The sequence below is a fragment of the Dermacentor andersoni genome, chromosome 10 (assembly GCF_023375885.2).
Source record: "Dermacentor andersoni chromosome 10, qqDerAnde1_hic_scaffold, whole genome shotgun sequence".
In the NCBI taxonomy this organism is placed as follows: Eukaryota; Metazoa; Arthropoda; class Arachnida; order Ixodida; family Ixodidae; genus Dermacentor; species Dermacentor andersoni.
The window spans coordinates 43492633-43549857 of NC_092823.1; the positions used below are offsets into that span (position 1 = coordinate 43492633).

At 48.7% G+C, this 57225-nt stretch overlaps 2 protein-coding genes across 3 annotated transcripts; one reads left to right on the forward strand and one right to left on the reverse strand.

Moving 5' to 3' along the window:
• Positions 1-1667: 1667 nt before the first annotated feature.
• Positions 1668-13716, reverse strand: LOC129388254 (uncharacterized). Of its 2 annotated transcripts, none has more exons than XM_055078395.2 (3): positions 13626-13716; positions 4142-4401; positions 1668-2465 (listed from the first exon to the last, which is right to left on the reverse strand). In XM_055078395.2, the coding sequence occupies exons 2-3, from the start codon at positions 4397-4399 to the stop codon at positions 2109-2111; spliced, it is 615 nt and encodes a 204-aa protein (XP_054934370.2). In that variant the 5' UTR covers positions 4400-4401; positions 13626-13716; the 3' UTR covers positions 1668-2108. The 2 variants fall into 2 exon arrangements, with proteins under 2 accessions (XP_054934370.2, XP_054934369.2); XM_055078394.2 differs by having other exon boundaries at positions 13527-13681.
• A 3568-nt stretch (positions 13717-17284) lies between these two features.
• Positions 17285-54401, forward strand: LOC126546323 (uncharacterized). The gene is made up of 6 exons (XM_050194504.3): positions 17285-18953; positions 25554-25730; positions 27812-28078; positions 30676-30804; positions 49025-49366; positions 52528-54401. The coding sequence occupies exons 1-6, from the start codon at positions 18806-18808 to the stop codon at positions 52638-52640; spliced, it is 1176 nt and encodes a 391-aa protein (XP_050050461.2). The 5' UTR covers positions 17285-18805; the 3' UTR covers positions 52641-54401.
• The last annotated feature ends 2824 nt before the right edge of the window (positions 54402-57225 follow it).

Sequence of the window (57225 nt, forward strand, 5' to 3'; positions counted from 1 at the left end):
AAATGTTTTGCGCTTGATGACTGAATCATAATCGTCTATGGTCAAGCATTTTCGCTGGCACCATACTTATCACAGGAGGAAGATCACTTGTCTGTGTGCTGTGCAAGCTACATACTTGGAGGATCATTAACTGGTGCCCATCATCTGTGCACCTGACTATAGAGGAATGGTGTGCGTCGCCATTGTGAGGCTTCCAAATCGTCCGGATGTCTGCCCGTAACCCATTTCAGTTTTCAAGGAAAGCCACTCAGGAACATTACAAAAATCCCTGGGAGTTATAGATAGTGTTGAATATTTCCCGCTTTACATATGCCCATGAGTGGGTCTCGAGAAATGAATTAACTAGCAATAACAGTCAAGATTTGAAGAAAAAAATTAAAGTGTAATTGATCTGGGATGACAATAAATTGAAAAAAAAAAGGCTCGTAAGAAAGAGTGTGCCGAATTGAAATCGCAGTAGAGTCGACACACCTCGTGGATGCTTCAGTAAACTTCCTCTTCACGTCTGTCTCTGTGTTTTCTCCAACATTTCATTTCAGCCATCTTTCTTTCAGTAACATATCTCATGATTCAATTCCATGATATTTTTTATTTATTTCTTTTATTCGCATTTTCTTATTTTTTTCTTTCTTGTCCACTTTGCTGTGTGTTTTACATGGTAGCTATCTAGCTAGCTATATTTTTTTCTCAGCTTATCGATTGTGTCAGTGTGATTGTGTGTGTTTTACTCCAGAGTAGCTATAGTTTTCCTACGTGCTGAACTTATCAAGGTTAAATAATCTTGCAGCATTCTGAGAACCAAATTTTCATACTCTGTTCTCAGTATCGATGCCGCTATACTAAACACGAAGTAAACGTGCTATATAATACGACAAGCTTAGAAGTTTCGTGCGCAAATTTTTTGTGAGGGAAGGGATTTCCAAAACATGCTTAAATTAAAAAAAGAAGGGAAGAGGCAGAAAGTCGTGGCTTCGACTATCATCCACAACTGGGATGATCACTTTTCGTTATTTTTACTTTATAATATTTCTTTTTAAATGTAGCTTAATCAGACCATTAAGATAGCGGCACGGAAGGCATTCTATTATGTTTCCATTGCGAACGTCGCCCAATCCCCCGTCGTGAGTACAGGTCATACATTGGAGGCAACAACAGCGACAACAACGACGACGACAACGACGACGACAACAACAAGCGGTGTTATCCTTCAAGATACACTCTTCCTTACGCAATGTCGTCTAACTCGCACTGGAACTATCATGTTGTAGAATATGTGCCAACAATGCCTAGCAACGTATAAAACTGCACGATACACGCCCTTAGATTACAGGGTACCTCTTCATCTGTGCTCTCTAACTGATGGGCACTAGGACAAATTTTTAATTTACCTCTGTTGTTGCTATTATTCAAAAATCCTGCAAACACCAAGGCGACAATAGTAGAATTAACGAGTTCCAACCTTTTGCCGCGCAGCAACACAGATGTTGTAATATAGTGCATGGAAATAAAATGAAAATCCATACGCGATGGTGCTCGTCACCACTTTAGGGCACAGCGTCTGCATCATTATCACAGTTCTCATTGCAATATCATAATAACTTCAACACCTATAGGCCCTACGCAGAAGTGTTGGCATCATGTTTTTTCCTCCCTCAGACACGAGGAAGTCAAAGGAGACAGGGTTTATTGATTCCTCACTCAAACAGGAAGAAGTCAAAATACACCTGCTATAAAAAATTAAAAGAAAAAGAACAAGAAGCATGCGAATACTGAAAGAGCAGAGAAAATGACAGTGCTTCTGCGCACTTAAGGTTTAAAGGCAGAAAAAGTGGGGGAAAAAAAGGAAAGAAAACTCAGGGGTTTGGACTTGTGGAAGGCTTGGATCCGCAGGCGATGGCTGTTCGGATGAGCTGTCGTTGTTGTTGACACGGGTATAGTGGATCTTCTTGAGAATGTAGGCCGCCCGAGGTGACGGAGGAATGGTATCCTGCAAGGACTGCGGGGCACCGCTATGGATGACAAATCGCACAATCCGCGAATAGAGCCATCGCCTTCTGGACTTTGAATAACCCGCTCAAGCATTCTTCCACTAACCTCGCCGGCTCATCCTACGGATTCTGGGTGACGGTAAGCTTCTTCAGCCCCAGCAGGGCGTCCCACTCTTCGTCGTCGCTCGACTGCACGACGCTCCACCACTGACTGCTGAAGCGGGGGCAAATCCGCAGGTGTTCCACCTTGTGCTCTATGCTTTTGAAGAGCACGATTCCACAACGCTCGCACGACAGGTCGATGACCCCCGGCTCGACCGTTGTGAACTGCTTCTCGGAAGCGGGCGCAGAAGGAGCGCTCCGCGCCGCTTCTGACCGACCAGACGATGTCCCAGCTCGCGAGGACGCGGCGTTTCCTGAGGCCACAAGTTGACCACGGTAATCTTCGTTCCTGAGCATGCGCTGGTGATTTTTCCCCTGCAGGATATGAGGGAAATGAATAATTGTGCGCCATTGTCGCCGTCAGTATAGCTAGCAGCAGTGATTGCCACCGATTTATGTCTAGAACTTCTAGAAAGATAGCAGAACGATTGCTATTATTTAAGCCATTTCTTGTTTTTTTGTTTTTTAGTGCGAGCGCACTCAAATTTTCTGCAAGTGGGCTCGAAGGTACATTTTGAACATGTCATGAAAGCATTCAGTTGCTTCGCGCGTCTTGGTTCATTCTACTGCTAAGAACGCGACAGATTCCGCACCACCAAGTCGTTGCTTGCACTAGGCAAGTGCAATGTCATGCTCAACCTCGCACGACTTACCCATCCCAGCCGTCTGTTCCCCCATCTCGAAGTGACGAACTTCAAGGTGGGACTTCGTGGCTCTCGAAGTACTTCGAGTTCCACGAGTCCCCCGTCAGGCTCGGGACCTTCCGCGTGAACTATTTCGAGAGAACGGCGAAACGTTACCATTGGCAGCGAGAACACCGAGTATACATAGTACTCAGTCTCATGTGAAGGTTCCTCGGAGGAATATTCAAGACCGTCTTGCGCCAGAAGGTCAAGAATTCACACGGCATCCTTGTCACGGAGTGTGTTTGCTCTGAACTCTGTGCCCCAATGCTAAACATGCATGTCCCACGATAGGACACCGGGATAGGGTAGTCCTCAACCCTGCTATCATGTGCAAGTAAAATGTCTTCATCAAGTATAATGTCACCTGTTCCAGCCTTACAACCCTGACAGTTTGGACACAAGTATCACTGCTTTGGCGGACTGACGAACTATTATATTTGTATATTTTATGTTCTAAGAAAGAAAGAAAGAAAGAAAGAAAGAAAAAGAACGAAAGAAAGAGACATTTATATGTACCACGTGCTGTGGGTTTCAAGCGTGCGACATATCCCGGAGTAGTTGCTCAGACGGTCTGCCCTGCGAAGTGAATGAATGCTGGGGTTTTATGTGCCAAAAAGCACGATTTGATTATGAGGCGTGCCGTTGTGGGGGATTCGATTCGGATTAATTTTGAACACCTAGCGATCTTGAACGTGGCCCCAACGCATGGCACACGGCCGTTTTTGCAGTTTGGTTTTGCATTTCGTTTTTGCACCGAATCCCGGGCACCACGGCCGGGATTTTATCGGGCCGTCCACACGTCGTTACAGAGACCCAGTGGCCCAAATTGTCTACTGGGTGCCCGCCGTGGTGGCTTAGCAGATATAGTGCTGCCTGCTAATCATGAAGTCGCGGATTCGACTCCCAGCTGCGGCGGACGCATTTAGATGGGGGAGAAATAAAAAAAAAACGGTCATGTATCGTAGGTGCCCGTTAAGGAACACGAGTTGATTGATATTATTCCGCAGTCCCTCCCATTACGGCGTGCCTCATAATAATATCGTGGTTCTGGCATGTAATAAGACTCCGAGAATATCGCTTTTTTTAATTTCGTCTACTCGTCAAGAGATCAACCACGTCCAAGTTTCTATTCGGGAGCATACCCACACCACATACTCAGCGATCCAAGTTCTCTACTCCACAAGACAGCAGCAGATAGCAACAGGGCCGAGCAAAGTCAGGGCGAGAGACAAAGTTTCGCTTTCAAAAAGCGCCACAGGTGGCACGCTTAAGCCAAGCCCCGCCTGTTTGGTTTGTGTAACTTACCTTGTTATGGATTTCCACGGAAACTTTTGAGTTCAAAGGGACGTTGCAGACACGACAAATTATAGGCTTCCATATTTTACGCCTCATCGGAGGCGCTCTGGGTGTCATCTCGGTGCTGTCTCCACAGGACAAATCACTCCCGACTTGTGTCAGCGCGGCCTTCTTGCGGTGTTTGTCGCTTTGCAGGTGAGCGAAGAAGGGCACGGGACCATTGAATGCCTTGCCGCAGTGCGTGCAAGAGAAGCCCGACGAAGCCATATCTGCGAATCCAGCGTGGAAAGCCGCAGTGTTCTTGTAATTAGGATAAATTTCTCGGTGTCGTAGTGGTACAGTAAAACACGTCTACACATATCGAACTAAAGAGGAAATGATAAACGCCGTTCACGCCCATACCGCAGCGTGCAATTCGATGTGTAATCCAGCCAGCTTCTCACAATCCCATGTAAAACGAACTTTGGGCCACTTCTAACAGCTTTTGTTGGGTGGTGTTAATACACCGCCCAAGAATTTCCGCAAGAAGTCGATGAGACATCCGTCCGCTTATAACAGCCCGGTTCCCTGATTGCTTGCGCTGCAATTAACGGAATGAACCACGCCGCGACGGCGTTTTCGGTGAGCCGGCAGAATGCAGGCCAGGTAGCCTTCACATATATACATGCGCACGCCCTGTCACTTGAATGTGCGTGTGTTCACTAAAGCTCACTAAGAGAGACGGGTCCATAGTGCCTCCACGCTCATGCACACAGAACACAGCCAATCTGCGACAGCGTTTTTGGCAAGCCTGCAAAATGCAGGCCAGGGAGCCTTCACATACATGCGTACGCCCTGTCGCTTGAATGTCCGTGTGTTCACTAAAGCTCACTAAGAGAGACGGATCCACAGTGCCTCCACGCTCATGAACACAGAACACAGCCAATCTGCGACAGCGCTTTTGGCAAGCCTGCAAAATGCAGGCCAGGTAGCCTTCACATACATGCGTACGCCCTGTCGCTTGAATGTGCGTGTGTTCACTAAAGCTCACTAAGAGACGGATCCACAGGGCCTCCACGCTCATGCACACAGAACACAGCCAATCTGCGACAGCGCTTTTGGCAAGCCTGCAAAATGCAGGCCAGGTAGCCTTCACATACATGCGTACGCCCTGTCGCTCGAATGTGCGTGTGTTGACTAAAGCTCACTAAGAGAGACGGATCCACAGTGCCTCCACGCTCATGCACACATAACACAGCCAATCTGCGACAGCGCTTTTGGCAAGCCTGCAAAATGCAGGCCAGGTAGCCTTCACATACATGCGTACGCCCTGTCGCTTGAATGTGCGTGTGTTCACTAAAGCTCACTAAGAGACGGATCCACAGGGCCTCCACGCTCATGCACACAGAACACAGCCAATCTGCGACAGCGCTTTTGGCAAGCCTGCAAAATGCAGGCCAGGTAGCCTTCACATACATACATGCGTGCGCCCTGTCACTTGAATGTGCGTGTGTTCACTAAAGCTCACTAAGAGACGGATCCACAGGGCCTCCACGCTCATGCACACAGAACACAGCCAATCTGCGCAGCGCCTAATTTTCATCCTTATATAGCGAATAGCTTTCTTTGGTTCTTTTGCACAGTATTCATCGTGATAGTCGGTGGTGGTCGGGCTTTCAGTGCTGATACAAAGGCGCCAACGCAAAGGGCGCGAGATTTCTCGCGCGCAACCCAATTGTGGGGTGCTGTCATCGCCGAATGCTATTATAGCTTTCCGAGATGCACGTGCTTTCCGAAAAGGAGCTGTTTTAAGATTTACGTGATGAGGTGGAACTCTCAAGAAGTACAGCCATCTTTTTCTACTGTCATCCGCTGTGGCCCCTATGGGTGAGCGCTCCGTCGGAGGGAGCTAGAAGAGGATGACAATCTCCTTCCGACGGTGCTTCTTCCACGCCGGTGCTTGCGCCACTGGAGACATTAGACAGCTTAGCGTGCCCCGTATCCCGGTAAACGCAAGCAGACTGGGCGTTTTACCGGATGAGCGGAGGCGCAAACGTGAACGGCCTACACGGTGTAGCCATCTGGCGACGCAGAGCTGAACCGCACAAACGCAGAGCTAATAGAGAATTTTAGTGCGTCCGGTATTCCGGCAAGCGCGGGTGGTTTGCCGGTAGAGCGAGGGCGTAAACGTGAGCGGCCAGATTGGTGGCGCCAGCTGGTGGCGCAAAGCTCAACCACACAAACACAAAGCTAATTACCATATTCTGCTTAACTGCTGGTGTAAATTTTCGACAGCAGCGTAATCGTGTTTACAATTACGCCGCTGCTACAAATTTGCACCAGCGGCGAAGCAGGATATAGTGGGTTACTGCAGTTTTAGCTCGGTGTCTGTCTGGTTGAACTCTACGCGACCAGGCGGCTGCACCGCTCCGGCTGCTCACGTTTACGTCCCCGCAAATTCAGCAATCCACCCAAACCACCCCCGTCTGCCGGAATAGCGGACAGGCTAAAAGTCTAATATTGCGTTAACCAAGTGTATTGTACTTCGCTACTGCCAAAACTTTACACCAGCAGCAAAATAAAATACACTTGTTTGCAACAAGTGTATTAGACTACCTTACGGACAGACGGCAATATGTGGAAATTAATAAGACCGCTTCTAGTGTTGTTAATGTTCATTCAGGAGTTCCTCAGGGAAGTGTGCTGGGACCTTTGTTATTTTTAATATATGTAAATGATTTAGTTGCGGTTGTTCCTAAACATGTCTCTGTTAAGTTGTTTGCAGACGACTGTGTTGTGTTTAAACAAATTTCATCTGAACATGACCACATCTCTGTTCAAAAAGCAGTTTTTGCTATTGAAGAATGGTGTCTGAAATGGGCTATGGAACTTAATAGAGAAAAAACTGTTCTCTTACGTATAACTAGAAAGAAGTCTCCCGTTTTGCTTCCTTACTTTCTTCGCGGCAACCTGATTTTGGAAGTTGACAAATATAAATATTTAGGCATAACACTCGACAATAAGTTAAAATGGTCGGCTCACATTACTAATATTTCTACATCTGCATTTCGAAAGCTATGGGTTTTACGAAGAAAGCTAAAAACTGCCCCTGCACACATAAAAAAATTGGCTTACGAAACTTGTGTGCGGTCTTTACTTGAATATGCTTCAGTAGTGTGGGACCCATACACAAAAAAAGATATAATGACCCTTGAAAAAGTCAATAGGAAAGCGGTTAGGTTTATATACGGAAAATACAAAAGGGAAGACTCTCCTTCGCAGTTAATGATCTCAAATAACATTCATACACTAGAAACCCGCAGAAAGATTAATAGATTGGTATTCTTGAACAATAGTTTAACAGGAAAAAATAAGCTCCAGCTTCCAGAGTGCATTAAGCGTCCTCTAGTGAGAAGGACTCGGAGCGTTCATGAGCATTCACTTGCTCCCATATTCGCCAAAACTAACAGCTTTAAGTACAGTTTTTTCCCAAGAACAGTAGAAGATTGGAATTCGTTACCGGCATCTGTTTTTTCCTCACAAAATTTTTCTGATGCGTTACATCGTCTCCTTACCTGATATGTATGTTTTGTATCCTTGTGCTGCTAATATTGTATAATTTTATCCTTTTGGTATCCGTATGCTGCTAATATTGTACAATTTTATTCTTTTGGTTTATTCTTTTGATATATGTGTGCTGCTAACATTGTATAAATTTTATTCTTTTGGTTATGTAACAATGTAAATTAATTCCTGCTTGGGCCAAGCAATGGCCTGCAGTATTCTGAAATAAATAAATAAAATAAATAGTAACTGTGCTTGTCTGTTTTAACCCCATGCCACTAGTTGGCTGCACCGTGCAGACCATTCACGCTTGCGCTTCCGCCCATCCGGTAAAACGCCCAGTCCGCTTTCGTTTACCGGAATACCAGACACGCTAAAACTTTCTACTATGCCCACATATGATGATTCGGCTTCTATTCTCTACAGATGCGCCGCGTAATGCATCTTTTCTAGTAAACCTACGCAATGTACTATCGTTAGCGACATGAGCGGGAATACAGGAACGCGTGTCAGATAGCCTCGGACCCTGCTATGGGCGATAAGCGGCGGTCACCGTCGAAGACAAGGTGGAAAGGAGGACGCCGTTCGAATAACTGTTGGCACACCCATCAGGCGTCTCTCTGTACAAAGCGCGGAAATTCGCATCGCCAGCGCACATTAATAAATCTGTTTGACATTGCGTTTACTGATAACTTTGTGCACCTATATAAGCGTGGCCAATAGCAGCACTGTTTTGAAGCGTAAACATTCGAGAGCTGCTTCCCTGGGAAATCTGTCCATCTGTCTGGAACGCGTGACACGATGCGCTGCATAAGATATACATGGAGTCCTATGGGGGTATATATGAAAATATCCTACGCTAAACTCATGAACGGGTGCTTGAGAGCTGCGCTCTAAAATAAAAGCATGACTGAAAAAAAATGACTCGCTGTAAGTCACCGCGCACGTAACCGTCTTATCGGCTATATCGGCGGCCAGTGAAATTCCGTAAGCTGTCGTTTTCTACAAACGCAAACGCGCAACAGTTAGCGACAAAATTAGCGGAAGAACGTCAACGCCCCCCCCCCCCCCCCCTTTTTTTCGACAGCGCTATCCGGTATCGCTTTAACTCGGTTTCGAGGCTATTTGCCATGCGTTCGCACGTTCCCGCTCATATTGCTCACGATAGTAGAACCAACGACACGTTAAGATCGCTGCATATGCTGCACCTTTAAGCGTATCGTTTCAGTCAATAAGCGACTTACTTTCCAGAGTAGTAACATCTGCTGCCGGTTAGTTGGTGCCTATCTAGAAGCCGTATTAAGCGCAAAACAAGAGACAGTCTAAGAATAGGCGCAGCGAAGCGCACACTGGCAGCTGACTTAATTTTCCGACATTTCACTACACATAACCTCAGACTTGCGCACAACAGTTCAACGAATGACTTAAAAGACTGATATCAAAATTATGATTTCCTAACACCAAGGAAATGAAACGCTGATGCAGCGCTCATGTGAGAACCATTGCAGGCGAGCACAGGTCTACAGTTGACAAGTAAGGATACCGTGGCGCGTGAAGGTACGGAAGTGTTTTATATCATAAAATTTGATGACCGGTGCCTCAGCGTTCCTTCGGTGTCGCTTTACGCGAAACAGTCTCATCTTCTTTGGTGATAGGCTGTCCTAATTTTGATCTCCTTCAGTTAATTCATTAGCTGTACTGTTGTGCGAAAGTCCGAGGTTATGTGCAGTGAAACGTCTAAAAAAATTAAGTCGGTTGCGAGTGCGCTTAGTTCTTAGTTCTCCGTTCTTAGTCCGTGTCTTATTTTACGCACAAAACCGTTTATATCGTTCTAGAAGCGATCGCCTATTCGCTTGTACATTGACGATCATCGCCGATGGTTTCCTTGCGCTCTTCTTTTTTCTTTGTGGCTCACGGATGCGCTTTCAGCGTGTTATGTCGCAGAAGCCAACACGCTGTTGCAGCGCGTCGCCTTTACTGTTTCACACTGGGCAATTTTCGCTCAACGACACAGCAACTTTCGCTTCATGACGATCGCGATCGTGTTGCTCTCCCCGCGACTGGATAAGGGTCAGAAGCGGATAGAGCAGGCTACATATAAACATGTTGAAGACGCCTTCATACCAAAATTCTTGTGGCTTTAGTGTTTCTATCAGTAGTCCTATAACGCTTGCTGAAGCCAAAAATATTTCCTCTCTGCTGGATGACTGCAAGCATGAGCTGCTTTCGTAGAGCTGGCATTTTCTTCGGCTTGTTGAGTCTCGACAAAGGCGGTTGGTTTAGGCCTTGCCAACTGCCGTGCAAATCTGTCAAGCATGGGAAGACCGTTATGGCTAACAATAGCTTAGGGAACCATGGAAGAAGATCTGTCATGAAGGGCTTTTCGGGAGGCGCAAGAAACTTCAGAATGTGGAGGCGTAATGATGAAGAGGTTGACCAACAAAGCAGTGAACCCCCAGTTGCGCCTATAGTTGTCTCAATCTCTACCGCTCAAGCATCTCTTACATCTAATGCGACCACGTACGTCGACAGCTTGACGAACTCGTAGAGTGCGATTATCGGCTCGACACTTCATACTTAAAGATACCTCAATCTACTATGTCTTTCTGCAAGCATATCTGCTGCACATACGCCTCTTGTGCAAAGTGAAAACTGCGCAGCAACTTAAGAATTTTGCCTGTAATCCGAATACTGTATATAAACCACCTCAGTGAAGTCGTCATAATTGCGGACAGTTACTAATGTAGGATATTTTGCTGCAATAGACGATTCACCTTTTCACAGAGAAAACATAAAAATATGCTTAGAAACGTTGCAATACTTTTGTCAAGTAGATACGCAGGTTAGTAATGACGTATGCGCAAGCGTAGGACGATCGTTATTAAAAACACTAGGCAGAAAAGCACGCTGATATTCCAATCAAACAAGGCACTGCCGCTTTGTGAATAACAAGAATAACACTTTTATGAAACAAGTGTTTTCGATCCTATGCTCTCCGAAATCAAAATAATGCATGACACTACCATTCGTTAGCAAAAGAATGCCATTAATTGCATTGAGTTCGAGTGCCAGCGATTTTGTTTGTTTGTTTGCCGATATTGATCGGAATAAGAGCCAAAGCTTGTTTCTTTGCAACGGATACATCGTGACTACATTGGTTATATTCAACTGCGTCCATGTTTGTTTGACCACCAACACAGAGTTCACTCTGTGTTCTACAGTTAAGAGCAACAGGCCTGTAGCTCGGAACCTTCTATTCAACCACAAGGGAATGGAGAAATAGTCTTCCTCAGCGTACACAGCACCTCGCTATTTTGAGTAAGTTTGTCGCATTTAACAGAAAAAGTTAAGATCTTGCAACTCTAGAAAGTAGATTTGCAGTTTATGCCAGTATTTTCTAGAGAAGGTCCTTGAAATTTGCGAAGTCTGAAAAAAATCGCAAGTATGACGCTTACAGTTGTGTAATTGAGCAATAAAAAAACCCTGTCACAATTCTGTAATGTGCGCCTAATCACGAGAAGGACTTTCGCAAGACTTTCATAAACATTGTAATGGTTGCACATAAGCTGTAAACTTATATATCACGTCTATCCGCTTGAAATAGTATAACAGAGGCAGGTTGCAGTACCGGGATATTTGTATTCGTTACAAAGCTTCAAATTTGTTAAGCTCATAGTTTTTTTTTCTTGAGCATTGATGTTCGCGAATTTTTTATTTAAATATGGCGTTCTGAATCAAAGTTATGCTTCATATGAATGTTATAATGTAACTTTCTCTATCAAATTTCATAAATTTTTAATCAAGTTGATCTAGCGGTTACCTCATAGAGGCATTCCTGCGTCTGACATTAATTTTCAGCTGACGAGGGAAGTTAAGAGTTGGCCCCGAGGTACACCTGCCTTTGATACGAGCCCTAAAGAAAGACCGCGATTAATTTTGACTACTCAGGATTTTTTAATTGGCTATTTCAACTAGCAGTCTTGCCTTCACCTGCTATCGAAATGCGGGGAATAACGATGGACTCGAACCTATGACTTCGTGCTCTGCTGCAGAACGCCGTAGAAAATGAGTAAAGCTATGTTCTGACTGCAGTGGCAATGCTAGAAAAGAACCCACTGGCAGCGTCGGCGACATTGAGCGGCAATACAACGGTACGATAGTAAACGCTCCTAGTCGTTCACCATAGCCTCCGAGATTAGGTGGCGCGTGCTGTCTTCTGTACATTGTGCGCGGTCAGAAAAATTACGAGGTAGACAGTCGATGTTTGCGCTGTCAGGAAAGTCACACATACAGGTAACGAGTAGAAATGGAACCGAGTGGCTTGATTTTTCTTATGCTGAATTCCAATGGCGGAGTCGGAGCAGCCGACGGATTCCGCGAGCGAGCACTCGACTCTGGCGCAGAGCGACGCCTCCAGATCCGCGAGTGGAACACAACCTGCGCCACGGGAGCAAGGCGGAAGTGGAAGTTCTATCACCGAGTTACCCAGGATACCTTGCTTGTTATCATTTCCTTGCGCTGTTTGCTCCCAGCACCGCCGCACCCGTCACTTGTCTCTTCAGCGCCGTTCACCTGTGTTTTTTTTTTTCTTTAAGTGCGGCATGGATATCTCGCCAAGCGTGCAGCAGCTTTTGCTTCCTCGCGAGTCGTGACCGGTGGCGCCTCCCAGCAGACAAACGTGGTAAAGGAAATACGTCACGCAGAGTTCCGGTCCACTCCGCCGATTTTGGCGGAGCATCTTTTTCTGCTCCACGGAGTGACTCCCGCTCTGAATCCCCTCTGACTCTCTCAATGGAACACCTTACTCCCGCCCTTACTCTGCCATTGGAACAAACTTGCTCTGAAACGAGCAGAAAAACTTGCTCCGACTCCGCCATTGGAATTCAACATTAGTTACAGCCACATGGAACCAAGCGCAATGAATCCGAAACAATGAAAGCACAGAGGAAGCCCCCTATGCTTTTCTTATCTTCATTATTTGTTTTTCTTTCGTATAGTTGTTAGCAACACGAATAAATGCAAGCATTGACTAAACGCATACACGCAGACATACACGCAGACAACCCGACCGAAAAATAAACAGTGCCTCTGTTTGAAAGAGCCCACGTCGCTTCCACCGGCCAGCCGTTGCTTCAGACGGGTATGCCTAACCTGTGCCCGTATTCCAAAAAAACTCTTACGCCGGATTTGTTGATCTTAAGAGTAAATTATAGCCAATCCTGGTGCTGGCCATACCCGCCGTGGTTGCTCAGTGGCTATGGTGTTGGGCTGCTGAGCACGAGGTCGCGGGATCGAATCCCGGCCACGGCGGCCGCATTTCGATGGGGGCGAAATGCGAAAACACCCGTGTGCTTAGATTTAGGTGCACGTTAAAGAACCCCAGGTGGTCAAAATTTCCGGAGTCCTCCACTACGGCGTGCCTCATAATCAGAAAGTGGTTTTGGCACGTAAAACTCCAAATATTATTATTATTATGGTACTGGCCATATTATTAGCGAACGCGTTCAGCCAGTGGCAAGGAGCATTCACGAACGAAAGGTGTTGCGGATTCGACTCACGAAAAAGCTAAACCGAAATTGCGCCGCTCGTGGGGCACATCGTACTGATCTAATCTGGATAATGCGTAAAAGTAGCCTTCCATGCAACAAATACGCTGCAGTCAGAACAAGATAGTGGCGACTTTGGCGTTCAGCGCTCGCGTTTCTTGTGAAATGTATGCGTACGTAGTGAGTATGTATACCGTTACCGCGGCGGCTGATCAGAGAGAGAGCCACTCAGGTTGTGAAAGCTTTAAAGAGATGTAGGTCAGGGCTCAGGCCACGCGTGAGCACAGAAAGCCAATAGCACGTACCGATGGGGCACAGAGCCTGCTCTGGTGCCCAAGGCCTGTGTAAGTGCCCTGTTGTCTAGAAACTGTGACAAGCGCTGTGGAGCCTCCGGTCGTCCTCACCTGCGAAGACTCCGATGCCTGATGGTGACCTGGGACTTCCTGTGGCGGTGACGACGACGACGATTTTTATCTATGGCACGTATCGGCCAAGGGGAATTGGACAAGAATGGGAAGGCAGGAGGTAGCGTATGCTTATTCCAATAAAAGAAACGAAAAATGCAACAGGAAAGAAAAACGAGAATAGCAGTGTTCTACACTGAGAAATTGGTTGAATGGTTGACTTATCCTATGTGGTATGGCTCAACCCACTATGGTGGGTATGCCCCAAACCGGATGGTATTAGAAAAGTAGATAGCGTTCATCGATGAATAATGCTATATTAAGAGTAATTTAATTCTCGGAATCTTGTTATTATGAACTTTAAGGAATATGTTAAAGAAGAGGTGATATTTTTATTGTGACTCATTTGTTATGATAAAACATAGCTGAGAAAATTACCACAGCAGTCTTTTTGTTTCCTCATAGAATTAAATAGGGCGTCACATTACGTTCCTGCTGCAGCGAACTAGTGCCGACTACGTAGGCAAAGTAGCACCGGGAGAAGCAAGTAAAAGCCAAGCTGGCGAAGGGGACCTTCCATATGCCATTTCCTTTGAATTCTAGGCCTAAAGTATTCTAAAAATAAATGTTCCGTGGTTTCAGTTTCAATGCAATGAAAACACTGACGAGAAAGGTCTAAGCAAGACCTGCGTCAGTAAAAAATTAAGCAGTGGTATCCGGCTAACACAGTGTGACGACGGAAACCTCAAACTTTCTTGTGGCGCCACCATCTACTTTGGCGCGAGAAGCCGAGGGGCTGAAAATCAGCGCTCTATTTAGGACGGAAATTTTTCAGCATAGCTCACCTCCGACATATATTAACGGCTCGTGTTCATAAGCACTTGCCCACTACGGTTGACCGGCCAAGATTCGCGAGGCATTAGAATCATATTTGAGGGGGGTAATATCTGACAAATAAATAAAAAGAAAACTTCAACTGTACAGAGTGTTTGTTTCGCCGCATAATTTCCAGCGCGGCATTAAAAAAATAATTGTGCCAGGAACAGTGGAGGATGTTTGTCAGAGCCAGCGATAGCTTCCTTGACAGCTCGATTTTTCTGGCCGTTGTGGCCGAGCAAAAGTTTTTGGTGCTTGCTAGGTTCCGTACGTCTCTGGCTCTATTAAAATAGAGTGTAGTCTATATTTACATTTAGTAAAAATTCAGTCTTCGGCTCTACTGGAATACATGCGGGTCCATGTTTACCGTGAAAAAAATTAACTAGACCTGAGCAGATGACGTCACAATTCCCGAAGTGACGGCGATTGCGATACGGAAACTTGAAGTGGGCGTTCACTCTCACCGTCAGTACTCTGAGTAGTTATTGTTCTGCGGCTTGTAACACCTCCTTGTAAGGTTGAGGTGTCTCCTCTCTCTGTCTCTCTCTTTTTGATATTGTGGAAGATTAATTTGCTAATCTAGCTCAATTTATATTTTCCCCCTTTAGTCCCGATTTAACGCCGTAAAGCAATATCTGGTGTCATAATCTCGCGTAGCGGCCGAGTCGGGAACGAATGCGTCGCAGTACGGTGGCTTCTTCTATAACCCGCAGGATTAGCGAATGAGGATCCACTGAAAGAGATCATAATAAAATAATTTGCGAGGGGTAGTGTTACGAAAGTGCACCGTGGCTTATACGAGGGACAACGTACGTGGAAGGCGCCCATGGGAGTTCTATTACGTGTACCTAAATACGTGGGCTGAGAAGTTGTTTGCAGTGCGCCAACGTCGTAATTTCGCCCGCTGAGGTCGGGAGTCGAACTCCCGACCTCGCGTTCAGCAACTAAGCCACCGCGGCTGGCAGCAGTGATAACAATAACGATCAATTCTAGAGGACACTGATTAGCTAAAACCGATTCTGAGGCCTGAGCCTTTGATGCGCGTCCAAGGCACACATCGTAAGGCAGCTTCTGTCTCCCACCTCCCCTCCACCATTCTTCTTTCATGTCTGTTTTTATGTGTTTTTTCTTACATCAAATTTAGCTGTTGCTGGCGCTTTTAGGCGGCAATGGTTGCGCCTTTTCCTGTGGAAAAAATATGTAGATGTGACACCAGCGGCGGTGGCATGGCGGATATGGTGTTGCGTTCCTTAGCACGTGGTCACGTGATTAAATCCCCACCGCGCCGGCCGCATTTCGATGGGGGGCGAAATGCAAAAAAAAAAAGAAAGAAATAAGACGCCCGTGCCACGTGCGTTGGTTGAGTGAGTGAGTGAATAAACTTTTACTGGGTACAGCAAGACGCGTTAAAACGAGCACCCGGTTAATCCCATGGCGGGACTGACAGGTCCAGCCTGCCGGCCCGATCGCAGGTGCGCTGGACGGCCTGGATTCGGTCTTCAAAAACGGGGACTTCGCAGGAGCCCGTCCCACTCGTCCTTGGTGAACTTCGGGCACAACGGCCCGCACTCCCAGAGCATGTGAGACAAAGTACCAGCCTCACCGCAGGCCATGCAAGAACAATGCGGGTAAATTTCAGGATATATCCGTATTTGGGTAAGATTAGTTTGCGAGAGTCAGCATGACCGCCTGCAGGCTGCTTAGCTTGGGGGCACGTTAAAGATCACCTGGTGGTCGAATTTTATCCGCAGACCCCCACCACACGGCGTGCCTCAAAATCGAATCGGGGTTTTGGCGCATAAAACCCTAGAATTCAAACGAATTCAATTCAAGAAATGTGACATAACAAGCAGGCACTGAACAAAATAAAGGTACCAATAACGAAAAATTTCCGAATACAGGTACTATTGTAATCTTTAGGAAATGGAACGCTCGAGTGCGTCGCAAATAGCCTCGGTGGCGACGTTTTGCGCGGTGCCGTGTCGCGATGCCAAAAACAAAAGAGAACGGCCGCTTTACCGCTTCGGCTTAAACGCCCGTCAAGAATGTTTAGTTAACTTAATCTTTCTTGTGGCACAACCGCGAACGAGATATCTTTCATACCAATTTGATAGGGGCGCAGTGCACGCATGTCTCAGGCGCGGGAGATAAGAGTAAAAATGGTGAGCGCAGTAGCGGCACCACGATCGCCCTAGCAGATTCTTCCCTTCTGCTCCGCTCTCGAACCGTATCAAAACTGTAAGAGAGAAGAATCGCGGTTGCAGACAGTACAAAGAACGGCACCACGTTCCGCTCTTGATTTAGCATGCAGTGTAAACAAGAGGAACGCCGCCCAAACGTGCGGCTTGCCACAAGCTCGCGCGTTTCCTTGCACCAAACATGACGATACTGCGCGAACGTCTTGCATTCTGCTGTCGTTGAAACGCGATCGCCGTGGCCACAAAAAAAAAAAAGCCGAACCCGCGACATCGGGCTACGCAGCACAACGCCGTAGCCATAAATACTTCGTTTAGCGCAAAACAACGGATCGAAGTATTATTATCGAACAAACGAAGTATTTATGGATCCGCACCAACTAGCCCGCCAACACATTGTGCTGAATGCCGTAGCCACTCATCGCTAAAGCTAGCGTGTTGCTTTTGTTCGCCTCACCCCCCACAGCTGCCGATCCACCTTCATGTAATGGTGAACGAAACCCATCAGAGCGCTTGCATAATAAAAAATATATATATGTACAGAATAGGTTTCGGTGGGCGAGAGGGTAACGATGATGAATCGTGACTCCGGTCCACGCGGACTCGGTCGGCGCAACGACCCTCACACCGGCCCGGCCTGCCGAGAAAGTTGAACCACCCTTTTGGGGCTTCTTTTGGGCAGGACACCTGCAACCGCACCTATTGCAGCTCTGTGCCGTCGCTTTGAAATGCGTTAACCAAGCGCTCCCCTCCGCCTGCCCAGCGCTCGCCGCAGTCATTTTCCACGTACTTCTAGGTACGCGCAGAACTTCGCGGGGGCTACCCGTTGTCCTGCGGGACCACGAGACACATCCTTTCTTTACATGTTCGCTTTCGGAGGAGGGACCCCTTCCAGAAGTGAAACGCCACGAAGGCACGCATTCCGGTTCCTTGTCACGCTCCGCTGTTTCGCCTCTCCCTTTTTCCCTTTCCACTTTCGTTTACTGTTTTCTTCTTTTTTTCCTTCACTTTTTTTCTTGTTAGCAGACGTCCGACGACGCCCTCTGTGAGTTGCCCGGCCGGCACAGCCGATGGGCCGATGTTTGAAGCACCGGCGTGTTTTGGAAATAACCCGGCGACGGATGCACGCATTCTGCCGTCGCCGGTTCTTCGCCTCCGAAAAGATTCTGGGATCGACGACGACGTGCTGCGCTCAACGACAAGGCAAGGACGTTCCGGTGGTTGGCTCTGGTAAATTGTTTTTCCGACCGGAAGAGATGCGCAGGATGAACAGCGGGAGACATTTCACTCCTGTTATGATGCGTTTCCGCGCTGAAGAGTGAAAATATACATCCGAGCCAAGTATGACTTCGCCGAAGGAACTACGGTGATCGTTTAGTTCCCTTGTGCTCGAAGATATACCTGCCGGAGAATTTTTCAACCATTCGTTTTCCGACGCACAGTATTCGTCACCTGACAGCCGACGTTATCACACCCGTGGCGCACGTGCAAGTTCTTCTTCGAAACCGGTACAACGGTGCTTAAGGTTTCTGGTGGTCGACGTTGCTGGACGAACGTCGGTGCAGTTCACACTTGACCCGCTTCCTGGTGTTGAATTCCAGCTGATCTAAGCGAGGAAAACAAAGTGCAACACGTGCCTGCTTTTAGACATCAACACCCTCGTGATCGGACGGCATATCTATTTGTTTCCCTCCCTATAGTGATAACTTCCGCGCTCACTGACGCTTCCACGCTGTGCGTTGTCTTGCGAACAGAAGGCCACCGATCGAGATAGCCAGAAGCAGATTCTTTAGCGCTTTGCTCGTTGGTCCCTTCGTTCGCGAGTTCGTCCGGCAGTGCTTCGGTTGGACGAAAAACGTGCGTGGCGCCTCAGCGTAAGATAGTTCGATTCTATGAGGAACAGACGGCATCAAGCAGACGACCGAAGAACCGAACGAGCGTGCGGTACGGAAGGTTGCGTTACAGGATCCAATGGAGGTCTGGCCGCCTGCTCTGTGGAATGCGGAATCGCTACGACCCTGTGCGACGCCGCTGACAGTGCAACGAAGATGAGGTGATAAGAGCGCCTTGAACTTCCTGACGTCACCCCACGACCTAATCGGCGCCGCAATGGCTTCCGGATCTACGCTAGTGGTGCACTCTGACGGTTCTCAATTGTGGATTGTTCGCGTTCTCACGGGGATATCAGCGGTAGCGTTGGTGTTATTGGTCGCTCTCGATACAGCTATCTGCGCACCGCATCGACAGCGTCTCAAAGGTAAGTACGTGCTTTGTTTTTATGCGATTAGCATTCTTTGCCTACTTCAGGTAACTTGAGTCTATCTATATAGCCTCTCGCGGCCACCGAGTGACCCAAGTAGTCTGCTAGCACAAGCCACTGAACATCTGCTTGTGGTCGTGTGTTACCATTGTGGTCGTTCCATCACTGTCGTTACATCGCCTCCATCCGATTATCGTCATGACGCCGTCATCACGCGGTCTTACTCATACAGTCGTCGTTATCCTTTTGTCGTCACGCTGTCGTCGGACCATCTCCATCGTTTCAGAAACGTCATCCAATTGCCATGCCATATCGTCAACCCGCTTTCGTCGTTCCATCGACGTGTTTCCTTTTTCGTAATTCCATCGCAATCATGCCGTCGTCATTCAATCGTGATTCAGGCCCCGTTGTCATACGTTCGTTGTCATACAGTCGTCTCCATGCCTTCGTTGTCATACGTTCGCTGTCAAACCGTTGTTACGATGCCGTCGCAATCGTTCCGTGGCAGTGATTCTAGCTTCGTCATCCGATTCACGTCACACAGTAGTCGTCGAATAGTCGTCATACAGTCGTCGTGCCATCATAATCACGCAGTTGTCATTCCCCAATTGTCATCGTGCCGTCATCCTCACTCTGTCATTGTTATGCCATCGTCATCACTTTGTAATTGCTCTTGCGTTGCCATCATGCCGCCGTCGTTATGCCACCTTCGTCGTTCCATCGACGTCATTTCACCTTCATCGTTCCATCGACGTCATTTCACCTTCGTCCTCCCATCGTCGTCAAGGCTTCGTCTTTGTGCAGTCGTCGCCATGCCCTCACGGTCGTGGTCGACCCTGGCGAGCGATTGTCATAGCAAAGTGGGTCGATCCCCGACTCAGGGCGTGTCGCATATATTGCCGAAGCAATGAAAATCTGAGAATGACTACAGATTCTAAATAAAAGTTCCTTCGGCAATACGGTGTTTCGCTACATCGCTTGAATGCTAATCGCATTAACCTCGACAGTTATCGTGACATGTATTCAACTGAATTTTTGCTTCAGATTTCTTCATCGTCTCTCGGGTAAAAAACAAAAGAAGCCATATCTGGGAGTGATGAGCCGACGAGGTGCTTCCAAAAGCACTGAAGTTACAAACTAGTAAAGCATTAAATATATAAAAATATATAATCTCTAGTGAGAGCACAGCACAGACAAATATATTTATTAGCGGTTTCACTTCAACGTATAGTGGTTGAATAAAGAGCAAAGCAGATACGTAAAAATGACGAGAAGAATATTAGCTGAACGTTCTATATGATCCAGGAGAGAAATAAACATTGCACGACTTTTACAAGAAAATTCCTTTGTGACCGCGCCACTTGCAAACAGGTTCCACGTGAAATTCAATGGAAAGCCTTTCTTTTATTTTCAACACTGCTAACGGACGCACTTCAAGCAAGTGAATCAAGAGCATCGAGAAAGCACACAATGGCAGTTTCAACTGATTTGCATGAGCACTTGCAGGACATTTTTTCAACTTGTGGTTACCTTGATTTTCCGTTCTTTTTGTAACCCACGGCGGTAGTCCTGCGGCCGCGCAGTCGCTCTTGTAACTGCGCATTCGGTGCATGCATTTAAAAAAAAATCCAGGTGATTAAAGTCAATCTGGCACCCCTCTCCCTCCCGCCTCTCTCATCCCGCTACGGCGTACCTCATAATCAGATCCTTGTTCTGGCACGGGAAAGCCCAGACTTTAACTGATCAAACAAATCACGTCACACGAAGTTCCACACCCCCGAAATCTTTCAATATATACAGGCAGGCATCGCAGTGCCCCGAGTGATTCGTTGCCACTCTTGTTGCTGCGAACCGCCGTTTCAGCTTCTCTACCCAGGAGGGCAGTGCATCATGACGTCACGATTTACTAACTCCCTCCGTTCCAGGGGATCGCTGCCCATAAACGCGAGCGCAGCGGGAAGAAACTCGAGCGGTAGTCTCGTTTACTTCGCCTTTTCTTTTTTTCTTTACAAGCAGCATTATCACGCGTAGCCTTGTTGCACCGCGATCTCAGTAAATGTAGCTTTGTTTCATGACATCACGATAACGTCAATGACCTAACGCCCGGTCCGGCATTGCGAGAGTATGTTCGGAGCAAATTAAAATATAATGAAAGTGGTTCCTAATATTCAAGGAGTATACTGATATAATATTTCGACTGTTGACTTTTTTTTGTGTGCGGTGAGTGAAGGTACTGTATATCTCCGCATTTTGACGTTATTTGTACTCATCGGCGTTCTTTTTCTGTTTTGTCTTCCTTTATGTGTGTGTGTGTGTGCGTGTGTCGTGAATTGAGATGACGTGCTCCAGTCGCTCTGCCGTTATGAATGGAACGAGCTTCCCTCCGCCGGTGGCTTCCTCGTACCCCGAGACGCTCCTCAAGTTTACAACCTTTGGTTGGGCCTGCGGGTGGGACGGAGTAAGGGCTGGGGGGAAGCTGGGAGAGCGCACGGAGGCAGAACAACTCGGAGGAGCTGATGCGCACGCATATTAGAACGGTCCATCTGACGAGAACTTAACAAAGGACAGTATATACATCAAACGGTAGTGATTTCCTGAACGACCATCGGCTACACCAACGACCGAGTATTAAACAGTTCGCTGAACCTTAGAAAAAAAGGTACTGCCAAACTTCGCAGTGCCCTTCTTTAATTTTAATATAATCAGCTTTTCTACACCCAGCTTAGGTTTCGTTCCTATACTGTGTCCTGATTGGGGGAGAATGTGGTCACGCGGCAGCCGGACATCGTGACGTGTTGACACCGACTCCGGCTCGCTTGGTCGCCTTCTATGCTGCTTCTTGTTGTGAGGACCGATGCAGGAGTAGAGCAGAGGACCGCGGGTCTTTTTTGAAATGCGTTAATTATTTTTTTGCAGGTCTAGAATTGGTTATGAATATCTCACGTGAGCTGCTTCAAATCTTACGTTATAGGATAAATCGCCTGACTCTTTCTGTTTGAAAAAGTTGGTCTAATCTTCAGAATTACTTGTTGAGCTACTTCCTCGGGTCACCTTATAATGGATGCCTCTATGGTATACGCAATTCGCACGAAATTTGCGCTTGCAATAATGGGCAAATGAGACCCCGATGCGTTAACCACTGCGCTATCGCAAACCGAGCCACCGCATGGGCCCAGGCTTACTCTAAACCCCAGCCGTGAAAGTCTGGCTGGGAAAGATAAAACAAAAACGAAAGCGATACCAAAACTATGCAGATCCCATTCACTACGGGAATCGATCTAAGCGAAGCTTTCTGTGCTGTTTGTATTCATTGACGATATCTGGAGGTGATTTTGACGGCATGCGACAGTCGCGATGTGATGTTGAATGTTACGTTGCGTGTACCACTTGCGTACAGAGCGCACAGCGAGACGTGTTTGCTCGAGGCGTTGTTGTACGCCGTTGTTCGTAGCCTGCCGGAACGTTAGCGGTGTCATATCCCCTCGCACGGGCGCATTAAATCATGGCTAGGAGAGGGGGAGATAAATATTTTTCATTGGAAGCCTTAGGTTAAATAGTTGGCTGCCAAGTCCCGTGCCTGACGCGCCCACTGCCCTCTGCCCGGGCTTCCGGTGCTCAGCACGGCATCCCAGTGTTGCAGGGTTGGGACATCGTGACTGAAGCGTTGATTTGTTGGACCGGCGCTTGCGTACTGTCGTCTTGACCACATGGTTGTATCAGTTGTCCACATGGAGAAACTCGTACAGTGTTTGTTTTTTAGAAATAGCAGGAACGTACCCCGTGCCTTTTCTAGAAATATTTTTATTATTATTATTACGTTTGCAGTTCGTCCGCAACTGTCGCCATGTCTGGTAGTAGCGTCTCTTTTACTGAAGAGACCCCAAACGGAGTATGCTTTCTGACAACGCCGATCTCTTCACCCGCGATCCTTCCATGTACGCAAGCTTCCACGGGCGAAGAGGGGCGAGGCTGTCATTCACCCGTTTTGTTGCGGCGTCGGCTTTGCGCGTTCTCCGTCTCCTCTTTCCGCCATTATATCTCCCCTCTGGGCTCTTGCGCGTGAGTACAAAGGTAAGCGTTGCAGCTGCTGCAATGCTTTCGCGGTGAAGGGGGGGGGGGGGAAAGGGGGGGTCACGCATAAGTACAGCCTTCCAGAAGGCATTGTGTCGACGGCCCGGGGAATTCCAGAGGGCACAGTGGTGACGTATACGGAGTTCATTGGAAAGGTGTCGTAGGCACCTCTCCCGCGACCCTGCCCTGCGCAATAGGCACGTTCTCAACCAACCCCGCATGTGGCGTGCAAGACAGCAACAGCAGCAGTCGAAACGTTCAAGGAAAGAGTGAAAGAAATCTTCGCTTTAAAAACCGCCCTTGATACCATTTGGCTGTTACCTGTCTGTACGCTTATACTAATATTTATGCTTGTATTATACACCAATTTTGCCTCTTTTGGTATTGGTGCACCGGATCTACATTCCTTGTGTGAATGTATGTAAGTTTAAACAAATTTGCGCTCCTAATTTTAAATAAAGAAGATACTGCTGGCTGCGATCACGCTGATGGTAACATGATAGCTTCACCGTTTTGCACGCGGTCGTTGTCTCCATTGCTTTCGTGCGCAACTTGAAGTTTGTGCATTTCAAATGTGAGCTCCTTTTGATTCGTATTCACCGAATCTAATTTTAAGTTTTTTTTTCTTGCTGCGAGACCCAGTCAGACACCAAAAACGTTTTTACAAATATACATAGTCCCTACTGTTTTCGATATAGAGTGTGCACAGGAGCTTTACATAAAATGCCCTGTCACAAATTTTTAAACCAGCCGTGGCTTCTGTGGGTGTTTTCGTGTTAGCCTGTGTTATATGCCTGTGTTAGTTCTTTTGGCAATATTTTACAGCGACTACAGTTTTATTGAAATTTAATTTGATATACCACCTAAGCAATGACTGGAGTGCCATAGTCTTCGGACAATGGCGCCCTAGCTTGCAGAAAAATTATCCTACGCATTTACATTGTTACTTTTACGCTAATTCTGAAATCTCTGAAGCTTTAGCTTGATGCAAATTCTTATTTCCCTGTTAAAATACACGTAAAGCGCAGAAAAGCTTTGATGAGGCGACCGCTGAATCGACTTGAGTGATATGTGTTGCATTTCAGAAAGGAAGGCAAACTCTAGGAACTCTCTGAAGGATAATTTTGATTTGAGACCTAAATTGTTAAATAAAATAACAACATTGTGTTTGAAAGAACTTAGAAGCATGAAGTTTACAGATTATAGTCCTTCACCAAAAATTGATATCGCAGTTTTGTGAACCGTATACGTTAGAGAATCTCAACCGGACAAATCTGGTGCATGAGCTTAAGGCTTGCAGCCTACATTGTTGCAATGTTTGGTGGGCGTGGCAACAGTCCTGCTCACAAATTAGTGGTCCACTTCAAATCGGTGCATAATACACGAAATTTGTCCGCTTTATGTGTATTATTACGTGCAGTTTACAGCATTGTGGTAAAGACAGTTTACTGTCTTTATTGCCAAGTTATTGTGGTTGCAACTGATACTGGAATTCTTTTCTGTACTATTGCAGTCCTCATGGATATCTGCAAAAAAAAAAGTGAAAGCAGCAATAAAAAAAGCGCTTCCTTGTGCCACTAATTTTGTAACTTCTTTTAAATGGAGCAAACCTCATCAACACTGATGTAGCGGTTACCGAGAAAAACGATTTCTCCGTTGCCAAGTATCGAGACGGAGCTCCCGAGCTAAAGCTTCAGCGTAACGGCAAGCTAAAGAGAAAAGTGTTCTCACCTGTATTATTGAATTACCCTTCTGCAATACCAAAAAGGCTATACTTACCGCAACAATAGGCTTGACAAGCCACAAAAAGCGCCAAAGGAAACGACAGGCCGTCGACACCGCCTTAAACGTCCCGCACCAGATCACCACAACACCGTAGATGTTAGCGGCCTCTGCTCAGGCTTTAATCGATTGCTTTTCGGTAAAAATTGACATCGTGCTTTAAAGGAGGCAAAGATTGAACATGGCACGTTTTTTGGAACGTTTCGCGAACCAATGGGAGCTTGCTACGTACGCCTGACGCTTCCCCACGCGTCGCGGAATCGGAGAAGTCGGGAAGGAAAAAATCGCTTTCGGATGCTAGTCGAGGGAGGAGGATGGACCAGGTACGCTGGCAGGGAAGCTTGCCTCTTGGCAGCATTGCAACGCGACATTTCAATTTCTCCTTTCCCCGCTAATAACGAATCAATTTTTTTTACTTTTTGCTTTAAGACGTCCTTTATACGGCGCCGTACAATTTACTGTACAACCAACATTTACAGTCCTGTTTGGTGTGGGGCCCTTTAAAGAAAGCTACGAGCGCATATATGCAAATTGCTCTCGCTGTTGGTTTATGTATGACCCTACTGTCAGCTAGTCCCAGTAGGTTTTTTATGTGTTTCTTCAGTAAAGGTTTCAGATGTGTCTGTCCTGGTCCCGTCCATTAACGCTGCTTTTCCAGACAGCCGAAAAACTTGCGCTTCGTGCAATGTATTTAGCGTCTCTGCGCATTACAAATGTCTTAATTAGTTTTCTTGTGCTTTTCAGTGAGCCCGGACCTGATTACGAAGTCGTGGGACCCTTTCCCCGTGATGGGCTTTTTCGTGGACATGTGCCAGAGCGAGCTCAACCGCACGGGCCGGTGCATGTCGCTGCCCGACTGCCGCTTTTCGAGGGGCACCAGGGAGGGAGACTGCGCGGACGGATTCGGGGTCTGCTGCATCTGTGAGTTGTGACGCAAGTATTTATGACGGCGCGCGCCTTTCTCCGGTGACGTTGGTACATTCCTGACGCCTGCCCTCCCGACTAACGACACGTTATTCGAGCGACAGGAAAGTGTTCTTTATTCTAGGCGACCTCAAAAGGAAAGCGTGGAGTTGGGCAGGCGCTGTAATTCGTGGGGCGCGGATAAACAGGCGGAATATTTTAGAGTCGCAGAATGGGTGCCATTAGAAGGACAGCGCAGTCGAGGACGGCCGAGAAAGTGGCGCGATGAGATTAGAAAATTTGCAGGCATTGGGTGGGCGGTCGAACGCATGCTTTATGCTCTTCAATAGTTTGCTTTTTTTTTTTTCTTTGTACCACCAGTCACGTGGTTTTCTCTTTGCGCTCCGATGATTCTTTAGCATTGTTTGCCGTGTCTACTGCTGCATTACGCCTAGCAGTTACGTGTATTCAGACTGCTGTAGGAAGCGCATTCATTTTTTTTTCTGTGTGCTTCTGGCGATTTCTGCTGTTTTGCTCCTCATTCATTTTAAATATACCGCTGCATTCGCCTCCTGTTTGCGTTGCTGTCTCTCCCAATGTATAACATTATGCGTTTATGTTCGCTACCCAGGTTATCTTTTCCTTGTTCATGTATCGTAATTAAGTATAGTCGTTTGTAAACCTTTTCTGAGACTTAAGGTGTCGTCGATACATGACTAATTATTTACGCATTGCCACGTTACCTGTCAATGATGTGTATTCTTTTTGTTAATTACTACAGCATCCAGCTCTTACACAGATCCAACACTAGGGGACCTTTGTAATCAGCATAATCACCTAGGTCTTCCATTGGAGCATTCATATCTCCTACTAATATCACCTGGCACGCTTTTCTGAACTCATTAGGACCACTTCTAACAAAGGTAATGAATTATTTATTTTGATTTCTGCTATCATTACTTGTTCATAAGTAGGCTACTTACTTCCAGCCACGTTCTTTTACCTTCTCATGCGCAGATAGCGCTCCTAACGTGTCTCTTTTACGATATTCCATTTCATACCTCGCCCAGTCAGCATGACTACGCCCACGCCATTCTTTGACGCAGTCATGTTTTCGCACTCTTCCCGTATACAATTATCAATGACGAGCGGATGCTCCAGATCTCGCAGACTCATTTAAGTTAAGCTCGCGTCCGAACTCCCGGTAATTGCAACCACTGCCCTTTCAATTTCACACTCCCTGCCTTTCTACCTTTGGGACTGTGCACGCCGCTATTTGCGTTTCCTTGCTAACATTCCCGAGATTGGTGACCCCCTTTGGCTATTATTCTTCGTGGTCCCTGCACTCAGTCTCTGCCGCCACTTCATGTGGTAGCCACTTCGCAACCGTCACTGACGTTACCGTTAGTGATTTCTGTTCCGGCTGGCGATTTTGGATTCTCGCGCTTTCGCCCCCGCTTCGAAGCCAGCACTCTTCGCGGTGCTCGCAACGAAGCGTCCACGTACTACTGCTTGACGGCAGTGTTGGCCCTGAACTTATTGCATGCTTTGGCTAGCTTATCTTCGACTGTACCTTCATTTGCCTCAACTCGTACTTGAGTTCGTCTTCTAGCTTCCCAACCTGCTTCGCTAACATATCCTTTCCGGCTCTATAGATGGTTTAATTGCAGATCCTACAGACAAAACCCGCCCCATCTGCCTCGCCTACTCATTTAAACTGCGCTTCTTCCCATGGGCAGGGTTGCCAGCACTCCGTACAACGTATGCTAAATCATCTGTTCTCACTAGCTACCTTGTTCTAACACCACCGCGTGAAAATACCACTACTAGCAAAATACAATTTATGATATCGATCTCTATCTAAAACAAAACAGAAAGAAGCCTCCAAGCATTAAATTAATGCTTGCCTGCTAGTTTAACCCGACGCCTCCAGCTACGCTGAGAAGACTGTTGTTGTTGTCGCTGTCGTCGCCTTCAACTTATGGGTATACCCGGGTATACCGGGTTACCTCTCAGGTAACCCGGTATACCGCGTACGGTATACCGGGCTAAGACATGGCTACTCTATGGTCACGTTACGCGCGCCTCTTTCCCACCAGACGAAGCGCGGAACAACGTGGAGACGACGCTGTCCAACAACTCGTACTTCGTCCAGCCCCGGTTCCCGCAACCTTTCGGGGGCGGCGAGAACGTTTCGCTGACGGTGCTGCTGCCGGCCTCCACCTGCCAGCTGCGCCTGGAACTCGAGGAGTTCCACCTTCTGCCGCCGGTTGCCGGACGCTGCCTCAACGACTCCCTGCGGGTCTTCGTCAACGGCAGCGACTCGTACGTGCCGGAGCTGTGCGGACACAACGCCGGACAACACGGTACACCGATCTCTATGGTCCTTGTGTTCAGATAATTTTGAGTGCTCTGCATGCCTTCTCTGTCCCTCGTTGGGACGTTCCGTTTTGTGTACCCCGCCACGATGGCCAAGTGGCTATGGCGTTGAGCTGCCAAAGCACGAGGTCGCGTGGTTTGATTCCTGACCACGGCGGCCACATTTCTGCCGGAGTCAGGAATGCCACGTACACGTTAGGAAAAGTTGGGCTTGCACATGCGGTCACCAGAAAAGGGAAACGGTCAAAGCAAACGGTGTTTGCATTGTCCGTATTTTTTTCCTTTCGTTGCGTCTTTGTGTTCACGCCTAACTTTTTTCTAGCACGAATCCGTGCCAGCTAACTCAACTTTATGTTGTTCTACGTTCGTGTAGTTCGATACACGTTTGAAAATCCAAGGTGTTTGAAAGCATTCCTGAGCCCTCAACTAGGGCGTTATTTATAGGCCCGGTCACGTCTGTAGGACGTTAAACCCCATGAATCAATCAGTCAGTCTGCCCGTGCACCTCGTTCTTTCGTTTACTGTCGCCTATATCGTGATTCAGCTGGTAATTTACGGCGCGTACACATCAAATGGCTCAGATTCAAATAGTGTTGCAATGTCATGGAACGATCAGGCTTCTGTTAGCTAAGGATGATGTTACACGGGTTGATCTATGACGGATGACACGGTGACGTGCTTACAACCAACCGCAAAAAAGTATTTGGTGCATGAAACCCAACCGAATAGGCAAACTTGTAGGGTGCTTCTGCTCACTGTATACGTTGACTGCTAAGTGCACGGAGTGTATCTTACTTGGCTAAAGTGGCTAAATTTTTCAGTCAAGGTGGACCGATTTTGCGTTTGAAGTGATCGCGTTGTCCCATTTGCTTTGGGATTTGTCCCAGTTCCATGCCTTCGTCGCAACCAAGCAATATTGATGCAGCTTGGCGTTGATAAGACCAGCGCCTTTTTGAGGAGCTCTTCGACGGTGGGCCAACACAATTATTCAAGAGCTGTACGCCAGAAGCCCGTCTTCCGGCCATGCATGCATCGGAAAAGAACAAACTGCAGTACGTCCGCAACGAAAGAAAACGTTACCACAGTTCATTAGCAAGTGAACTTTGTACGATTAACTTTTATAACATGGTATAGCTTAATGATTACTTTTTCGTGTCATTGACATTTGGCGTACTGGGTGTGATGTGTGCTCTTGCTTTATTTCATTTTTATGTCATGAGATATTTTATCGCGTCAGTGTTTTTTTATGGGCTTTGCTGTGAACCAAACTATTTCAGCATGAGCTGAAACTGCTCCTGCTTGCCACACGTCAAGCACTGACCCCGCATCGGGCATGACATGCATATGTCTTCATTTATTGTCAGGGTCACAGTACGTAATGTGTTTGTTTCAGTTTGTGCAATTGTAAAATACTTTGTTTCTGAGTTTACGCGCCGTGGTTGCTTAGTGGCTATGGTGTTGGGCTGCTATAAGCACGAGGTTGCGGCTTCGAATCCCGGCCACTGCGGCCGCATTTCGATAGGGGGGCGGGGGGATGCGAGCACCTTTGTACTTAATTTAGGCGGACGTTGAAGAACCCCAGGTGGTCCAAATTTCCGGAGCCCCCCACTACGGCGTGCCTCATAATCAGACAGTGGTTTTGGCGCGTAATACCCCGTAATTTAAATACATTAAATATTTTCTGAGTTTTTTTATATCGATGTTGCACGCTGGTTTAGCGTGGATTGTTTTGGCTTTATTAGCTACAATATTGCGATAGCAGACAATCCAGTAACCAAATTTTCTTTCGCCATTTATAAACAATAACACCATTTTACCAGAGTCGGAAACAAGTCCGACGATTCAACGCCTGACTCTTAATTAATGCTCTTTTAATACATTTCTCCAGCGACAAACCTCCCTATTCAGAGTGGTGAGTGTGCGCGAAAAACATGCGGCAACGAAAATCAATATTAACTAACTAAAAGCGTTACATTTTCTAGCAAGTTCGGCACCACCGAATGTTGGCAAATTTTTTTTTTAAAGGTGGGCAGGTCGTGGCTTCTTAAACTCTATTTAAAAAAATAACGTCGCTAAATGATGATGATGATTATTATTTGCTGGCTATATTGTCTTTCTTATGTTTTGATTTTCCTTAGACCTCCCTAAAGCTCCTGGCTGGCGAGTCAATGAACAAAGTGCTTAAGAAGAAAAAAAGAGGAACCTTAAGTTTTTGTTTACCGGAATGAAGTTTTAAAGGAGCCCTGAACCACCTCCTCACGCCTGGTGAAGAAACGCGTTCCGCTGACATCATATGTTGAATTAACGCCTGTGGGTTTCCGCAGGGGTGATGCAGGACAACATGGCGTAGCAGGAGAAGATAACCGATGGTCATTAAGGGTTACGGACTGTAGCGTAGCAGGGGGCGGCAGAAAGTTAGGTGGGCGGATGACATTAGAAAGTTTGCAGGGACAACAAATTAGTACATGACCGGGATAGGGGTAGTTAGAGAAGTATGGGAGAGGCCTTTGCCCTGCAGTGGGTGCAGCCAGGCTGATGGTGATGGTTGTGACGTTCGTGAATTGACGCCTGTGGGTTTCCGCAGTGGTGATGCACTTTCCGGAGAACGACGAGCACAGCCTCCTGTCCTTGAACGTGGCCACCCCAAAATCCGGCTTTGAGAGGCGGTGGTCAGTCCGCATCATTCTGTACAGCTGCGGCAGCAAGAAGTTGGGTAAGCTACTGTTTATTTATTATTTTATTTACACAATGCTGCAGACCTTGATTTATGTCCAGGCAGGGAGAGCACAGGTTATAGTCACCAAAAAACAATGCAAAGGCAGATGAAAAATTATTACAACAAAACATAGTATATAGTTTTCACAATATGCCCCATACATTAGACAAAATATGTCATTAAGTGCCTTTTCGAAGTCATCAGCCGATAGCACGTTCACAGGTAAGGCAATCCACTCGGTGATAGTTTTCTGGAAATAAAATACCTACAAGAGTTAGTGTGCGCGAAATATGGGTTTATGCTATGATCGTGGTGATGACGAGTTTTACCCGCCGTGGTTGCTCAGTGGCTATGGTGTTAGGCTGCTGAGCACGAGGTCGCGGGATCGAATTTTGGCCACGGCGGCCGCATTTCGATGGGGGCGAAATGCGAAAACACCCGTGTACTTAGATTTAGGTGCACGTTAAAGAACCCCAGGTGGTCGAAATTTCCGGAGTCCTCCACTACGGCGTGCCTCATAATCAGAAAGTGGTTTTGACACGTAAAACCCCATAATTTAATTTTTTTTACGAGTTCTGCGTGTTTCATAAAAAAAACTGTACACAAGGGGCGGAAGAAATGGCTAGTTTGACTTGAATGGTTGGCGGAGGAAGGATGAGCAGGCAATCCTACTTCATATATGGAAAAGTCGGTAAGGTTGGCTCACATCTCGCTCTTAAGCCCGATTCACATGCAAGCGATTTTGGGCCAGAAACGGCACCGCGACCGTTGCGTGAGCATAGACCTGTGCGCTGGTCAGAGATCGCCGGCGGCGGTGTGCGAACGGCCCTGGGGTCGACGGATCGGTGGCGGCGTTGCGCGGCAGAGGGGGAGGGGATAGATTACAGAGTGAAGGGGAGAGAAAGGAGGGCTTTGAATTTAGAAAAAAAAAAATATATGCAAGAACCGAGGAAGGTGGTTCGCTTTCTTTTTCTCTTATTTTTTCTGTTTTCTGGAGAGCTGCATCGTCTTCGCTGGGAAGAGTTCGTCCGTTAGAAGGATCACATACTCCGGCGCCTTGTTCATTCTCGAAAGAAAAAAGAAGTCACAAAACACAAAGGACAAGAGGAGAGGTTCACACCACACCTTGTCCTTTGTGTTTTGTGACTGGTTTTTTTTTCTTTCAACTGTGTACCAACTGGTCCGGATTTCAACCCTTCTTGTTCATTCTCTTTACTTATACATTTATTGATTTACTTACACGAGTAAAAATCAAAGGAATGAAGAGTACAAACACACTGATATTTATTTCTCCATTTATCGATGCATAGTGTACTAGGTCAAAGCATGAGGGAAAAAAAAGACACCATTTATGAGATAATACGCACACAGGCTTACTAGCAAAAACAAATATAAAACTCTGCATAGCTTAAAACACGCACAACATCGCAGTCTCACGACTGTGGTATACATCGCCATACTATCGCTGGCTCACTGTACTTGACACGTTCGCCCATACCTCCTACCCGGAAGTTTCGTCTTGCACTTCGGCGGAACACTACGACCTCTGCAAGGGTTGAGTTTGAATGCCACCGGTGTTGGGCCTGTTAAACCCAACCCTCGCAGACATCTTAGTTAAGGCGAATAAAAATGAGCTTGTCGATGGTCGCTGGGTGAAGGCCGTCGCCGTGATGCATAGCAAGTCCAAGAGCGATAACACCGTCGCCGTGCGTCCCATGCTGTATGTGCGAGTAAAAGCACGCGAGGGAAGCTAACATTCGCGGCTGAACAATCGCGGCTCAATCTGGCGCACGCAAAGGAAGAAAGCGGAGAGAAAACGCGCCGTGTTCCGTCGCGCGGAAGGTCTTGGGGGGATGGGAGGGAGGGGAAGGCGCGTCGCTGCGCTCCCTCAGCAACTGCGTATTTTGCGACCAGTCGCAAGGGTAACTAGTCGACGATCGCGACTCACTCTCGAGCGCCATATTGACCCTTTTCGCGGCCATCCCGTGGGCGCGGACATGTTTGGTCACGTGGTGATGCGCCCATTGCTTGCCTCAACTGTCTCCGTTGCCTCCGCGTTTACAATGGGTGTGAATGACGCCGGTGCGGCTTAGAAAACCTCTGTTTCAGGACTTATCGTAGACGGTGACTGAGTGGACGACACGAAGCTTTGGCCACAGCAACAGAGAACATGTAAAAGCTCTTTGGGAGCTGATTTGACTATGTCCAAACGGCGCGAGCAGAGTATGTGGTGCTTGTTTTAAAAGGGAGGCCAAAATGTCTATTCCAAGCTATCCGAACCGGGCGGTTTTGACTCCGCCAACAAGTGCGTACTTTGGACGGTCGCGCACCGCCTTTCAGGAGCGGCTGCTACGGAAAGGCAGTGGTCCCGGATTCGAGTCCCGGGCCAGGACGAATTTTGAAGCGAAAAGCTTCACTACGCTAGTCAACACCGCGCTTCGCGCGAGCCGGCGTATGTCGGAATTGGCTCCGTAAGCGTGTTCGGAGTCGGCGCAGGTGGCCACTGCCGCGTGCTATGCGTCATCGTTTGACGTTCGCCGCGAGCGTGTGTTTATCGCGGAGACCGACTATATAAACGCTTGCCAGAAAATAGGCGTGCGCATTCAACATGGAAGGAGAAGAGAGTGATACTACCGATACAGAGAGCTGTGTTTATGGCTGTACAGAAATCGCAAGACAATGTGCCCAACAATGATGAATAAAGAAGTTTAATAATCCTGCATAACTTATGGTATATATCACAGATAAGCATTTTGCAGAACTATACAAGGCACATGTATAGCATAACCATAAGCTAACCAAAGCATATCCATAAGTTAAACCGTAAGCATAACCATAGGCTGAATCATAAAGCATAACCATAAGCTAAACCGTAAGCATAACCATAAGCTAAACCATAAGCATCACCGAACCTTTTCGCTTCGAGATATCCAGGCTTAACCTTAGCTAAGCCCCAGCCAATTTTTTCTTCAACAGCGAGGCTTTTCTTTCGAAGAACCCGTACGGATTTCCTTTTGTAGCAATTTCTACGATTGGGTAGATGTCTCATTTTTCCTTAATTAATAGTTTATCTTTGCCACAGACATCGTGCCACTCAAGTCTGGCGATCTATTCAAGATTTGTCCTGTGTCTTCCAGGGAACTTGAACGACGGCCTCGCCTCTTGAGTGTTCCTATAACCGGTTTGCAAAACATTAATGGCAAAACAACTCAGCGCTTCACATTTCTGCCCGCTATGTTAAACGTATAGTCCCGGCCTATAGTGTCATGCAATGCGCGAGCTTGTTCGATTAAGACGACTGATCAGTAAGTAGCATTCCGCGCCGTCAGTGGCGCTACTTGTTCCGTTTGAAGCTGCAGCACCCGAGGGGCATAACACGTGTGCGGAAGTTTACGCCCCCTGATCCGGGATAACGTAAAGCTATTCTAATCGGTACCTATTCAAGATTTGGAATAAAAACGGTTTGGAACAGTTTTACGTTAAGCCGGCCCTGCAGTACGTTTTTCCTTCATTGCCGCAGAAGGTGACCTGCATTCCGCCTGTGACTTCTCGCAACACCGGCAACAGCCCAGGTTCTAGAGCCTGGCAATGGATGGGCCCATGGTTGCGTTTTCCAGCTAGGAATAATGTTCGGGAAATAAAAGGCTGAAAATACCGGCGGAGGGCATGCGAAGCACCGAATGAGGAGCATGCACCCTTTGTGGCACTGCTAAAGTTGCGGATTACAAAGCGGTGAAACCAGTAAAACTCCTATGGCTGTTACCAATGAACAAACTTTTGTAACACGCATTATATTGAGGGTAACCGTATCAATAAGTACTTCGCTGCAGAACTGTGTAGGCCGCGGGACATCGCCGACGCGCTCTGTTACCATTTCTGGAGAGGCTCTACTCTGAGCTACTGTCGTTTCTGTCACAGGAGTTATTCCTTGGGGAAGAGGAGTTTCTTCGACAGTGGTCATGCCGTTTCCTGTCGGTGGCTGATGGACGCGTATGGCTTAATTTTAGACCGTCCTGGTTCTTGTAGCCAAGTCACTCAAAAGTATTATGAGTGTACATAGTGTTTAGGTGCTCGGGATTTCTATGTGCGTGTGCTCTCGTATGCGTGATAATTTTTGTATATACACATCTGATAGCATCACTAAAAAAGTTATGGAAAGGGCCTCTGCCGCATCATCATTGTGCATAACCATTGTGTACATTGTATGTACTCAACATCATTTTCTATATTGTTACAATTGGTTTATGTGTAACTGTGCGTTTCCGTTGGTCTACGTTCTTATATGTGAGTGAGACCACGTGGACTCTTTCTTAGAAGACGCGCGGTGTGCATAATGCTTCGTACTTTGCATATGTCGTCATCCTGGTGGAATTGTGCCGTCATTGTCGCTCAAAGTGTTCGTATCGTCTTTCGTGGAAATAAACTTTTTTTTTTCTAAACAGCATTTCTCACTATATTACCTGGAGAGAAATCTGGCACTGCGGCGCTGTTGTATACAAGGGGAACGCCGGGATTCGGTGGCTTTGCATTCGCATCCTTCTCAAAAAGCCAGGACACCTTGAAGACGCGCCTGGTCCGTCTGTCACAATGGTTCTTTTTCTAATACATTTCCTTTCCGTCGTCGTCTTTGTGGTTCAGAGCGTACATGTCACGCACGGCAGAAGCGTGGCAGAGAGGAAAGGTGACAACTCGTTTCACCCTTTCCACCGCGTGTGCCACCATATCCCCCGGAGCTCCCTGGGTGTCGCCACAATAGCCTCGTGACGGCTGTAACTTATCCGTCACTCTCGCAATAACACTGCAGAAACTCCAGTGCTTACCTTTGCGCTAGCATTCAACTGTCAAGATTGGAGGTGGATAGAATGTAACAGAGGCAGGTATACTAGAGTTACTGTATATGCTACCACAGGTATGCTACCACCTGTGGTAGCATATACAGTAACTCTAAGGTATACCAACAACCAACACCACCTGGAACAGGTTAGTAGAACCAGTTGTTGGTAGAACCGATGCAGACTGTTCGCTTGCTGTTCTCATACATGAGGTGGAGGGCGGGAGAGAGATAAGGCGTCGTGAAAAGTCCAGGAAACACTGCTTGCGCCGGATGTACCGAACGATGCTATGTTGATGCGTAGCGTAAGCTCTGGAACGCGGCACCCATGTAGGGGCGCAGAACCGTGTTCCCATCTGACAATGGCACCAGGCGCGAAAGCGGTTGCGAACAAACTCGATAAATTTAGGTTCAATGTACGGGGCGGTACTTTTCTGCCATTTCTGAAAAATAAAACACCATGCAAATTTGTCAAGCAGACAACTGACTCACTGCGTGCACGCGCAGGGCCGCATTAAATCGCCGCAGCGTCCAGGCGACCTACGAAAGCGGACGCGCGCCAAATCAGCCCTTCTGTGCGCGCCGTAGTAGCTTTGCACCTATGGCATTGCTCGAGGTCGCGGGCTCAATCCCGACCTTGACAGCCACATTTTAAAGGGAGATGAAATGCTCTTGTACACTTAGGTGCTCAGGTACTCGGAAAAGAACCCAAGGGGTCAAAATTAATCCGTAGACGGCCACTACGGCACGCTTCTTAATCCGATTGTGGTGTAGGCGCGTACAGACCCATTATTCAATTAATATTTAGCGCTTCTGCCACGATACAGCGTGCCGTGTGAGGCAATGACAATGCTAACCTTACCGGAGGTTGTCAACAGTGGCGCACAACAATGTATCAAGCAATGACGTCTCGCTGTTTGTTCTGTGTAATACGCGGACAAACCGCAGTTGCGCACGCTAGGTAACATTTACTATCAGCTCACCACTCTCGTATAGTACTAAACGCTGAAGAAATTAAACATTCGCCTCAACATTACTGCCGCTAATTATCGTCGATCCACGCAAACAGCACAGAAAGCTTCACTTACGTCAATTCCCACAGTGCTGGGGATCCGCACAACTTTTTCATTTCACCCCAATCTCGAAGTAATATAATCACAATTAGCATGACACTTCTCTACAAAAAAATTCAGTTAAAAGTTCGCGCTTTGTGATGTACCCCTGAGCAAAAGTGTACGGACCGGGGGTTCCGCGATAAAACAGATTTTCTTCTGCGCACATGAATGGAACTTGGAATTTCAGACTGCAGTGAAAACTTGGCATTGTCAATTTCCCAGAGCATTCGCCAAATTCAGTCTGTAAGTCTGAACTACGTCTAATGTCAGTTATCTTAAGCATGATGCTCTTTTAGCTCCCGTTGTGGGCGGCCTTCAAGTGAGCTCGAGCCAAATTCCATAGCCGTTATTTGGACACTCAAACGAGAACATCCGGGCAAGTTGACAAGGAAATTTATTCAGCCGTAGGCACGCTTACAACTGTGGTATGAACGTAAAGTACAATATAAGATACAGCAGATGTAATACATCATACTTGATGTAAACAAAACAGATTAGCAAATGAAATAATAAATGGTGTCTGGTTGACACTAGGTTTGCCACACTCAACAACAAAACATCATTACAGCGTCCACGCAAAAGCGTTATTGTCAGCCTCGAATTTATGAAAGACACCCAGGGCACATACAAATACAAAGTCCCAACTCAGGCAAACAGAACTGAACATTATTCTGGCTGTAGAAAGACGTTGCCTCGGGAGACGGTTAGGTACCGCCTAGACCAGCGGCGAAGAAACTTGGCTTCACCGAGTTTGAACAACTGTTAAGCTGACCCCATATCATTACCCGTAGTTTCCGCATTCTGGGGTGCGTTGCTCTATTTGACTGCCGAGATCGTTCTGCAATGTTGCGGAAGCACCACAAAACGTAGCTAGCGCTGAATTAGACGAGACTCGCAAACCGATATCGGCGCTGTGGTGGTCGCACGATGGATATTCCAAACATTCTTGCAACTAGCTTGCAGAAGGTGCGTGCTACAACGAACTCCTTTACTACATGCGTGTTGGTCTCTGTTTGTGCGCAATGCATGCATTTATCATTCGCTACCATATGCCAGCGTTCAAGCCTGTCTCTTGTAGGTAGAATGCCCCATTCATATTGCCAATGAAAATCCTTCACTTGAGAGGGCAAATCAGGTGAAAGCACGGCTGTCCATGTTTGTGTCGTAGCTGTCCCATTGTACAAGACCGCATTACATGCGTTAGTTACTGCCAAAACAATTTACAAAAAAATATTGATTTCGAGTTCTTCCTAATGTTTGTTCCAATATCGCTCAAGCTAGCTGTAACTTCTAGTCGCTGAAATTTTATTTGTAATTTCCAATTGCGACGTTCAAAAGGCAGGTACAGGGCAACATACACTTCACTGCCATCTTTTGGGGCTAAGACAGGTTCTATTGTGCTCATCTGAAGGCTGGCGGTCCGGGAGCTCCGCGACCCGGGTTTTGTGTCCTCTCGATAGATGGCGCCACGCTGAGTGGCGCCTCCTTCAGCTGCTTTTCTTCTTCTAGCTGGGCAGCGCGCTTTGTCTCCTTGGTGAATTTCGCTGCGGTCGTGCCACCTTCAGCCGGTTTTCTTCGTCTCGCTTAGCAGCGTCTATATTGACCAGTGCACAGTATAGCGTGGTGGGGTGTGGTGCGGTATGCCGTCGTTGCGAACCTGCCCTACAGCCTTTTAAGATTGTAGGTAGTAAAATCTCCAACCAATCTGCTTTGTCGGTTGCCATTTCAGAGTGGAGCTGGCTTAGGCTAGTTCCCAGCGTTTCGTGCCTGTGCGTGTGCAAAAACTATCATCATCATATGGGCAACATTTACGGGGGTATGAGCCATTGCTTAAGGGGGTATGAGCCTGTAGGGGGTGTTACTTTATAGGCGAACGACATGCAGATCACACACAAGAACGACGAGCGGTTCGGCGGTCTGGACATCATAATGTGCGGCGACCTCTGACAACTGCCTCCGGTTCGGGCTAACGAGGTCTTTAGGCGTGCACGCGATCACAAGGTGTTCAGGCCGGAGGTGAAGTGGTAACATCTCTCAACTCCGTTGCGGCATGTTGTGCGTCAAAAGGATGCCGCGTTCTCGCCAATCCTCCAGAAAATCGGGGACGGGAGGGCTCTCCAACCGAAAGAGGTGCGCGTCATCGAGAGTCGGTTCGTCATCGCCGATCGAGCCATAAATTTTGCTCCCAGCGCTGTGCGACTCTTCCACTCAGATAAGGACGTCGATGCGTTCGACACCGACGTTGCCATTCGGGGCGTGGGAGACGTGCACGAGGCTAGAGCAGTTGATGAGTACCTCGGAGACATGTCCGACGACGACTGTTTTTGTGCACGGGCCAAGGGGGTCGGTATGACGCATGCAGAAATGGGCACCCGCCGTGGTTGCTCAGTGGCTATGGTGTTGGGCTGCTGAGCACGAGGTCGCGGGATCGAATCCCGGCCACGGCGGCCGCATTTCGATGGGGGTGAAATGCGAAAACACCCGTGTACTTAGATTTAGGTGCACGTTAAAGAACCCCAGGTGGTCGAAATTTCCGGAGTCCTCCACTACGGCGTGCCTCATAATCAGAAAGTGGTTTTGGCACGTAAAACCCTATAATTTAAATGTAGGAACGGGAAATTCATCCTATACGATACTGCTCGCCGAGGTCAAGGCCTACATGGTCGCGTTTAACGTCGACGTGAAGGACGGACTCGTGAACGGCTCCGTCAGCGTACTTCAAGAGATGGAGTACAGGGAAGGCGACGCGCGCGATACAGTGCGAATTTGGGTGAAATTTGATGTGTCGTGTTGGAATCGCACCGCTGGCACGAGTTGTTGGGGACTCGGTGCTGACGCCCGTTATTGCGAATGGGTCGCAAGCCCCAAGGGTAGCGTTGGCCTGGCGGCCTGGGGCACTGGAAGCATCCGAAGGTCCCGGCAAAGCATGAGAAGACTGGTAACAGAACAACTGGTTTATTCTAACATAGCAAAAGAGCGGCCGGTCAGGTCGACCGAAGTGGAGAGACGGGAGAGCACGTAACTCAACAGTACAAATCGGAGCCTCCCTCCTGGCGTCCGGGGGCAGCTGCTCTTATACTCTCGGCGTCGCGGTCCAAAAGGGAAGGTCACGGGATGAAGGTCACGGGATGAAGGTCACGGGACGGCGGAGCATGACCCCACGACGGCGCGAACTGTCGGGCCGAGAGACCTGCTGAACCGAGTGTAGTGACGCATCGCCAACCCTCACCCACACGACGGCGCGAACAGTTGAGCCGAGAGACGTCCAGGCTCCTCATTCGGGGAACTCCGCTCCCCGGCTGCCGCGCTTTGACAAGCGAGGGCACACACACACACACGCACACACGAAGACACGTGGCACTGAAACACGCCTGGACACGCTTGGCGGGTAGGCGTTGCGGCGGCGTCGAACAGGCCAAAATGTCCGCCGTTTTGAACAAAGCCCCGGCGTCCGTTGCATCCGCGCCGGCATTACCGCGCGTTGTAGGCGAAACGTAACAGACCGCCCCGCCGGGGGAAGGAGATCCCGATGGTCAGGGGACTGCATCCGCTGTCCGGAGGGATGTCGCTCGATGATGCTCATAACCGAAGTCGGGCGTCCTTTGGCGTTTCTTGAGCGCAGCGCACAGAGAAGCCCTCGTTCTCACGTTCAGGTGCACACAGGACACTGCAAAGTGACTTCGGGAGAGTTGACATTTTTGTTCTCGTTTCCGGCAAGCGTTAGAACCACGCCTGAAAGTCAACCGCTCAGTCAGCAAGCACGGCACAACCCTCACTAAGCCCTGCCAGGCTCTTTCCCCTTTTATACTGCTGCCTAGTTCCTTACAGTAGTTTAGCAGCACTCAGAACGCGTCCACAAATCGGAAAAATTGCACTAAAAAGCACATCATCACTTTGAAACACTACACAAAAGCAATAAGTTAAAAAAAATCCTGCCTCAGGAAGAAAAACATCAGTAACAAGCAATTTTGAGGCTGATTCCCACGTTAGGGGCTTCGACTTAAGCCATCGGCGTTACCGTTGAGACTCCCCTTTTTGTAACGCACCTCAAAGGAATATTGTTGCAAAGCGAGGCTCCAGCGCAGGAGGCGGCCATTTTTGGGAGAGATGGTCTGCAGCCATTGGAGAGGGCAGTGATCCGTTTCAATGATAAACCTCGAGCCGGCTAGGTAACATGACAATTTCTGAACGGCCCACACGATACACGCACACTCTTTCTCGGTGGCGCTATACGCCTGCTCACGACTGGTCAGCTTACGACTAGCATACAGGACGGGGTGTTCTACTTCTCCATTTTCCCGTTGGCACAGTATAACGCCCATGCCTCGCTCACTAGCATCACACTGAACAACGAACCCTTTTGTGTAGTCGGGCGATCGTAGCACAGGCTGGCTTGTTAGGGCGCTCTTTAGGGCGCTAAAAGCTCTTTCCTTTGTCTCATCCCAGACGACTGTTTGCGGCTCTGTCTTTCTTAGAGCATCCGTCAAGGGAGCCGCGATATCAGAGTACCTGGGGATGTACCTCTGATAGTAGCCGGCGACACCTAAGAACGACCGAATATCGGTCTTCGTACGCGGTTGCGGGAAGTCTCGCACAGCGGCCACCTTTATTTCAGAGGGGCGGCGTCGACCCCGACCAATCACGTGTCCGAGGTAGACAACCTCGGCCTGTGCTAACTGGCACTTGGGAGCCTTGACTGTCAAGCCCGCATCGCGCAGGCGGGTTAGCACTGCCCGCAAGTGCGCCATATGTTCAGGCCAGGATGCGGAGAATATCGCTACGTCGTCTAGATACGGTAAAGCGAATTCTTGCTGTCCCCGCAACACTTTATCCATGAGGCTTGAAAAGCAGTATGGCGCGTTCTTCAAACCAAAACTCAAAACTTTAGGACGGAATGTCCCCATTGGTGAAATGAACGCCGCATACCTACTAGCCTCTTCTGTAAGTGGAACCTGCCAATAACCCCTGACAAGATCTAGGGTGGAAATAAACTGAGCGCTACTCACTCTCTCAAGGCGCTCCTCGATGTTAGGGATCGGATAAATTTGATCCTTAGTGATGGAATTAAGCCTGCGGTAGTCGACGCAAGGACGAGGTTCCTTGCCCGGTACCTCAACTAAAATCAAAGGGGAGGTATAATCACTCTCACCCGCTTCAATAACACCGAGCTGTAGCATTTTCTTTACCTCAGCCTCCATAATATCACTCTGGCGGGGTGACACCCGGTACGCCTTGGATCGTACTGGCTCTGGGGAGGTAAGTTCTATGTCATGAGTAAGGACAGAAGTCCTACCAGGCCTCTCAGAGAACAGACCTTGAAACTCTTGTAAGAGCTGGTGTAGTTCGGTTTTCTGCTCAGGCGACAGCGATGCTTTACTTATTAAGTCACTAATGACTTGATCGGTGTCTTTCCTGTTCGTCACTGAGCCTAGTCCCGGAAGCTCGACCGGAAGCTCTTCGGGCACGTTTACCATCATGCACACCACTGCTTCCCGTTGCTTATAGGGTTTGAGCAGATTACAGTGGTAAACTTGCTGTGCTTTCCGCTTTCCTGGCAGACTCACCACGTAGTTAACGTCCGACAGTTTTTGAACAATCCGTGCTGGGCCCTCCCACTGCACGTCGAGTTTGTTCTTTAGCGATGTGCGCAATATCATGACCTCATCGCCCACCTCAAAACGACGGGCCCTGGCTGTCCGATCATAATAAACCTTGGCCCTCTGCTGGGCCTCTGCCATTGCTTCACCTGACAACTCCTGTGCCCTTCTTAAGCGTTCGAGGAGCTTAAGCACGTACTCTACCACGACTGGGTCGTCGCCCCTGCCTTCCCATGATTCTCGAAGCATGCGAAGCGGAGATCGCAGCGAGCGACCGTACACCAGCTCAGCTGGCGAGAACCCCGTAGCCGCATGCGGCGCGGTTCTTAAAGCAAACATCACTCCAGGCAGACACAGCTCCCAGTCAGTTTGATGTTCAAAACACAATGCTCTCAACACGCGCTTCATGACGGAGTGGAGCTTCTCAACGGAATTCGACTGGGGGTGGTGCACTGAGCTGTGTAACAGCCTTACCCCGCACCTTTCGAGAAAGGCTGTCGTCAAAGCGCTAGTAAACACTGTACCCTGATCTGACTGGATTTCTGCAGGAAAACCAACTCGCGCAAATATGGACAGTAGTGCATTGACTATCTCAACTGAGCTGAGTTCTTTAAGCGGCACTGCTTCAGGGAACTTTGTCGCTGGGCAGATCACAGTCAAAATGTGTCGGTACCCCGTGGCTGTTACCGGCAGAGGTCCCACTGTATCAATAACGAGCCGTCTAAAAGGCTCCGTAATGATAGGTACCATCTTCAACGGCGCCCTCGATTTGTCCCCTGGCTTGCCCACCCGCTGACAGGTGTCGCATGTCTTCACAAAGTGGTCTGCGTCCCGAAAACACCCTGGCCAATAGTACTCCTGCAAGAGACGGTCCTTAGTTTTCTTAACTCCTAGGTGTCCGGACCACGAACCCCCATGCGACAAGCGCAACAGATCCTGACGATAGCATTGAGGCACGATCAGCTGATCGAACTCCACTCCTCTGCGGTCTAGATACTTCCGGTACAGGACCCCACCTCTTTCCACAAAGCGAGCATTTTTCTTGGCGATACCTTCCTTGATAATGCAGCGTATGTTTTCTAGGCTGCCATCCTTCTTTTGCTCGGCTATCAAAGCCGAGCGGCTGACTTTTAGCAACCTGTTAAGTCCGTTTGACGTAGGCGCGATGAGCAAATCTGGAGACAGCTCTTCTAACTTTCCCGTGTCGGGAATTTCCTCTCCAGTATCTGCTGCCTTTAACGCTACAGGCTCAATTTTATCCCGTTCGGGCGTGCTCTGAATACCAGCTTGCTGCGCCTCTGACCCTTTCTCATCGTTCAACAACGTCGGCCCCGCAACTACCGCCTTTGCAGCGAGCTCCCGAACCTTCGATCTGGTTAAGGCCTGAACGCTAGCCTCACCAAACAAAAGCCCCTTCTCGCGCAGGAGGTGATCGGACCTGTTCGAAAATAGGTACGGGTACTGGGGGGGCAGCATAGATGACACTGCGGCCTCCGTCTCAAGTGCTCCGAAAGGTCCTTCAATAAGCACTTTTGCTACCGGCAGACACGCGCTATGAGCTTCCACTGCTTGCTTGATCCATGCGCACTCGCCCGTGAACATATCGGGTTCTACGTAAGAGGGGTGAACTACATCCATTGTAGCTGCGGAATCGCGAAGCACTCGGCACTCTTTCCCGTTCACGAGGAGGTCTCGCATGTAAGGCTCGAGAAGCTTCATGTTCTCGTCAGTGCTGCATATAGACAAAAACACGACTTGTGTTTTTGTTTCTGGACACTGCGCCGAAAAGTGACCCGGCTTCTGGCACGTATAACAAACGCGCGCTTGCCTCGTCTCGAACCGCTTTCTGCGTTCGGCTTCGGTTGCCGCCGTCTCCTTACGTTCGGTCGGACTGCTTTCACTCGCATCCGCACTACGTGTATCCCCCTTTGCTCTCATGGGCGTGAACTTTGGCCTCTCAAACTTGGAGCCAAATTCACCCTTTTGACCGTCCTTAGCTCCGCGAGCCCGACGCGTCACAAACTCCTCGGCTAACTCAGCGGCTCTAACCACCGTACTAACGTCTGGCCTATCCAAGACCCAGTACCGCACGTTCTCAGGTAACCGACTATAAAACTGTTCTAGCCCGAAACACTGCAGAACTTTCTCGTGGTCACCAAACGCTTTCTCTTCTTTGAGCCACTCCTGCATGTTTGACATAAGCCTGTAGGCAAACTCTGTATATGACTCACTTTTGCCTTTCTCATTTTCCCGAAACTTCCGACGGAACGCCTCCGCTGACAGCCGGTACTTTTTTAGCAGACTCGATTTCACTTTGTCGAAATCCTCTGCCTCCTCTCTCTCCAAGCGAGCGACTACGTCGGCCGCCTCGCCGGGTAGCAAAGTGAGCAAGCGCTGTGGCCACGTTTCCCGAGAGAACCCCTGCTTCTCGCACGTTCGCTCAAAGTTAACCAGGAACAAACCAATGTCCTCTCCAAGCTTAAACGGCCGCATCAGGTCAGTCATTTTGAACAATACTCGTTCTCCTGCACCGTGTGCCTGACTTCCATTACGAGCGCGTTCCATCTCTAACTCGAGACGCTTCATTTCCAAAGCGTGTTGACGGTCGCGCTCTTCTTTTTCTTTCTCTTTTTGTTCTTTTCGTTCACGCTCATCTTTCTCTTTCTGTTCTTTAAGTTCACGCTCCTGTCTTTTTGCCGTCTCCCTCTCCTCAATGGTCTCAAGGCATTCCGACAGCTCGTCATCCTCAGCTTCTAACTCAAGAATAGCCCTTAGCAGTTCTGGTTTTCTGAGTTTGTCTGAGACATCCAGACCCAACTCTCTCGCAAGCTCCAGCAATTTCGGTTTGCGCAGCGACTTCAAATCCATGGCTGCTCTGAATGCTGCTTTCTCTACTGCCTACTATTGTCTTGCCGCAAACTAACCCGGCAGCAACGACAACCCCAATTACCAGCTCTGTTTCTAACACTAACAAAAGCCTGGCAAAACTCAGAAGAAGAAAGTCCCGCACTCACCAAACCTCGCAGCCAAGACTTCAGCGCAGTCGTTCCGCTGCAGGCAACCAGTCATCACACAGGGCTCGTTGCGCTGCTCCCGGATGGTCGTTGTGCTGCTCAGCATACAGTCAACCGCATCTCTTCGCTGCTGGCCTCCGTTGTCGCGATCTCACCGCTGGCAACCAGATGTTGGAATCGCACCGCTGGCACGAGTTGTTGGGGACTCGGTGCTGACGCCCGTTATTGCGAATGGGTCGCAAGCCCCAAGGGTAGCGTTGGCCTGGCGGCCTGGGGCACTGGAAGCATCCGAAGGTCCCGGCAAAGCATGAGAAGACTGGTAACAGAACAACTGGTTTATTCTAACATAGCAAAAGAGCGGCCGGTCAGGTCGACCGAAGTGGAGAGACGGGAGAGCACGTAACTCAACAGTACAAATCGGAGCCTCCCTCCTGGCGTCCGGGGGCAGCTGCTCTTATACTCTCGGCGTCGCGGTCCAAAAGGGAAGGTCACGGGATGAAGGTCACGGGATGAAGGTCACGGGACGGCGGAGCATGACCCCACGACGGCGCGAACTGTCGGGCCGAGAGACCTGCTGAACCGAGTGTAGTGACGCATCGCCAACCCTCACCCACACGACGGCGCGAACAGTTGAGCCGAGAGACGTCCAGGCTCCTCATTCGGGGAACTCCGCTCCCCGGCTGCCGCGCTTTGACAAGCGAGGGCACACACACACACACGCACACACGAAGACACGTGGCACTGAAACACGCCTGGACACGCTTGGCGGGTAGGCGTTGCGGCGGCGTCGAACAGGCCAAAATGTCCGCCGTTTTGAACAAAGCCCCGGCGTCCGTTGCATCCGCGCCGGCATTACCGCGCGTTGTAGGCGAAACGTAACAGTCGCATACTGGCTGTCTGGCTCAGATCAAAGCCAACCCCCTCGCACGTGTTGTTCGGAGACGGGGGATCAAGGTAACGGCTGATTAGGTGCTTATGGAGTTGCGTGCCTTCACCCTCACCCTGGATAGAAATACTGGACTGAGTTGCCGACGGTGGCAGCTTCTGGTGGTTCAAGCTAGTGCGCTCACCGTGCAGACTGCGGATGGAATCGTTGTCGCCACCATGTACGTTCATACCGGAACGTCAAAGAAGCACCTCGAAGAATTTATGAACGACACGTATAGGTGGATCCTACCGGTCAACCCCAATTCCATCGTCATTAGAGAGTTTTAGAATAGGAGCCCCGATAGTTTGGAGCCTCAAAGAGGTTTGCGGGTATTAGCGTAGTGGCACGCAGGAGTGAAGAGTTTTAGAATATAGGCTTTGTGTTTGCGGATAGCGTCTCGCACTCACAGCACCACTGCGGCGTCAAAGAAAATCTATTAGAAATAATTAAATAAAATATGCCATTTTATGATAGGAATACTAATTTTGACGTGCGTGTATTCGCGTTTAATTACAATTTAGAGGTTATTCTGTAAGCAGCAAACAATCAGTTGCGCTTTGCTTTGAGCAAAGCAAGATTACGTGCCTTCACCAGCCAAGCTTAGCGGTATTAGGCCTACGAGCCATAATATCCACAATCGAATTCGGAATCAGCGGCGTCCAATAAATCCATCTTCATAACACACGCTAGTTGAGAGAAAGCGATAACCTCAGTCACTTCTCCTTGCTTGCGAACTTCACGCGTTACCACGAATCGAACCCAGTTTGGTGGTAGGCTATAGAGCCGTCGCTTCGATGAGTGCCGCCATGTTTGCTGGCGCAAAGCTTTTGGGGCCACTATTTGGGCTGCCGCTAAATCGGTGAAATAGCGTTCCCAACGCAAAACCCAAACGCAATTTGCGTCTCGCGCATGCGCAGTGGCTTCGACGCTATTTCTTTCTGGTCCCAAAACGTTGGAGGGCCCTATTCTAAAACTCTCTATTGTGGACTTGTTTAACGTCGACGTGTCTCGTCACGACGGAAAGTGGTTCGTGGCGTTTTTCTTGGAAAGGTTCGGCCTTCAATGTTACACCAAGACCAAGGGCTCCACGACGCGCCATCGGTCATGCACACCCCTCAAGTTCGCTAAGAAAATCTCAAATGTCATCACACAGCGCATGGCCGTCTATTATAGCGACCATAAAGCAATAATTACTGTGGTCACGAGATAAACGTTAATATAGAAAGCATAAAAATGTACATGCTTGTACAATATTGTTTTGTTGTTTTATTTTATTTTATTTATAATTATATACAGCTCCGCTGGTCATTCACGTTCACAGAGTGAAATGGCTCTGAATTTAATACCTACATCTACTCTCGATTAAGGGAGAGGCGGCCATTTTTCTCCAACCTGTGGCCCTAAAATTTCCCCGCAAATGTGTACATATTTGGTGTCTTTAATCTCCTTTATTTCGCGCCGTTAGCCTACGAGAGAAAGAGAGCATTAATGTTGGAAAGTGGATAGATTAGAAAGAGGAGGAGGAGGAAGGAAGCTAGGGATGTTAACCAGAAGTGCGTTTGGTTGGTCACTCTATGCTGGACCGAGAAAAGGGAGGAATAGAAACCTTGGAGAGAGAGAAGAGATGGTCAGTGGCCCAGTATAACTATGGACCAAGAGTACAGCACGAGCGAGGGGAACTATTAAGGCGGAAGCCTATAGTGTCTCATGGTCAAGGTCATCTGCCGTTAGCAAAACTTTCACAGCTTTCCGGCCTCCTGATTGGTCTCCTCTGTGTCGTGACGTCACTGTCGCGAGGCGCTTGAGGTGGCCTCTTGATTGGGTGCTGTGTGGCCTGACGTCACTGTCGCGAGGCGCGCGTGGCGACCGTCTGCTTGGGTGGGGTGGGGCGGCGGCGGTGGTGGCAGTTTACTTTGCGGTATCGCGTGGGAAGGATGCCTCGTCTCGCCAAAGCAGTGTCTCTCAACACGCGACGTGTGGCAGCCGCTGAACGCAAGCGGCGCTCAAGAGAGGCTGAGCGTATACGTCGCATGCATCACGGCGGCGAGGGGCGTCCGACACCACGGAGTCCAGGGACGCGACGGGCCAACCCAAGAGAGGCAGTGCGTTTGAAGCGACTCGCTGCATCTCTGGGTACTAAGGCAAATGAAGCTCGGAAGAACCGTGACCGCCATCTTGCCGCGGCAAGCCGAGCAAGCACAAGTCAATCGAGCGAAGTGGATGATGAGGATGGCCAACTACACCCCGACACCGCCGTGGAAGACGCGTCTCCTCCTGATCCACAAACGGCGCTGCAACAGTTCCAGGCGGCCATAAACTACTTTAACAGACACTTTGTCCAGAACGATTCAGCGCCACGTGCTCTGTGAGTGATCGGCCATAAAGCAGCCATCGTGGATGTGGAGCCACTAAAGCACAAGGAGTTCACCGGCCATGAGTTGCAAGCCGACATCCTCCTAGATGGCAGCTCTGAAATGATGGACTCGGAAGACATCGGAACGATAGACATAGGCGTAAACGACGTTGCAGGTATTTAATAAACAAACATTCACATAACAGTGTACGAGTTGTGTGCCTCCGTGGTGTTTCCGACGCAACAAATCGCCATTGGCAATGGTGTCAGGCTTCCGCCGTTTCACACTTTAGCCTCGACAAAGTGTCTTCCGTAATTTTTTTAATGAGATTTCAAGCTGGTGTTCTCTAATCAGCACGTTTCTCCCCCGTCTCCGCAGCTCAACCCGGTTGCCTGCAGCACCACGGCGGCTGCAGGGGCTCCTTCCGGAGCTTCGCGTTCACCGAGGAGGCACTGCACTTTGTGCGCGCCCTCAACTACGCCGTGTGCATCGCGCGCCCCAGTTGGCTGCAGGCCATATCGCTTAAGATACGCACCGTGTCTCGGTACTCAGCGACCGCGGCGACTCGCCGTGGCGGCAACGGTAACGACAACAACGGCGGCGGTGCTGCTCAGCAGTGCCGGAGCAACTTCATCCAGCTGCCGCCGGGATACGACAGCCGGCGCGGTCTGGCCGCGCCCGTCAGGATCTGTGGCGGGAACCAAACGGTCGTGCTACACAGTGAGTAGCTGCAGAGTTTTGTGTCTTGTGTATCTCAGATGTTTTGGAATGGTTGTAGCCAAATGTATGGTTAAAACGTAGCCCTACCGGAGAGAGGTTGGAAGCATTACGCCTCCGGCTACTGTATATTCTCCGCAGAGCCTTTGCACTCTCCCGCTTGATATTTTCGAGGGCCCATTGTTGAGTATGCTAACAGAGGCTCAACATAGAGCGCGCACACCGGTACCGGCGAGTGGAGCAAGGAGTGGAGGCGCCAAGCCTGTAGCGGCGTGCGAGCGAGTGTGGCACAGCACGCGCAAGCGCGTGCAGAAAGGAGGGGTCGAGCTAACCGAGGCCAGCGAGCGGGCTCATGGAGGCGCGCACACATCGGCGACAAACTCTGTGACCTTGGACTTCGTGTTTGACATTGGCTCCGACGATAAGGCAAAGAAATATTATATAACAAGTCCCTAAACTCGCAGACAATTAAAGGGCCCCTGAAACGGTTCGGACAAATTTTGTAGACGCGTAGGGTACAGCTTAAGTAGAACATTCACACCACAATTTAAGTGAAGCGTTACGTATTAATGGAGCTACAAGCGATTAGAAGTTACCCTCCTCCCTAGTCAAGCTTTTCCTCCTCAACTCGTTCGCCGAGCGATCGGGGCTAAGCTCCGCCTTCACTGGTTTCGCGTCAAGATGCGACGTCACATCGTCCACTTTCGGTTGTTTTGGAGCCCGCCCCCGCCCGCGTGAAACCTCTCCGCTAGCCGCTTGGCCGTCGACCCCAAGCGAGAGCTATCGAAGCAGCGTGCGTTGCGAGCATTCTGTCGTAGCGCCGAACGTGTCTGGTATTCCGGTAACCACAGGCAAGCTGGTAATTTCGGCAAATGACTGGAGGCATAAACTCAAGCTGATGAAGGAACTTTGGCGTAGACGTACGTGCGGCCTGATCGGTCTGCACGGTCCAGCCACTTGTTGGCGCAGCGCTTAACCAGCCAAACAAAGCGCTAATGTTGCTCTAACCAAATGTAAAACATTTTAAACATTTATAAAAACAAAGTGTTGTTGATTACACTCCTGCGAAAAATACACACCAGCAGCCAAAGAAGAATACACTTCGTTACTGCTACTGTGTATGGTTGAGCTTTGTGCCACCAGGTGGCTGCACCGTGCAGACCATTCGCATTTGCGATTCTGCTCATCCCGTTACGGCACAGTCAAGCGGCCAGACCCTGTCCCCTTGCGCTTGCATTTGCCCTAATACCGGACTCGCGAAACGGTATTGCGTTAGTAATCTTCCGGTGTAAAGTGACGGCCACAAACGCGCAAACCCTGGCGCCGATCGGATAGCGGCAGTCCGATGCGCAGCAGCCAGCTCGCTCGTATGCTGCCTTCCAGAGGGACACGATGTCGCAGCTTGACATATTGCCAGTCGCTACGTTTGCAGTCAACAAAGTCGAATCATAGTGCTCGCGAAAAGACTGAGACAGACTCTGACCGCGGAGCTGTCGTCAAAATGGAGTACGTTGTAACACAAGCAGACTACACTTGCTGTGTGCCGGAAGTGCTTAATTGTATTGAAAAATCGTTCTTGTGCATTCTCTTTGTGTTACTTTCTGTTTATAAAAACAAATGAACTAACATTCCAACTATTACGAAAATCATTTGTTTACCATAAAGTTGGAAAAATTGTTGATCACGCGCCCTGGTCAGCCAATCGGATAGCTCGCCCCACTGACGTCATATGGGTGATTTTCGTCATATGGGTAGGGGCGGCTTAAAATTCCGCCGAGCAGCGTGCTCCGATCGGCAGCGATGTGCATTTTTAAAACCTTATAATAAATTACACGCTTTACGCGGAGCACTTAGATGTGTCAATTATAGATCAGAAGGACCTACTCTAACGACTCAGTACGTTTGTAGAAAATCGTTTCAGGGTCCCTTTAAGTTCCTGCGCCAATAGCAGTAGTAGAAGAAGTAGTAGTAGTAGAAAACTTGTACAAAATATGACGAGCGGTAGTAAGGCCGGGCGGGACCCCTAGTCTAGGGTTCCGCCGCCCATCGCCGCAAGCCGCACCGCACGCGTGCGGTCGTGCAGAAAATTGCACATATCGGAGACTTTGCAAACAATTTCGGTTTACATTGTGTACGGTTTACACTGTGTACGCAGGGAAACCGAAATTTGTGCACAAGCGTTACACATGTGCAATATTTCGCACGACCGCAAGCCTGCGATGCGGGGATGGACGGCTCGAGCGTAAACCGTCCCTATGGCAGCCCTCTGCGGTACACATGAGCTTCACATTGTGTTCTAAAAGAGCCAAAGGCTGAACTTGGCAAGATGTAAGAACAATTACTGGGTTACAACGACCAAAAGCAGTTTGAAATAGTTGACGTCACAGTGACGTCTGTGATGTTGGCGCACACTTTAAGAATATTGACCTTGGTTATCTCTTCATACGTTGAACGTGTAACCACAGCATCAACGGAAAAAGCGTTTTTTTACATAACACCTTATAAGTGTAAACTCGTTTGATGTTTTCATCCAATGTACATTTAAAGAATCTGCTTTTCTAGGCAATACCATTGGCTTTTTTTTTCCTTGTCTTTGTGGCTAGCAGCCGGAATTTGCCCTCGGTAGAATGTGAAGTGGTCAGGGCCTCAAGGAGGGCCAGAGAGCTACCATGGAAGCGGAGCCAGGGGACAAAATGTCGGTCACCGGGGGAGAGGGAAAGGCTCCGGTGCCTTCGGAATTTGCTGATGGCTCGGAGAGGCGCTGGCGACACGCCAGAGGTAAAGCTCATTGATTGAGAGTTAGACGACGTGGTGCCCCAGTGTGTTGCTGCGATGAATGTAACAGAAACCGAACGAATGTTGGAAAACCGTCGCGAGGCTCGGCTTCACTGGGAGGCCGCCATAACCGCCGATGAACGAGCAGAAACGATATCGATGCAAGGGTTACCAACGATGTGCCGACGCCATGACGGTAGCGCGGAAGGGTTAACCAAGCCGCCAGATATTTTTTTCGGATAATTCAGTAGATTAAAAAAAGCTGTTTGTTCACATTAGCAACCATATTCGCTGGTGTCTGCGTAATGTTTTAACTGACGTTGTGTTTTGTGGATGCCAATAAGCAGTTTTCAAAGGCGTGCTGACGAGTCCTTTTCCCACTGTTTCAGTGTCCGTCCAAGGCCCCCTCGTATTCTACATCGTCAGCAACGACAACTCCGACCAACGGACACAGTTCCGGGTGGACTACAGCCTGTACCCTTGCTCCGACAGCACGAGATGAACGATTCTCTCAAGCCCTGCTCAGTCTTATCACGTCGTGGAATCAACACATACCACCCACTCGCAGATAAATCTGTGATATATCTGCGTCGAACACCGATACAACGGAGGTGGAAGCACAGACAAAACTTAGGCGATAGGGAGGTGCGGTGGAAAGTGCAACCCTATAGCCCACCTCTAGCAGCGATGCTGGTGCTCGAAAAAGCCATGCGACGCTTAATAGGGTTCGCGGGACGATGACGTGCTTCATTTGCTGCAACTGCCGTCATCTGTTACGGCATCTCTCGGACATTGTGACAAATTGCGTGTGACAGATTTGTTGACAGTGTGAAAGTGATTAGCTTTCTTCTCAACATCCAGCAGCAAATGCAAATTCTCCGAGTACGAATATGTCATGTTGCTGCCAGCTTCACGATCTAGCTAACGGTGAAATTGACTCGAAAAAAACGACTACACATTGTGTATATGTTAGCGCGAGGGACTACTTTCGCTTGTAGCCTTCGTTGGCAGTGAAGCATACGACCGAACGCGTGGAAACGTACGAAGCCATTTGTCACCTGACGCAAGTGTTCTTTATGGCCTTGCGCCTTTCAGATTACGCGGAATCACACTGGCAAGCTGATGAGCTATTACTGCTATTACTTAATGCCCTTATTTCCCAACACTGTTTCATCGAGGAGGGTCGAGAGAACGCTAGATGCCCAGTGAAACTATGGCGAAAAACGGTATTGGGGGTTACTTAAGGGGCTGTTTTCATGGGGAGCCTCATTTTAGGGGCGAACGTCGCATGGAGATGCATAATAAAATGTCAGTTTTTCTCAACAATGTTTATTGCCGAGCAAAATTTAAGTCGTGTGTTGCCCGCCTTCTCAACCTTATTCGCCTTAAACGGCGGCTAGAAATAACGGAAACTCTCGAAAAGGGATGTCAACCAAGCGGACCACCGACTGCGCGTGGTGAGCGACGTGTCGTGCGCGCAGCTCGAATGTGTGACGCGTGAACTTCTAAGTACGTGACAAATAATCACTGGCGCACACATCGTTGACTGTCAACTGAAATATTTGTCGGCGCTACTCGGAGTGTAAGTAGGAGAGCAATTAAACCTACGAATAAAAAAAAAAGATGCCAAGAAAAGAGGTAACTGGCATAGCGAGGAGAAATTTATAAACGTATAGATTGACACGTAGAAGATAAACTGCACACGGAAAGGTGGACCGAAATAAAGAAGTGGAGATTAACCCAGGGCATGTCTGGGAGGGTCAAGTGTTGTAAGCATGCCAATAAACTCCAATGACAAAAGCGTAAGACGTATGAAGAAACGTGACACTAACAAAAGTCATGATCAGGTTCGTCGGGCAAGGAAATTACTTTCTATTTATACGGTGGTGGAACTCGGGTTGTGGTCACGCTGAAGTTTATAGAGCAGAATACTAGTCCCTTCAACAATTTCTCTCGTTAATTGGCCATTCTTTTTCTGACAATGACGGAATACTGGGTGAAATTTTCGAGCACGCTTAAGCTTCGCCTTTAAAAGTGGAACACGATAGCATTCACAGATCCCTGGCTGCTTCTCACGCTTCCGGCTAACTTGGGCTTATACGTAACCGTAATGTTTACCGGGAAACGCTGGCGGTGAAATCTATGCACGAAGGCGAGCTTTCTGCTATAAACGTGGCCTCTTGCATGGGCCGATTGTCTGTTATTGTTTCGCACTTTTGATATTTCAGTCTGAGAAGATTTGACATAAAAGACATGCGCTGCAGGTGTGTGCTTTGTTTCGTGGAATTTGTTCGTGGGCTGCCATTATGATAATTCCGAGGAATAACATTGTAAAGAACGTCTGACAAGGTATGAGCAACCTTCGTAGTAAAAAAACAACTTTAGTGACGTATAGTATATACATAGTTGGCAACGATTTTTGCAGCCGCGGACACCAACGACTACGCCGTCGCCGGATCTTCTGCGGCGTGGGGCCCTTAACGCTATCGCGTTCAGAAAACATAGGCTGAAAACCTCAAAGAACCCCTCACTAGGCCACATTGCAACTTTGGTTATAGACTGGAAGCCGCCGTCCAGGAAGCATTTTACCGAAATAATTTTTCATATCACTGAATTCTAGGACGAGATAGAGGGAATATAGAACTTCCTGTGACCAAGCCGTCATGGCAGGAGGAGGGCGTCACTGTAGAAAGAGACAATATCTTCCTTCACCTTGACGATCGTTCGCAAGCGGCCTTCCTTCCAGCCTTCTCCCATACTAACAAAGCCGCAGGCGCCATAAGAGACAACGCACTTCTGGCTCCTCTCCCCCGAAACATGACCCCCCAACACCACCGACGGCAGACAAAGTCCAAGCCCAAGCTCAAGAACAAGAAAGAAAGTGTGGAGCAGCCGATCAGATGGTCCATACGGACGCAGCGGACTGCGCTCGGGCGCAAGCCATGACGGCCGCGGTCCCCAACACGCGAGCCTCAATCACCGACAAACGACTACCTTGCAAGCAGAGGAAACGGCTATCTCGCTGGCCATCGTCCACACAGACTCAATCACCATCAATACGGATTCGCCAGGGGCGTGCCGCTCCTTCGTTCAAGAAAAAATTTCAACTACCGCGCTGAAACTCCTTCAACTACGACCACCGCTGCGCAGTCACGATCATATGGACACCTGCTCGCTCAGGACTCCGTGAGAACCTCGCAGCCCACACGAATGCCCGAGAGTTAGCCAGCCGGACACCGCCGGAAGACCAGTAGAGGATTGACCAAGCGATGGTTATTTATCACGTGATCCCCCAGCACTACAGACTAGCTCACAACATCTGCCCATCGGGACACAGCTCCCTCACGAAAGAACAGGAGACGACCATGAGAAAGCTTCAGACCAAAACTTTTCCACAGCCAACCCACCCTGCAGACCATGTTCCCGGCCCTCTACGTTTCCTCGTGCCCTCACATTTTGGGGCCGGGCTTGCTCTACGAAAGGGTGACGTCATCTCAGCTTCACCACACCCTAGAAATACTACTTAATTCCTCTTACGAGCATTGGGGGAGAGGTATGACCAGCCCTCGCCCTGAGGAGCAGCTTGGCTGGTAGACCGGGCGACGACGGCAGGAAGATCGACCGGGATTCTGGGTTGAGGACACAGCCCACCGTACGAAATTCGTGGCTTTTAATGAAAGTTTATTCCTCCTCTTCACTCGTACCGAAGCCGAGGGGCCACGCCTGGTTAACGTGACGAAACGCGCCTCCTCTTTCTAGTGTGTTCGTATTCTCAATGCCCTCCTCGCACTTCCCGGTTGCTATCTATCATCTAACCGTTTTCCTGCCTACCTGGGTTACTGATTAGTCCTTGGTCGAATGGATGGCTCATTGCGCTGCTGTGCTGAGGTAACAGGGTTCGAAAGAAGCCATGGCATCAACTTGGGTCACCGAGTATGTGCCAATGTGTACAGACGTGCCGCTCTTCAAGGAACCTCTTTACGCTGTGACGCAGCACTGGGTAGGCACAGCTGTTTGAAGAAGCTTTGGAGTACTGGGTATGTGGCTACTCGGTCTGCGCTGGTCTACAATGGACCTCTTTGACGCCAACTTGAGTGACTGGATATACGTTTGAGTAGGTGTCTGCCGCTTTTCAATGAACTTCATTGACTCCAACTTGGGGAACTAGGTAAGTGCCACTGGAAGTGTGCCGCTCTACAATGACGCAAAATATCCCTTAAAATTGTGCAATCTTGAACGGAATCGAGCTCGCGTCATAAGGGTTCCTCACGGATAGCAACCCGGCGCATTTGCAGGCTGCGCCACAAATGCGCTGAGTATGACCCGCTCTTTGCCTTTCACGCAAACGCTTTATAGCGAGTATTCGCCCTGAATGCACTGGGTATTTGCCGCTCTTCAGTGAACGTCTCACCAACTTTGGTCACGGATCACTGAGTAGGTGCAGTGTGCGGCAAGCGACGGAACAATTCTCGGCGCACGCAGACACCTGCGCGCCACGCTACTCGTCTCGGAGGTCACGCGCGGACTTCACGGCAGCGCCACTAGATGGTGCACCATGTCCAGAAAGAAGCTTGAGGGAGGAACGCGGTTGCCGCACGACGCGATTCTCAACGTCCGCACGTATACCGGCGCGCCGTGCATTTGAGAGGTCGCGTGCATGTTTCGCGGCGGCGGCGCTAGAAGGCGCCGAGTGTTCTTAGGGAAGTTCGATAGAGCAGTACCGCTGCAGTACAGGCCTCATACATATCTCGTTTCGATGGTGGCAATACCCTGCGTCGAGATATTGATTTCATGCCGACGCTTTACTGTCGACAGTCATGGTGAGATGGTATGTGCTGCCATTTTTCTTCTTCCATTTTTTTGCTGCGTCACTCAGCGTTGCAACTCAGTGTTGCAACCCAGTGTAACTTTTGCACCTTCCGCATTGCATGATTAACCGAAATCAAGTTCCACGGTGGGTGACATTGCAAGCAGTGCGTCTTGCCTATATAGGAACCTGCAATGCGACCTTGACTAGCTCGCAGGAAGCGCGGCTCTCTAGAATGGAAGGATGCGCAGCCTTCTGTTTCAAGTTTCGGCCGTTCTCG

Coding starts and splice junctions, on each gene's coding strand:
- LOC129388254 (XM_055078395.2), bottom strand. CDS start 4,399: ATGGCTTCGTCGGGCTTCTCTTGCACGCACTGCGGCAAGGCATTCAAT. Junction 2,466..4,141: donor CCGTGGAAATCCATAACAAG/GTAAGTTACACA, acceptor CATATCCTGCAG/GGGAAAAATCACCAGCGCAT.
- LOC126546323 (XM_050194504.3), top strand. CDS start 18,806: ATGGCTTCCGGATCTACGCTAGTGGTGCACTCTGACGGTTCTCAATTG. Junction 25,731..27,811: donor ATTCGGGGTCTGCTGCATCT/GTGAGTTGTGAC, acceptor CTTTCCCACCAG/ACGAAGCGCGGAACAACGTG. Junction 28,079..30,675: donor ACACAACGCCGGACAACACG/GTACACCGATCT, acceptor GGGTTTCCGCAG/TGGTGATGCACTTTCCGGAG.